Source organism: Populus euphratica, unplaced genomic scaffold, assembly GCF_000495115.2.
Source record: "Populus euphratica unplaced genomic scaffold, PopEup_1.0 scaffold485.1, whole genome shotgun sequence".
NCBI classification, from domain to species: domain Eukaryota; kingdom Viridiplantae; phylum Streptophyta; class Magnoliopsida; order Malpighiales; family Salicaceae; genus Populus; species Populus euphratica.
In genome coordinates, this window is record NW_011500364.1 from 83967 (window position 1) to 156055 (window position 72089).

The following is a 72089-nucleotide window of genomic DNA, read 5'->3' on the forward strand; positions in this document are numbered from 1 at the left end:
TTTATAAGTCTAATTCATTTAGGTTTCTAGTTTAAGTTTCATCAAAATCTCAAAAATTTCCAAAAGTTTTGAAATTTTTTTCTTATTTAAAAAAAAATGTAATTTATTTGGTGTTCATTCATTCATGTCTCTTAAAAGATAAAAATTATATTTTGCTTAAAACAATATATGTAAACATACGGTATGATTTAATTCTTTTTTCATATATATATAAAAACTCAAGAAATATCTACACTTTTGAATTTAAAATCCAGTTTATTGAATTCCTAAGAACTTGATCAATATTTCAATAACTCTTAAACATTTTAATTCACAAGAGTTAATGGTTAATATTTTGGTATAAATTCTAAACCTACAAATAGGTTGACATTTAAATACATAAAGTTAACTAGAAAATTCTGTGAATTATTTCAACTATTCACCAATTTTAATCATAAATATTTTTTACCATAATAAACGAGTTATGGAAAACACTTTTGACTTCTAGGCATGGTGAACTATGTTAAGATACCTATATGAATTATTCTCAGAAGAATTTATTTGGGTATACGAACTCATAATAAATTTGAAACGCTTGATTTATTCTTAAGAATATATCTTTAATATAAGCCATAGATGAACCATAGGTTAGGAACTCATTAATACCTTTAAGTCACGTCTAAATCGTGTAATATAGGTTACCTCGAGTAAGGTGCGTTAGGGGTACTACTAACTTTTCTAGTTATGACAATATGATAAGAGAATTATTCAATATGGAGTGACAAATATGCATTCTTTTGAGATGAATGGAAGACCTATGACTTTTGTATTTTTGACATCTAAAAAAACTATATCAGGAGAAACTGAAATTGAAGAAGGGGAAGATTATTGAAAATGAGAGCTTGTATATTAGGGGACCTTATTTGCTAACAATGTTATTCTTGGTTTTAATGATGATGCTTTCTTCGGCTTGATACTGATTTGTTGACCTAAGAAGATGTTTTACATTATATAAATTTGAGAATGAATCTTTTTAAAGAAGAAGAGGATGATATAAGCCAACTAAGGTCTGACTTTTGTCTTAAAATATTTTTGAATAGTTTTATAAGATCAGATAGATCTCTCAAATCGTATATCAAAATGATCTAATATTTTACAAAGAGATACTAGACATATGCAACTATAGTTTTGTAAATTTTCAAGTCAAATGGAGTTTAGAGATATATTATTTTCAAGGGTCAAAATTACCAAACAAATCTTGTCAAATCTATCAGACTAGACCTTTATGTATTGTTGGGGATATGTCTTAAGCTACAAGTAGAATTTTGCTACGATACAAATTGAGATAAAAACTAGACATATCAAGCTTGATGTTTTCAACCATATATGGTAGACTCGGTACTTAATGCATATGAAAGAGAATGAGATGTTTAAAGTCAAGATTGGAAATCTACCAAGAATAGGCGCAAATTGAATATTCGAGCTACATAAAGGAATTTTGGTATGAAGACTCTGTTTTTCTAATTCTATTTTAGTTATTTTTTAATATTGAATAATTATGTTTAATTTGAGTTTGTTATAGCTCATTAGACATTGTTTGAGTGTTTATTTTATTATTGGAGTTACAGTAGTTGGTTACTAATTTATGCTCATTAACTTGCAACCCAAAAGGGGTCCATTAAGGTTAGTTAGAGGAGACTATGTTATGCTTTTTAGCTGAAACTTTTAGGAGGAAGTTCGAGAATAGACGTGAGTTTTTCTTTTATTTGTTAACGGCAAAACAACCTTTCTTTGCAAGGACAAAGATCGTATATAGACTTATGAAAGATTAACTGGTTTCATGACATCATTGATATACTAAGGGTTCTTAGATACAACGTTATATCCGGGTCCAAGTCATTTTCCAATACCTTTGGTTCTTAGGTACATGGTTACCTCTAGATTAAGGTTATATAAAACTTGATTTTTGGTTTTCCATGTTCTTATCTATTTCATTAGGGGGTTGCTTGATCATATAATTAAGAGGTCTGCATCATGATGGTACCAGCAGTGCAACATCTCTTTCAACTTTTCCTAAAAAAGCCATTTCTATTCTTGTGATCAGTTGGAAAAAACCTTTGATAGCAATAAAAATAAAATGTTTTATCATTATGTGTTTAAATGAAGGCCTTGTTATTTTTCATATAGTATGAACATGCTAATTTTTCATATATGCTCCAACTAGAAACCATTTTATATGCAGAAAATCATTAATAGTCCAGATTAAAGCTATCTTTATTTGAAAATTTTGTTTCGTTGAGACATTATTTGTTAAAATCCTAAATGACAACAACTTATTTCAACTCATCAATAAACAATTGAAGATAAACTTATATATTCCTACCCAAACTATTAGGATTGAGTATGATTGTATATAAGAATATGAACTTTGACATCATACACATCTTCAGTGACAAGTTGTAAACCGTAAGTATCACTGGCCAACAAGGATATGGTGCAACAAATAAAGCAAATATATTGAATCTTACATAATCCAAAACCTACATTTTATGGTTCCATTGAAAACTAAAGATGCACCTTATTAAGTTGCTTCTATGCTTTATCATCGAAAGGATGTATCATAACTCCATCCACCATATCATATGAGTAATGTCATGTCATGTGCTCAACAGTCTTTAAAGACATGAATAACCTTTACAGTTTAGGAGTGATTGAGAATCAATTTTATATGTGCGATAAGAGTCATTCCCTTATCAGTTTTATGTTTATATTGAAAATTCCTTTAGGTTCCACACTCAGTCAAATATGTATTTTCATAATAATACAATATGTAAAAGTTTGGACATATATCAATTTTTTGGCATCCTAAACCAAGAGGTTTCATCATGGATTTATAAGCATAAAAATTCTTTTTAAACCTATTCCTTTTAGATAAAATATTTTTCTCTTAATTAATGATTTTGTTGTAACGGGCCTCACTTAACCTATGATCTGGCTTGATGTGAACACCTGTGTAATAATCAATAATTTACAATAATTTATGCATTCATCCCATAATATTTCAACTAAATCTTCTAAAAGTAAAAAAAAATTAAGTTGTGTCTGCATTTAGTTCTTCATCGACAATTATGATTTATTCCTATTACATCCATAATCATACTTCTATAATGATTACTTTTATCATCTCTAACTACATACACGTTGCTAGAACTAAAAATTAACCTAACCATCATTTCTACCATAGTCTTATAAGGAATATAGGGTATTCCATATATAAACCAACATAAGTATTTTTCCATGAATCTTTTTTATATAAGATGCATAGTAATAATATTTGGATTGAGAAACATTTATTTTTACACCTCTTATATAGAAATCTAATACTAGCTTTACTAATATTTTTTGAATTACATAATGCATAATTAATAAATCCTCAACCCCATTACAATAATCCATCATGTGCAATCCTATGAGTGAAACTCGATATATCAAAGAACGATCATCTATTGCTTATATAAAACTTATATAGAATATTGATGACAATATATCTTAATTAATAATGATAACAAAGTAAATTATGAGTGCCTAGTTAATTAGTTATCATTGGTTGAATTCAAAATTATTCAATTTATTTTAATAGTATCCTTTAATGATTATTAGTGTTCTCCAACAAATTTAAATTCATCCAAATTTACCTAAATTTTTAACTTAACAATAAAATTGATAAAATATAAAATGTACCCATTAAATAACACATTATTTATTTCTTTATAAAATATCTAAATTACAAAATCAAACACAATGCCATCAATTGAAAAATAACTATAATTTTAAAAATCTCAAATAAACCTGCAAACAAATCATAAACAATCTCAAAGTACAAATCATACTTTCATACAAAAATTTTTTGTGGAAAAAATAAAATAAGTAAACACACAAATAAACTATATAAAAATGCTAAAAAAAACCATAAAAAATGGTTAGGTTTGCTTACTTGATGCGGCAAATCTTTAAAAAGAAAGAACTAAACAAGAATAAGAATATTGGTAGACTGAGTGTTGAGGTGACAGGATTTATGATGATAAGAGCTTGATTTTTGAAAAAATAAGGGAGGAAGGGTTTTGTTTTCTGCAAAAAAAGAAAAAGAAAAAGAAGAATAAGAAATGGAGGAGGGGAAGAGGGGAGGGGGGTTGTGTGATAGGTCATAACTTAAATATTACTTGTCATAACCCATTTTTGGGTTACTCTCAAATTTATTTTCCTTTTCTTCAAAAAAATTATATGATGCCGTTCAGAACAACATTGTGCTGCTTCTTCTCCCATGCGAATGCAGAGACATGGGAGAGGAAGATTTTTGAAATGTTTTCTTCTCGCTGTCTCTCTCCACCCCACTTGCCTAAAAATCCTGCATGAGCCATACCCACACAAGACACAACCATGTCTTGCACGGATTATGAAAAAAAAATGAGATGGAGACCCATGCCCTGCACTTGAACAGGGTATGATGAACCTCTCCCCAGCTGGCTATAAATACAGAGGAATGCGTAGAAGAACAAGAGGGAGGAGAAAAAAAAGATGTGGGGAACAGATTGCAAGAGAAGCAATAAAAGGTAAGAGAGGAGGAAAAATTGTTTGACAGAGAGGAGGAAAAATTGTTTGACAAAGGGAAACCAAATGTGGGATTTTTTTTTTTGCAAGACAGAGGAGTGAAAGTGAAAGCATATATAGGGAAGAGAAGAACATAGACTAGTGGTCTCAACACAGAGAAGAAGAAGGACCATTCCTCACCCTTCGGACACCATTTTTGTGTTTCCTTTCCATCACCACAGCAGCGCCACTGTAAGGCTCCCACCATCTTCCTTCCTTGCTGCAACATCGTGAAAAAGAAGAAAAATAACAGCATTTGTTGCCACAACCACCAAGTTGCAACAACAACCTTTAACCATCTTCCTTCCCCTACTGTAACGCCATTGAAGAAGAAGGAGCTGACACTTCTGCACAGATGAAAAAAACAGCATCAAACACTGCCCGCCACCACAGAGAAGAGCCCTCATCGCTCTGCCAACAACAGAAGCCATCATTAGAAATAGAAGAAGAAAGGAGAAACAACAACCAGAAGCAAGGAGAAGAAGGAGAAGAAGAAACATTGAAAAAATAGAAACAAAGAAGAACATAGTAGAAGAAAAAAAACACAGAGAAGAAGAAGAAATGCCAATCACCATCCAAGCTATTCTCCGGTCAGCAACCGCTAGCAGTACAACCTTGAAGCCATCACAGGTCTGCCCCTTTTCCTTCTTCTTCTTCTTCGCTGCACCATCTCCACTATTCTGTATGAACAGTAGAGAGTGCTCTATTGTTCACTGGGTCGAACAAGTAGGCCAAGCCCACAATGATTGGGCCGAGGGCCTGATAAAAAAATATTTTAAAAAATTTATGATTCTTCTATGTATTTTTCTGCCAAGTTTTGCTTAATACTGGTTTATATTTTTATATCATAAAATACAAACCCAATATTAAAATACTCGGTTTTCGTCAAAACAATAAAAAAAACGTGTTTTTGTTTTCATGCATACAACCAAGTCCCTCAAAGTTAAAAAACTCATATTATATTTTTATACAACAAAGAAAACTAAAAAAAATGATTTAGCATGTATTTTTAGCTTTAATAACCAATTTATTAAATTTACGAGGACTTGGCCAATATTTCAAAAAAAATTAAAAAAATTATTTTGTTTTCTTTTAATATCCGAGATTATGAATTTATATGTAAAATGTATTCTTGATATTGAAAAGTTAATTCTTTTATTGATGTTAGGACAGTTAGGTTTTACCCGATAAGATTAGGATCTCTTTATCAAGGAGGGCTTTTCTTAAACCATAGACAAACCAATAATTAGAAAAATGATACAACCGTAGCATATATTAGACAATAAAACAATACAGTTTACCTTAGATAGGGTGTGTTTGGGGGTGTTAATATCTTTCCTTTAAGTTCCCGTACTCAATCTCTGAGGTCAGTTAGGGTTTCTAATGATCAAAATATTAGGTGGTGACTCCCATTCTATTTTTTACACTAATAAAAGATAAGAATTCGTTATCTTCCCATATTTGCCAAATACACACACATGAGAATGAGTGGACGATCACCGTGACGCTACACACATGTGACATTACTAATGAGTTAATTGACAAATATTAACAATGATTAATTTTTATTAGTAATTCTATATGTAATACTAATACATCATATTTTTTTTTACATAAATAACAAGAGAATACCTGCCCAAATTATTTTTCATCTCTTGATTTCTACCTGTAATTCCCTTGTCATTCACCAATGGAAACATTTGTGTCGGTGAATACTGACATAAACAATGATATCATGTTTCACTAGTAAAAATCACTGTAATATACTGATGAGATTTTTTCCACCTGTATTTCCATTTATATTATATATTTTTCTGGTAGTAAAAGAGGGCTTCAAACCCCAAAGAAAAATGAAAAAAAAAAAAGATTATACAACACCCGTTCTCAAAAAAATAATCCCATATACATATCTTTTAAAACAATGGATAAACATCCCCGAATAATAGAAGGGAAATGGTGAATTCCCAAATGGCAGGGGAAAACATAGTCGGGGAGTCAGTCTGTACACTTACGAGCCTCTCTTTGTGCATGATGGTCTTCATTTTGTCTTCATCTATATAATAAATCCAGCGAATAAGCCGAACAAGGTGATGATCATGGACAGTGTCATTGCAACTACTCTCTGTAGGAAGCTGGACCGCAATCTAGGAAGACGATGATTCAAGGACAATAACCCTTGTAGGCTTCATCCCTGGCAGGAGTTAACCCAGCATATATAGCTAATTCAGCTCTTGTTGCAGAGCAAACACTAATACTATAAGCATACCTATCAAGCCTAGCACCGACACTTCTCCATGTAAATTCACCTGCATCGGCTCTATTGACCAAGGCTGTATATATGACCCTGTTAAGATATGTTAGGAAACACGCTTTACATTGTATTTTTTTTTTTTAATTTTGAATTTTATTTTTATTAAAATTTATTTTTTATATTTTTAAATCGTTTTGATTTGTTAATCTCAAAAATAATTTTTTTAAAATAAAAAAATTATTTTAATATATTTCTAAATAAAATAATAATTTAAACATCAATTGCTACCACAATTTCAATTATATTTTCTTGACAAGTTATTGTTTCATCCATCTATCCCTGAACCATTATTTACACTCATGCTTTCCTTTCCAGCAACTGTTTTTCGTTACTTTTCTACTAATTAATTCTTCTTTTATCCATTTTCTCTACATTATAATTTGATCCTATGATAGTTTTTGTGGTTATAATTTAAAAAATATTATTTTATAAAAAGTATTTTTAGTTGAGGTTGATTTGGAATTTAGGTTGATTTGGTATTTATATATGTTTGGTTAAAATTATAGTTAAAATTGAAATTGAAAAAAAAATAGTTTAATGTGTTTGGTTAAAAGAATTTTTTTCAAATTGAGGTACATCATGAAATAAATAATACTTATATCAAATATTTTTTTATTGTTCCATAAAACAATCTATAATTTCATCACGTATGAAATCTATCCGACAAGGACTATAGTTTCCTTGGTTTCTTAAGTATGCAACAATATCAGGTAAAATATCATTAGGAATAAAATTGAAATTACAATTAAATTATGCAAATGTTACATTATCAAACAATCTCCTTCTAATTTTTTTAAAGAAAACACAATTAAAAATAAAAATAAAAATTAAATTTTTTTAATTAGATTGAACCTGGTTCAATGCATTTAGTTTTGGACTAGATTAGGTCTGGTCAGAATAGTAGCGGGAACAACGGAGAGTGACTACTGTTCACTTAAGTGATTCACTCTTCATTGTCTACAAGTTTGTGGAAAGTAGCTAAAAGTTGCTTTTCTTAAATTTATAGTTTATTTTAAATATTTTAAATTTTATATGGATTTTTTATTAATAATAAAATGTGTTTTAGCATCACTAATAGTAAAATTTATTTTAGCATAACTAATCATTCTTATTAATAATAAAATGTGTTTTATCGTAAAATTTATTTTAGCATAACTAATCATTCAGTTTGTGTGGTTTATTTTAAAAATAAAAGCTAAATAAAGGGACACTATGACTATATTGTAGGCATGTCTCTTTATCCATCTCTCTTAGAGCGAGGAGATATAGTTTTTAGACTGTAGTATCAGCATAAAACTTGTGCATGAAGCAAGACAAAATAAAAGAAAATCTAATGTTTATAAGTTGAATAAAAATAATTAAAACGAAATAGCATAACTATAAGGTTGCTGGAGTGAGGAATAAGAATATCATATTGTTTCCTTTTCAATCTGCGATGGGGAGAAAAAAATATTCATTTGCCATTAAGATGACATGGTACAGATGTCTATTGTTACATATTTGGTATTATAGTATAAAATATTCTTTTAAAAATATTTTTATTTAAATATACATCATAATGTTTTTTTTTTAATTTGGACATAAATATATCAAAATCATTTAAAAACAATAAGGAAAATAAATCAATTTAATGTTTTTTTCCAAAAAATATATTTTTAAAAAATTATCTAAAAGCATAAGCTAGTACTCCACTTCTAAACAAGGACTAAGTTGCCATATCTAGTAATTTCCATTTTCGTCTTTCAACTTTCAATTTCAACAATTCAGACATCAAAGTTCAATTGAATATTTCAGATGGCCTTTCCATAACAACTCTAACCTCGATATTTGATAATTTTCCCAGCCCAGCCCATTCCAGCCCAGCCCAGCCCATAAATGATTAAAGGGTCTGCACTTAATAATTGTTCTGCGAAGCCTATAATTGCTCAGCTTGTCTAATCTAGCCCGTACCTTGTTATTTATGAGTTGACCGAAACAACTCTTCCTGTGATTGGATGAATCACAATTTTTCTTAAAATTTATTCTTGATAATTTCAGCGTATTGTACATGCACACGTGTGTAATACAAAGATTATATTACATCATGGGTTGGTGGCTCTGTAAACTGGATATTTTGTGATAAAATTTACACTGGAGGGCAATAAATATATAGAGATAAATAAGAGTTTATCTTGAATTTGGTGCACCAAAGAGGACAAGACAGATGGAGTTTATGTAAGAAAAATCTTTTTGATTCTAAAATTTCTCAACAATTTATTTTAGTCCATATATTTTAATTTTATGTCGTTTTTTTCTTTATGCAAATAATTTTCAGTCCTTTAGTTTTTAATATATGTAAATTAGTCCCTTAACTAGCTAGAATTAATCTCCTTTATGTAAAAGCTTATTTTAGTAAAATAAAGCCAACATAGTAGGAATATGGTAAATCCTCGTCCTAATTAGTTTAATTAAAGTTTTGTTCTTATATTAGTTGTTCTAGAAACATGTTGGCGAATGGACTAAAATTAATACTGTAGAGTTGAAAATAAAAGTTGTCATTCAATAATTTTATAATAATTAGAAACTTTAATTAATCTTTTAGAGATTTTAGATAAGTTGTTAATTATATAATAAAAAGATGACAATTTCCTTGTATATATTACCTGAGATAAATTGTTTTACAATTATTTTTAATGATAAAAGCATTTATTATACTCTTAATAAATAAAAAATTATTTAAATTGATATACATGAGTTTACAATAAAGTACTACTAAAATCCAAGACAATGATCTGGATCTAAATTTGGTAACACAACTTAATCCTTGATCACTCTATATATTTCTTAAGTAATGTTTGATTATTATTTTGAAATAAAAAAGATAAGGATTTTCTTAAATAATGTTTGATTATTATTATGAGATAAAAGGGATAAGGATTGTAAAGACAGAAATGTATTTAGTTATTGAAATAAAGATATAAAAATAAATTTATATATAAAACAATAAATATATAAAAGACTTGAATTTATAAAATAATTTTAAATTGAATTTTTGCTTTTAAAACAATAAATATATAAAAGACTTGAATATTTATTTTTTGTATTCCTAAAATATATAAAAAAATTAATTTCAAAACTGTACAAATAAAACATCTAAAGCAAGTCCTTTCCCTGGGGCAGGATTATATTATATTATAGCTTTCTTTGAGAGTTTGGAGGCAGGCCCTCCCTACCCGTAGCAATGTCCTCAAAATTCCAAACGTCGAGTGAAGAGAGAAAGGGACAAGATTTAACTACATAAGATTATACAAGTTTGGCGTTGGGCAGAAGAGGAACGGGACATGACATGATGAGCTCATGATAATCGAATAGGAGATCACAATCACATGATACAGAGCTCAAAAATACAAGGGAAGGGGGAGGAGGTCACATGATGGCCTTAACTGCACCAAGGATAACATCTCTGGTCCACCACCTCCCTGTCTCCATATGTCTCATAGTCTCAGGTCTTGTCAATTCCCATGGCAGACTGCAACCTTTAGGCCCTCTTGGCTCAGTCAATTCACTCCCTGCCATTTCCACATTCTTCATTCCATTGTTTCCATACACAGCAACCCAATCACCTGTCTCATCCTCTGTCCAAGAAAATTAAGAAAACAACAAAACAATTTTTTTTTTTTTGCTCTTTTCTGATTATTGTGGTGTAATTTCCTCATTTCTTGCCTATTCTTTTACCCTTTTTTCCCCCCACTAGTTTGCTTCCTTTGTTTGAAATGTTTTTTGTTACAAATATGATAGAGACAAGTCAATGGAAGATCGAACAAATAAAAAAACGGCCACATGAATTATGAAAATAATTGTCTATTGCTTATTTTTAGTTTAATTTAATCAAACACATTCCTGGGAAATTTCCCCCAAGAAAATGAAGAACAACTTGGGTTAAATTCATCATTCCCTTTTCTTTTCATGTAATGGAATCTTGCAATAAAGATCGGGTACTTCTCCTTTTGTTGGGAGAGATGATCATTCGATCGGAACTAGATAGGTAAAATTAAAAAACCAAGGTGTGGAGTGCAATGAAATTTTAGAAGCATAGTTATATCTTAATTATAGGCCTTCGATAATATAAGAAAAGAGATTAGTTTTTTCTAGTATAACACAGTACAAAAAATATTTCCAAACTAGATGTGTTGTGCATGTATATGATATGCACAACAAATAAATTTCAATCTCTCTATTAATTTCTCAAATAATTTATTTATGCAAAAAACAAAAAAATATTTTTATAAAGATTCAATTGTATGGTAAAAAATAATCCAATGATTATAAAAAAATGACATGACAAAAAACAAAATATGATAAAGAAAAAAATAAAATAAAAGTAGAAATAAACATTGAAAACATACCAAAATTTCGATTATAAAACTTTCAGTATCATCGAAAAGATAACGACAACATAAATTTATACACATCAAGAAAAGCCAACTTCTAAGCTCGTGATTAGATGCTAACAAGTAAGTATTTTATTATTTTCAGAATATATGTTTGACTCACCAGTAACTTTAAAATTGATTTTTTAATGGTGTTTATAAATTAATTTTGTTAATATCTTTTTAGTAGCATGGAGAATTTCATCGTTGAAGCTGTTAATATCTTTTTTTTTTCTTTATCTTTTCATGTTATTTTTTTTTCTAGGCATTAGATCATTTTTGTTTTTTCCATGCAATTCAATTGGATCTTTATAAAATGTATGTTGACTTTTCCATGAGTGAAATATTTGAGAAAGGAAAGAAAGAATTGAGATTCGTGGTTGACCATGTGCTACATGTGCAATGCACAAATATTACCTGCACGTATTATTAGTATGGGAAATATCCTTTGCTACTACCTTGCTAGTCTAGGAAAAAACTCCCAAGGGAAACCAAACAGAGCCCAAATTTGCTTTAAAAAAATTGTCAAACCTAACATTGCTAGACCCTGCTAGCTAGCTCTATGTTAAATTATAGCCTGAGTAATAGTACAGCATGTGGCTGCCCATCTTGTACAGTTATTTAACAAGCAAGTGAATAGATTAAATGCATGGAGAGGTAAAATGCAGGTTGCAGAAACTCATGAGTGGACATTTCATGGCTCGGTTAATTAGGTAAATCGGTACTCTAAATGAATAGAAAATATGACAAATTTGATCCTCAGCACACATTAAGTTAATCATTATTATTTTTTTAACGGAAAATTCTAAAATTAATAATCAATGATATTATATAACATTTAAATTAGTAATTTTTAAAATATATGTTTAAGATTAGTATTTTAATATTAAAAAAGCTTCTTCATTTTTTTTATGTATGCGAGTTTGATTTTTTCTATATATATTTGTCATCTCTATAATATTATATCTGTTCACTTAGATTTATAAGGTATTTAATTTACTTGAAAGTTAGTTATATCACGTGTAAGTTAATCTAGATATTCTGGATTATCAAAAAAATTAAAATTGTTAAGGGTATGAAAATGGGGCAAACGGGAGTGGATCCAAGCTTGAAGACATTAGTTTAAACCTTCTCCTCGTAATCAAGCTAGAGAACTGTTTGAAGAACCATTCACATTTAAATTAGCATACCTAAAAAAAAATAAAATTGTGATTTTCTTAGGGTTCAAGAATCCTAAATGATACTGTTTATTATATATATAAATGTGGATCACAATGTATCGTTTGAAAGGCAAAACGTAGAGTACTATAGATATATACTTTTGACTCAGTAATAGAATCTGTCACGCCTGCATTGACTCCACTTTTGGTCTTGTTATTATAAGAAGGAGAAATGGTATCATCCCATCCCTAATTCCAAGGTATAAGGGAAAAGTAGCATGCATGAAAGAAAGAAGCTCCCCTCCTTTTCCCATCTCTCTCTAGTTTGATTTCAAAGTCTGTCCCTTTTGAAAACATATTGGTGATCAGGCTGCTGCCTCCTCCTGCTGCCGCTGCTGCTGCTGCATGCACAGATAGAAACGAGAGAAATTAAGAGATCAGTACACTATGATTCAGTAGTGGTGAAGAAGTGGAAAAGGAAAGAAAGGAAAAAGCAAGGAGAGGTGTGCAATGAGACAATGCGCTTTGCCGAGGAACCGACCGTGATGATCTTTCGAAAATAATTCTGGCTAGCTTGTCGTGTTAGCCATCTCTCAATGTTATTGCATTAATGGCTACGACAACTCTCTCTCTCTCTCTCTCTCTCACACACACACACACACACACACACACACTCACACATGCCATTTGTTCCTTTTTCACACAACAATTATTTTCCACCTCCAAATTTCAAAGACAATACTCTATGATCCATGCTTGGCTTAGACAACCATGCTACAGAAATGATATATGAAGTTTCCAATATCCCAAGTTTTTGTTCTGTTTTTTTTTTTTTTTTTTAAGAATCACATATCTAAAGACTTGAATTCACCATTCCTTCTTTCTTCTAGAGCTGTAACTTAGTCGTTGACTAAATTTTATAATTCAAGGTCAAACCTCTCCATTATAAATAATAATTAAAAAAAAATCACTCGGTCGTTGACTAAAGCAATAAACTTTTATTGAGCCTAGTAATGATGCAATATATATTTACTCTTAGTTCATTAAATTTAAAACTCATCTTAAACAAAAAGGGGCTTGCCCAAAGTTTGTTAATCCATCAACAAGGAAGAACTATTCGTTAAGCCCAGATCATATTCTAGTTTCTCTTGCATAATAAAGTAATACTCGATAAGTGGTAATGAATCATATTCTTTTATAACTCTTGAATTAAAAAGAATCATATAGAAATCGATTTATAAATTTACAAATCATGCCTATTATAATACATAAAGATAATATGGAAATATGCATAAAGGATTATAACAAATAAATTGAAAAGACACTAGTGTTTTAATATGGATTGTGCACAATACAAACCATGTTGGTTGATGCCTCCCTTAAAAAACCAAATAGTTGAACAAGCATTCATGGGTAATTTTATATTTTTATATTTTTATTAAATAATGTAATTGTTAAAAAATAATTATAAATCATATCTTGAGATTTCATCTAATAATTTAATTAGTTTTTTGATATAGTATTAAAGTCTTGATAACTAATCGGTCATGAGTTCAAATCTCATTATCCTCATTTATTTGATAAAATTAAATACGAGGTAGTGTGAACTTGTACAAGTTTCAAGTCTAAATAACTTTTACTTGGAGAGGTGTGTTAGATCATAATATAAATTATATTTTGAGATCTCATCTAACAATTTAAGTTTTTTAATTGAATTGTGTCCATGAAAAAGAAAAGCATGGCAAATGTCTAAGGCATTTTTTCAAAATTTTACATTTTTTGTACAATCTAATTACCCCATAGCCCTTGGAGTTAGCTTTCTTTTATCTAAGGTAAAGGGGTATTTTTGGATTTTTGGCCTCAGCTTTGTTTTTTGCAATTATCTCATGGAGTCAAGAGTGTTATGGTTTTTCTAAAAAAAAAAAAATAGTTGACATGTGAAGCTTCTCCTGGTAGTCGTTGGTCACCTTAAATGATGACATTCAAAGCAACGTGCCACCCTTTACAAGGTGGGCTTGTGCATGTCAGCCATAAGGGCATGTTGGAGCTTCGACGATAATTCTTCTTCTTCCCTCTCTCTTCTCTCTTCTCCATCTCAAAATGTGTGTTGACCTTGCAAAATTGTATTGTGTTTGATTGTATTGTGTTTGATTTAGTTGTTTTTCAATTTCATCCCTTAGCACTTGATTTTTTATGTTTATTTTAGAATATTTGATCCCCATTCTTTTAATTTATATTTATTTTTCTTTTAATCTTTTTTATGATTGAAATTTATTTTTTCATTTTATTCTTAATCATTTGATTTTAATTTTTTTAGTTGAATTTGATCCTCATTTTTATGAGTGCAATTCCTTTAATTTTGAGTTCCCTTCTTGATTGATTTTTTTTTAGTAATTTCATCCTTCATTGTTTAGTTTTATTGAATTTTCATATCATATTTGATATTTTTTTATCATGCTTTCAAAACTCAGTCCAGGAGTCGACTCTCGTGATTTTATTTTTAGTTAGAGGGGCTAATCAAATTTTTTTTATTGTGTATGAAATAAAAATGATATTATTTTGATAAAACATTTAATGGTAAAAAAAACCAATGAGTGTTGACATGATTTTATCCTAGCTAGTTGTTTTATTTTTTATTAAGCTAAAAATTAAAAAATGATATTATTTTAGATAAAACAATAATGGTAAAAAAAATCAACAAGTGTTGACATGGATTTTTCCTAGCTAATCATTTGATTTTTTTTATTCAGCTAACAACTAAAAAATGGTATTATTTTGATAGAAAAAAATATTAGAGAAAAAAATTCAATTACAAACTTCTTTCTTTTGATTGGTTTTTCTTTATTTTGGATTCTTTTTAGATTTTTTTTTTAATTTTATCCTTTTTCATTTGATTTTTTTAATTTATATATCAAATATGATACTCATTTTCTTGATTTCTTTTATCCTCGGTTTTTTTTCCTTTTAATTTTTTCCCTTAACATTTTATCTCATTTTTTAATTTCTTTTTTAATCCTTAATTTGCTTTTTTTTTTTAGTTTTATTTTTCGATTAAGTCCCTTATTATTTTCTTTCATTAATTTTTATACCAAGTTTGGTACTTATTGTTTTGATTATTATTTGTTTTCTTTTTAATTTTTTGATGGTTAAGAAATTTGTTCATGACTTTTCTTTGTATTCTATATGGTTATCTCGATCTCATGTTAGGGTTGTTGATTTTGAAGATTCACCTGATTTAACTTTAATTTTTTCTTCTTCTTTTGACAATAGTCCATTAGACCCTAAACTTTCTATTTTTCCCTCTAGGGTTATGCTAGATTGTTGGTTAATCATGTTAACTAGAATTTACTCAGGTTATAATTATTTGAATATCTTTATTATGTTAGAAAAGTATTGACTTACCCCATAGTGCAGCACGGGTAAGAAAATCTAGTATCTATTCAATCACTGATACATAATTATTTAATATATATTTTGAACAAAAATAATGACCCTCAACGCTATGGTTTTAAATTGATATCACTATCTATAAGATTTACTCAATTATTCATTTTAAAGAAATCATGCAATATTTCAAAATTTAAGGCCTCCCAAACATAGTTTCTTATGACATGCTTCCACAAGCACATAAATTTATTTATTTATTTATAATCACAAAGAATTTTTTTTTGGTTTTGAAGGGGGGATTAGCAATAGCATGTCAAGGAATTAGTTTGCTAAAACATATTAAATAGTATTTGGAGGTAGAAGATATGTTTTAAACATGACGAACGGAAATTTACACGCATATTTCATTTGATCAGAGTATTTTAATATTTTTTCAAAAAAAATATTTAAACTCAAGAATCTGAGTGTTTTTTTTAATTTAAAGTTTCAAACCTTAAAACACTGCATCCTAAGATTATTAGAATTTATTTACACACACACCCCCCATAAGAGAGTACGTTTTATTATAGTTTAGCTAGAGGCCTCCATCAATATATGTAACTGCAGATGCTCATTTCTTTACCGACTTCCATTGATAAGTTAAGAACAAATTAAATGGTAATAATCCAAAGTTTTGGATTTACCAATTACTTATTGGTTTGTTTCTAGCTGTCTTTTTCATTTTTATTTTACGAGGCAAGCGAAGGTGCTGATCCTTCGTCATCCTCATTAATTGTTGGTTTCCCTCACATCGCATTATTAATATATGCTACTTAAATTAATACGATATATCATGTTAGATTCTAATTATGTAACAAAAGAACAAAAGACCTCTCCAAACTAAATTTCTAGTCATTTCAACATCAGTGCTGGCTTTCCTGTCTAGCTCTCATTTTTGGCTCATCTTCAGCATCGAAGTGTTTCATATTCAATTCCCATTTGAGATCCATTCCTAATCTCAACGTCAAACTTTCACATCCAATTACATCTTTTGATCTCTTCATTGGACATCTCAAGTTTCCCTATCCTTTCCTTCTCTCAAGCATCCCCCATGCACATGATTTCAGTTACTTAAACAAGGCCTAGCTTGCTAGCTAGCTAGCTATCCTGTCAACATTGACCAGCTCTCTGTAACTTTCTCTTAAATGATGTTTCTTCATGGATTCAACTAACATGGTCCAAATGCATTTTAAGGAAATCCCTCCCTTTTCATTCTCCATGGACCGTTGCACTAATGCCATGAAATGTAACATCTTGATCTCAAAACAAAAAACAGTACTTCCCATTTTCCAACAAAATTACAATGTCCAAACCCCCCAACACAAGCCCATCATGTTACATACATGGCAAAGTACTCATAAAATGAAACAAAAGAAGAAGAGTCTTGCTTTGGATGGTCATCATTAGTGCTTCAGTGGAAGGAACTCAAAGAACTGGCAAGGAGCGTAGTTATTAGCATTCAAAGCTTCAGCTGCAGAAACTGATACCTCATGACTCTCTCTCTCGTTAATGCTTTCGATATTATTGTTGCCGTCACCGCCACTACGAAGAGGAAACAGTTGAAGGGTTTGAGATTCCCCAGTACCACCTCTGGGTTCATCTCCGTCATTGATGACACTGCTATTGAACTGGTTAATAAGGGCTCCATGATGCCCATTTTCCCTGTAAGGTGCCATAAAGACGTTGAGGTCATGGGCCTTAATGAGCTTCGCTGCTGCTGCTCCTTGTTTTGACATAGTTGTAGTGCTACTAGTACTAGAGATAGTGTTTATTTGGTGGGTGGGAGATGGACAAGACAACTGCATCATCTCCCACGTGGCATTCCTTTCTATAAAGTTCCTTCTATGCTGTAATTCTCCTTCATCGAGTTGCATCCATCCATCTGGTCTACAGTACTCTGCCATTGCTCCTTTTGTTGCCCTTGATATTGAAACAGATTCCTGAAATTTAATGAAGACCATGCAAAACATGATTTTTCCTGCTATTGTCTTATTCAAAAAAGAATTTAATAGTGCCAAAAAACTCTATGATCCTTGTGCTGTTTACATATGAATCTCTACTACTATCTAACTGTATTCAAGTAATAATGGGGTCACGGTTTGTATACGAGTTATTTCTGAATAATAACAACAAAAATCAAAACTATTGAAGAGTGTAAGAAGCCAAATTGCTTCTACTGCTAGGGTTGGCACGCATTTTGTCTTTTCACTATCAAGGTGCCCAGATATTCCATGGAATAAAAAAAGGAAAAGAAAGGGTGCCCAAAGAACTGGCCTTCACAATGCCATGAATGCATAATAAGCACAAGACCCAAAAAACCCAGCTAGTTTCACAACTGCAGCCCCGACAGAAAGGAAGGAATGCAGCTTTTAAACCCTTTTCATTTCCCAACAAACAAAGTTTTTGTTGTTTCTTCAATTCCATATCTCCCTAATACATAAGCTTCTTCTTTAAACTCTATAAACCTAAAACCAAAGGAAAATGCACTTCTAATCATAACAACATTATTAAAACTGCTTAATTAATGTTTGTGTTATGTTCCTTTTTAGGGATTAAAGTAAAGGTATTGTACCAAATTTTCTCTCTTTTTAAGAAAAAAGGAGCCTTCCTTGATCCATTAAGAAAGAGAAAGGAAGGTTATAGTAAGTAAAAAGAATAGACCTCTGATAGTGTACTGCAGTTTGTAGAGGGAGCCCAGTTCTTGGTTTGTTCACCTTCATAACCTGTCCTACTTGCCTCTGTAGACAAAAAGAAAAACAAAAAGATTACGCAACTTTACACCTCTCTCTAAACCAACAATTGCAATACTAAAAAGCAAGGCATACATGCTATCAGGCTTCTCTAACTAACAACAAAATGAAATTCACAAAAAGCCGTACATATCAAACATTTCTATCTTTTTCATTCCCAGGATTGGAAATAACTCTAAAAGGTATTGTTGATACTCTAATATTGAAGGGTTTTTTCTTTCTTCTTTCTTTCTTTCTTTCTTTCTTACCTGATTCTTTCCTTTCAAAGATTTCAATACCATGTCCATTTTGCTGGTGAACATCAAAAGAATCAGATTCCATTTGACGTCGACGCTTTTGCCTTTCTCTAGCCTTGTGGTTTTGAAACCAGTAAAACACATTCTTTCCTTCAATCCTTCCATATCTACGAAGCTGTGCGGTTATGTCTTGAATTTGGTCAGTTGACGGTGTTCTAGTCCCTCTTCGATACAAATCTTCAAGGGTCCTTAACTGCTCCGGTGTTGGATTCCATCTTGAGCTCATTACAACTGGCTGTGTGTTGAATTCTCTTTTGTTTTGATCAGCCATACTTGCTACAAAAGCAAACATGAAGGAACATAATTTATTTACATTTTATTAGTAACTCACACCAGAATAGACAGACAGACAGGGAGAGAGAGAAAAGAAAAGAAAGATGCATACCCAGATGATACTGATTGAGTGCAAAGAAATCGGTGTTATGAAGGCGACTGCCAAGGCAAGGAGGACTAGAGGCAGTTGGAGTGTTGTTTGTAGAGGTTATTGGCCTTGGAACTAGTGGCCTAAGCTTCCTGCCATTGAAAGAATCTGATATGTTGAATTCACCACCATCATTATAACCCATCATCCACATTTTCGTATAAACAAGCTTGAAGGACAAATAAGAGAAGGGTTAAAGAGAACAGAATGGAAAGTTTTAGCGACAGAACTGGATATATAGTGAAACCAGAAGAAGAGGAGTACTAAAGTAGATTCTTTTGTAGATCCCTCCCACTCCTTTTTTCCCTCACAGGGAAATGTGTGTTGAAATAATTGGGCTGAAAAAAATGGTCTTTGTTTAGCAGGAACAGGAAAGGAGCATGCAAGTGAATAGTATGGAGCTAGCTAGAAGGTGACTCAAAAAATGTTGCCCCTACCTTTACAACATAGGTAATAGATGTTATTCATTTATAGTAAAAGGTGTTGCCCTAGTTGAAAGTGTTGGGGGTATATACGCTGCTGAGCAAGAAATATAGTGAAGTAGTGATTAGTTTCTTTTATTTTTTTTAATTTAAAATGGGTTAATATTGAAGCAGAATTTGAGTTTCCGGACTTTAAAGAGATGTGGATTGATCACTACAAATCTACAACTACAAAGAGATAGGCAAAGAAATGGGTGTTATATGTGTTGGTTTATTATGGAACAAAAACAAAAATGAGAGCAAGACATGAAGTTGACTAGGCTGTATCTTAGCTAGAGTAAGAAATAGAAAGACAAGTCTTGTGTTTTTTCAAGCGTGAGAAAGTATACTATGCTCTAGTATTAGTAGTAATAGGAGAGGACAAAAGCACAAAAAAAAAAAAGTTGAGAGAGAGAGAGAAAGAAGATGAGTAAGGGAAGCGTGGAATTCTGGGAGGATTATCGGGAGTAGCAAATGAAAAACGACGTGACGATCATGAGGGTTATCATATGCCTCATCACCCTTCCTTTACCTCTCATTTATTGTTCTCCTTCTGTCTCGTGCCTTTCACACTTGCTCTAAATCCGAACTGCTCCTCTCCTCCCCCTGCCTCCCTCGACCTTTTCTTTGTCTACATTTTCTCTCTTAACCTAGCAACCCTTTATGATCTCTCTCTTCTTTTCCTTCTCTCTCTTTTTCTACATATATTAATTTATGCCTTTTGTACAATTTGAAATAGGAACATTTATGTATATATAGATCGTGAATTGTCTCTTATTTTGTACATTTTTGCTCTCGATCCCCTCAAATATTTTTCACCACATTTCTTACATCCCCATCTATTTCTAGTTCTCCATTCACATGTATTTTATAGAGTTCAACGTATGAGTATTGGTTGTGGTATATCTAGAATTAAATCGTTGTTCTCGCTAGGGCGTGGGTGGCATCAAATTTTTGTTGAAGAATATCAAATAAATTAAAATAAAATTATAAAACTTAATTTTTAATCAACTCATTGTTAAAGAATATAATTGAAAAAATTAATTAAAAAATAAAAAATAATATTAGTTAACCTATCAAACTTGTGACTCAGGTCATGTGATCATAATAATCTCATAGAAAAAAAACAAAAATAACCTGAGTCTAATTAGATTAACTTGTCAAACATGCGATCAAGGTTATGAAATTGTTATAATCTTATAAAAAGCAAATAAAAATAAAATATAAAGCTCAATTTTCAATAAACTCATTGTTAAAGGTTAATATTTTCTTAAAAAAATCAATTTAGAAACATGACACAATAAAATGATCTAAATCTACTGAGATTAACTCACAAAACACGTGATCCGAGTCATTAAATTGAAATAACCTTATAAAAATAAAAAATAAATCATAAAGCCTCATAATAACTCCTTACTGAAATATGAATTAAAAAAATATTGTTTAAAAAATATGAAATTTTTTTTAATCAATTGGGTTAGCTCATTGAATTTTTTAACTGAGTTATAAAATTGAAATAATCTCATAGAAAGTAAAACTTTAATCAATTGGGTTAGTTTACTGAATTTTTTAACTGAATTATAAAATTGAAATAATCTCATAGAAAGTAAATGAAAATGAATTATAAGCTCAATTCTTAATTAATTTAATAGTAAATAATAATATAAAAAACAATATCATTTTAGAAAATCTTAAGTTTACTAAGTTAATCTATTAAAATTGTGATACAAGTCATGAGATTAAACTAACTATATATATATATATATAAAGCAAATCATAATAATTATAAAACTTAGTTTTTAATAAATAAAATGTTAAAGAATAAAATTAAAAAAATATAAATTAAAAACTATTAAAATAAATATAAATATTCTATTATGAGATGTAACACGATAAAATTAACTGATATTTTTAATTTATACTGTAATGCAACGATGTTACACTTTTGCTACGAGAGTTACTGTGCATCATTTTGGAATTACCCCTCCTTCTTACCATACCGATGTATCCTCTCTCTCTCTCTCTCTCTTTAATTATAGATTAAATTCATTTATTGGGGTAGTGTCAATATCAGTGTCAATGCACGATCTGGGAGCATGCAGCTAGCTGCCCCTCTGGCCCTCAGTTGCCTTGAGGATATGATACAAATCCCTTGGTCATTATCATGATGGAATGATCGATTCAATTTAAGTGGATGGTTGGTTGCCCTTTTGTCCTCATTGAAATTGGATATTATCATTATTGCTTAATTATTGCTACAACTTTGTTCCTATAGAACAGTGAGTCAAAAGCCAATTTTTGTGCACCGAAGGCAAAGCCTGCCCAGCATTCATGTACGAAATAAATGAAAGCGAATTGAATTAATCAATTACAGAGGGGAAAAATATATTATAGAATTAAATATATACGGTACTTATAATTTGATTTTTGGCCTAGCTAACTAGCTATAAAGAGGACAGACTTTATAGAGCCAATTTCCCGGAACCCTAACCTACAATTCCTAGCTATTAGCTACTGTAAGCAGACGAGTATATTCTATTAACTGTGAAAAACGGAGAGACGGGTATATTCTAAGCTAAGCTATACGATGCTTTAAGATCATACCATTGACATTCTTCCATGGTTGCACGCAGGGACGAGGTTGACTTGAGAAATTTGATGTCAAACCTCCTTTTAAAGCTTCAGATATGTGGAGAAGTGGGGAGTTTAAGTATAATGTCAGGGCCTTGAATTAATCAATCCTTCTTGATTATGGCTTCCTCCAGCTTCCACTCCCTTACTGGTTTGAGTGTTTGTTTAGACATGGTGTGGTGGAGTATAGTTGGTTTTTTTTTTTTTTTATTATTTATGTGGGATATATATATATATATATATAAACAAGGAAAAACATGTAAATATTTTTTTTATATAATAATCAAATTTTATTGATGAATATAAAACCCTATTAAATTAATGAAGTTATGTATAAAACGACATGAGAAAAAGTTATATAATATATGAAAAAATAAACATTCTACTAAGAAAAAGAGTTATTCATGGCTACGGAATATTACTAGTTTGTCCACTTTAAAATCACTATAGGTCCTTTAAAAAGATTATTATCTTAGTATTAAAGTTTCTAGTCAATGGCTTTAACAAAATTGATAGCAAATGAAATGTAAAGTTAAACATTTTGTTTCAATTCATCATCTCATCCTAAAAAATTGAATATGTTTTTGGCATTGTAGATTCCCCACAAGACATCAATACTAACAGAGTTAAAACTTTTCTTTACAATCTGTTTATAGTCAGAGTACCTTAGTGACGAAGAACTTGTTTAATTGTTTGAGGCATATACTAACTAAATCCAAGCTAGTTTATGAAATGCTACCAAAATTTCTAAGAACCATGATAATATAGTAATAAATGCCACACATGCTTGATTTCAACATTATATATTGGACACATGTCTTGACTAGGATGAATTAAATTTTATAGCATCAAGAAACCTTGCAGTTATTATTTCCCAATCCCAATAGTCACCTGAAAACATTACCTTATTTTTACTTTGCAAAGACACCATACCCAAATCACCTTTGTTTTTTGCTTTGACAACAACATTCCAAGAAACCTTGCAAAGCTTCTATCCATATGAAATACCATCCCATATAAACCATTTTTGAGTTCATGATATAACTCTAGCAACACCCTTTGGCATTAGAAATAGTAATATATAATATAATGGTAGTGAGGAGAAAGTAGTTTTTAGAAAGCACACATATCTAGTTAGGCTTAAAAACCTATATATATATATATATTTATCTTTTTAGTCTTGTTATAATTTTATTAATAATTAGCTTCTACGTTGAAAGTCTTTTTAGGTTTGCACCCAAAGGTATTCCTATGTATTGGATTGACAATATGTTCCATTTACAGTAAATTGTATTTACTATATCAGTTATATAATCTTCATCAAGGTTTAATATATAAGAGAGCTCTTATGGAAATTAACCTTTAGGCTTGATATCAATTTGAACCACCTCAAAATCCTTTGTAGATGAGTTAATGATCTATACTCATTTTGTATAAACATCAGAGTGTCGTTTATATATTGGAGTTGATAAGAAATTTTCAATTTGTAAAATCAATATCTTTAAAGTAGTTTATAGTCAAATCACTTTAATTGACATGTCAAGAGCAATAGGAAGAGAGATTACCTTGTGGTAAACATATTGAACTTTAAATTCTTAGCTTGGAGAGCCATTAATGAGAATTGCCAATTGAGATCTTGAAATACATTTTTTTTGAACTAAAAATAACAAATTCATTTCTAAACCTAATGTAATACTTCTTTTAAGAACACCCAATTAACATAATCAAAAGTTTTGTTGAAGTCTATTGTTATTAGAAACCTATTTTGACCACTTTTCTTGATGCCATGAATCTTTTCATTAGCTATCATGAAGCCATCCAAAATCACTTCACTACTATCGTCCCGTTTTGATATTGGCTATCAAATGGAAGAATTTTGTGTTTCCATCTCTCAATCTACACCAAGTATGTCTAGAATTTTTACTTTAAATGGCTTCAACATATATACTTTCATTTTAATGCTTAGAGCTTAGGTTATGTAATTTGATGATCTCTTGCTAAGCTAGAGAATGATTCTCCCCTTTCTTTTCCAATTGTTGAAGATGATTATGAATTTACAACAACTTCTTATCTTAATTGTAATATTTAGTTTTGTTTTATTGTTTAATTTTAGATGCCAAATAACCAATCTTTTTTACTAATAAAAAACTATCAATGTACTCAAAACATGTCTGAGCTTGAAACTTTTGGAGTTTCTCTAAAAATAATGGTTCAATCTAATAGTTGAAAAACTTAAATGCTTTCTATCCCTAGTTTTATAACTACATTCCTAGTAACATTTGACAATGGTTTGACAAACCCATAAGATAACGTGTGAGTGTTAACTCTAAAAATATTAGATGATAATTTGAAATTGTAAAAGATTTATCAATATAGTTTAGCGCTTGTCTTTAAAATCAAGTGTATCAATGACCAATTAAATGATACTCTAGTAAGTTACAATTTGTTATGAAGTTGCGAAATTCCTTTAAGCCAATGAAATTCAAGTACTTACTACTTATATCAAAATGATGCAGTGTTTCATTAAAATCCCTAACTAAAAACAAAGACACCTCAAAGGTTGTATGCAGAGTAATAAATTTTTACCATATAATATATTTATCCTCTACTAGACACACTATATAAATACCTATTATTTTATTGCATATGAAAAGTTAGTTTAAACATGTAGTTACCATAAAATTAGGTGAGAGCTATTTTCATATCCTTACTTTCCTCACACTTGTTTCACATTGATGTCCAAATGCTATAGAATGATGACCCACTAATGATCTTTAAAGGATAAGTTTTGTTTGTTTGTTTAGTGATGATAAGCTATTTTCTATTTTATTATTTGTTTATCTTGTATTTTGTGTATTTTTTTTCTCTATTTACTTTGATTGAATATAAAACTAAGCTCATGCCTATACAACACAATATTTATTTATTGAACTTATATTGCTTTATATAAGTAGGGAAGTTATGGCACCCCAATGGTCTTTAGCCCAGGTAATACATATAAAACCATGTAACTCTTATCTAATAGTTTACTTGGTAGTGATTGGTATGAGAATATGATATTACTCACAACCTTTATCTTTACACTCCTCATGAGCCTCATATCAATCTTTTTAAAGATGATCATTAAGCAATAAGAGACCTTTGGAACCAGGTAATAACTTATCTCATACACATATAATGGGTTAGATCTTATCAAATAAGATGAAATTTTTTAAGATAATAATAAATAACAAGTATATATATAATTTTACATGATGCATCTATTTGCATATTTCATTCATTTTGTGAGCACTCTAGTGAATGAAGAAATATGAGCCATCAACATCCATATCCCTTTTAGAATATACTCAAAGAATTAAAAGCATAAACATCATGACAGAGGTGATATCCATGCTCATGTGTATGTTTGAACTAGCTTAAGAAGCCCTCTTTATAAAGATATTAGAAGATGCCCCAAAACATTCAATAATAAACCTTATTTTATAGCTTGGATCTCAAATAAAAGCAATCCTATCATCATTTTCTTGTCTATACTAGAAGATATATAGTGCCTTTTTAAAGCTCGTGCATGTTGAAAACCATAAAATAGTCAACGTAGATTTAAAGAACCAAACGTAAAAAAGAAAGAAAAATAAGTTTAGAGTTGGCCTTAGCAAAATTAAGAAGTGAAAATGATGACTTACTAGGCCTTCTATAAGAACAACAAAATCTTCTTCAAAAATTACAAGATAAACTAAAAGCTCTATCTGAATTTAAGACATAATAGAAATACCTAATTATTGAAATGGCATAATGATAAGTCATGGAAAATGAATAACCAAATGATTTCTTTGAGCCAATAAAGACAAGATGGTCACGAACTCATAAACAAGTGTAAGGTATCCCTGACTACAAGTTTAACAACAAAAAGTTATTGAAATATACCTTTATGCATAACTCTTTCATTGATAAAAAAGCCATCTTCTAGGTTTCTAAAGTATATATATGATTCTATATTAAACTTCATTATTGTAAAACAATAGCACTTCTAGTACCCATACTTGTTACCATGTATTCTAACACAACTTAATGATGTTTATAGTGGTACAAAAAAGTTTGCCCGAATATCCCTCAAAGACAACTAGCATAGATATTTGCACTGTAAAAAGCCTATCTTAGATGAACAAATTAAAAGATTCATAAAGGACATCTTGGATTATCCTTTGTACTCCTATTGGTTCATTAAAGCACCAAAAACCCTAGCCTATATGTAAAAATAGTTGCAGGAGCAATATCAATAAACAATCATTTGACATTGTATGAGAAACATTCAAGGGTGTGATGAAACTATTTATTTACCTATAAATATTAAGGAAGCATCTTACAACCAAACTACATGAAAAATATAGAAAGAAAAGCCTCAAAGCCAAATTTAAGGATTCTTGAAATATAGATTGGAATGTGACCATAAGAAGGAAATAACTCATAATAGGGTAGCTAAAAATACACTGGAGAAACTAGAGAAGACCTAGGGAGGTAAGGAGATTATATGACATATGCATGCAATATCATATTTTATTGAAAATTTGTTTTTGTGAATAGGTTTTTAAGTTTTGTGGACTGTACTACACTTTTATTTTCAATATTTTTGTCTATGTTATTATTGTTTCCAAATGAATAAATGTTACTAGGAAAGTATGTTGGCACTTTAATCTTCCTTTTTACTTGATTAATATAATGATAATTTATCAAAATGGTTGAACTCTAAGATCCATCAAGATGCTAAAAAACATCCCTACCCTATCAAAATATTGTGACCAAGCCGGTTTTATGAAAAAACTTTATTAAAAAATAAATGAATGTGGTTTTGATTTCAAAAATAATTTGATATTTTCTCAAAATAGTGTTTCTACATCTTGTTTATAGGTTGTCGAATAAGTAATTAAGCAATTCTCACTTTAAAATGACCAATAACTTGAATAAAAAATAATATATATATATATATATATATATATATATATATATATATATAAAAGGTTCAACAACCCACATATCATGTCCTTAAAACTATATTTTTTATTTATCAAAATGTAAGAATATATTATAGATTAAAAGTAACAAAATCAGCGGACCAAGAGTCAATATTATAAACATGTATGACCTAATGGGAAGAGACTCCCAAGAAAGGCTAAATAAAATAAAATAAAAAATATAAATTACAATCAAATGAAATTAAAGCTTCATTTTAGATGTATGCATAATGGTATGTAGTGAATTTGAAAGTCATATACTTGTGAGACACGGTTCTTGGCAAATCCAAACAAACTATATTAGACGAGTTAAGATTTATTAGCTCTAATTACTTATGATTAAAATAAGAAAAAACCATCTTTATTTTTCCTTTCACATTAAAAAATATTTAAATTTCATGCAGTTATCTTTTAGCTTATATGAGTTTTTCTTCATGAAAACCTAATAGTAAACAATAAATCAATCAAAAAAAAAAAAAAGATATCAATTAAAAGAAAATGAGATAATTTTTTTAGTGAGTATAATGGAGTAGTGGAAAGGATGGGAACCAATTTAAGTTTTGGAAACCCTACCACCAAGCAATTCAAAAATAAAAATAACAAAATAAATGAGTGGATAAATACAAAATGAAAATAAAGGTTATGAAAATTTAAAAAATAGAAGAGGAGTAGAGTTTTTGGTGTTAATATAAATAAGAGTGAGTGTGAATAATAAGATGAGGGAAGAAATAAATAAATAAATAACATAAGAAAATGATGGTGTAAAAAATACAACCAGAAAGAAAAAAAAAAAAAAGAAGAAAAAGAATATGTGTCTCTCACATAATTTTCTAATCTCTTTCAACCTCTCATCTATACACACTAAAAAACATAACTAATATTTTTTTTTGTATACTAGCTATTCTTTTTTATGTAAAGAAAACTCGATCCTTTTCATCTCTTCCAAACATCATTTTCTAATTTTTTACAACTCTCTCTTCCACACTCACAATCACTTTTTGTTTGTTATAAAAATGAAGAGAATGGAAATTCCCCTTTTTTTTATAAATAATTATTCTCTTCATGTCATAATTAGTGACTTTTATAGATAATTATTCTCTTCATGTCATAATTAGTGACTTTTTATTTTTCTTAAACACTGCTCACCATTAGGTAACTCTCTATTATCAATCATAAGAACTGCTAATTAGTCCTTACATCATTGACCATGAACCTCTACTCTTATCACTGCTAATTGACACCCACTCATCTACTTAGAGCGATGTTGTTATAATAACTACTCATCAAAGATTGTCGATCAAGCTTCCATACAACACCAACCAACCATGGTTTCCAAAAACTTTAGCTTATAACTAACAAACCACTGAAAAAAATAAGTAATAGTGACAGATGTATAAGGTAATGTTTATATTCCCGATTATATAATCAATCTGTTATTAACAACCTTTAAAAGACTAGTTAAGTTTTCTAATTACCATAAAACTAGGTGGTGATTTCTTTTTCATATTCTTACCCTTCTCACACTTCATTTGTTTCCATGTCCACATATAACAAGGAATGGAAGGACCATGTCAGCGTTATAATCGTCACACACTAGCTTGTTGCTCTTCTTTAATTGTAACTACTGTAAATAATTTAAAATCATAGTTAGAGTCATCACCATGAAAAAGCATTTTATGCAAGAAATTATTAGAAGCCCTAAATATGGAATAAATAAATAAAAAGTAAGAAAAAAGGTAGTTCAGATAGAGAAAGTGAGAGAAATGATGAATGAAATTAAGAGTTTAAATGGTTTTTTTATATGTTAAAATATACCCGTTAAAAATATAATTATTGAAATATAGTCATTAAAATATAAACATTGTAATATTTGAATCTTAATAATAATAATTATTAATCAATTAAAAAATAAAAAAACATATTCATGACTCTTTGTCATTTTTTCTGTGGGCAAGTATAGCTACTAGTTAATGCATGTCATGAATAAGAGCGAGGAAAGCTGCTAATTAATCCAACTTTAAATACATAAAGCCAATCAAGTTATTGTGGGATATATAATTTTATCAAACACATTTTGTAAGATAAAACTCTAAGATGTTATTCATTTGCTCACATAAAAGTGTGATTTATAGATAATATTACGATGGTGAATCTTTTTTATATAAGTGAATGAGCACTATGCAAGTACCTAATATTTTTCTTAAAAAACGTTTTAGTGTTGATTTTAAATAAAACCAATGGTGTTGCTAGTGAAAAGGTAAAAATAGTTTAACAAAAAATTCTATAAACTTACCCTTAATTTCATTTCATTGCTGGTTTTATAAAAAATATATATATATATATTTTTTTATTTTTCTAAGTTTCAGTTGCTGGTTTTATAAAAAACAATAAAATATATATTTTTTTATTTTTCTAAGTTTCAATTTTTTATTTTTTAATCCTTGCAATGGAATTTTAAAATTTGTCATGATTAAATTAATTATTTTAATTTTTTCTTCCTTTTTAATTCCAATATGTAATTCTATAAAAAAAAACATTTTTTTTTATTTCTGAACCCATTTACGATGGAATACTAAATTTCTCAATTTTAGATATGGATTTGCTAGCCACAAAAAAGGTTCTTTAACTTTTTAGAAGAATAGAGTATAATTTCAAAAATTTAGAAAGGAAAAACTAAAAGTTAAAACTCTTTTGAAAAACAATTGTTCATCCATATTTATTTGCACTATTTATTGAACAGTATAATAGTGATTTTATTGCTTCACCTAAAAAATTTAATGTTAATTTTCAAGGGTATTGAAGTCATATTTTCACTTCTTATAATAACATTGATTTTTTTATAACTAATTGTGTTGTCTCCATAGGTCAAATAAATAAAACATATCATTTTTATGGGGAAAACAATCAAAGAATTTCAAGAATTTTGTTATACTCCCTTTTAATCTTAGGTCTTCTTTTAAATTCAGAATGCACATGTTATTTGATAAAAGGTAAATAGCTAAAAAAATACAATATAGATTATACTACATCACTTATTCTATTAGTTACTGGATTTTACAAAGCTTGTTCATGCAAACTAAATATTTAGCACTTGCTTTGAAAGTCAAAAGAAAGAACTCTTTTTTACACAATTCTCAATCTTAGATATAATGCAAAATAAATAATATTCTATTATTAATCAGAGATCTCTTTATAAAAAATATGAATAGAATATGAAGAAGAAAAAATATAAGGAATCCTCAGCCAGTAACAGATAACGAAGGATTTATTCAATCATATAATTTAGGTCATCTAGATAATAATTTTCATTATTCAGTAATAAATTAACTAATTAAACTCATGTTTCCATAATCAATTTGATCTTTGATTCAATTAAGGAAAAAGACCTTTTATGTTAAAAAATCAAAAGAAAAAAGGGGTTAAAGGTTACAATTGGGCCATAAATGGAGGAAGTAGCCAAAAAATATCTAAATGTGACCCATTTTGACTGGCAAGGACTTATTAGCTATTACCAAATTGACTAAGAATAAATAAGTATTTTCAATTTTAATTACACAATGAAATGGTTGACATATTATTGGAAGCAAAAAAATCTAAAATTAACATCAATGGGCATTTTATGTATTTTCACAATGTTTTTTGTTAAACAGCAATTTGATATTTGACTAAATATAAAACAATAACATAGTGAAAATACTTTTAAAAAGAAAAAAAATTAAAAACTAGTGTCAGATGACTTTTTTGCCTTTTCTTAATGGTCTTTTTTGTTATTATCAAGTCAACTTGTGGTGGCAATTTAGTAATTGATCAAAAACAAAAAATAAAAAAGTTAGGGTTCATACAGCTTCTCTTACATACAAACATATCCTTTTCTCGTGTTGTTGGAACTGTCATTGTACCCTCTTCTTGATTGAGTATGTAGCTCATATTGGTAGTGCTGGTCCAGTTTATTGCTAAAGGCTTTTCTTTTCCTTTTTTTTTTTCTCTCATCTCCCTAAAACATTACAGTTTTGTGCCCTTTGCTGTTGGTATTTGAACTTCAATCCTTATTATTTTATTTTTTAAATTTTATTCTTAGCTCTTATGTAGAAGTTTTATTTATTTTAAATTTCATTTTTTCATCCCAATTTTCTATATATTATTTTTTCAATTTAATCCTCTTTTTTTTAATTATTTGTTTTGGGCTTTTTGTTGAATTGATGTTTCTTTTTACTTTAACCCTTTAATCAATTTTATTTTTAAAATTTTGATCAATATTCTTTTGATTTTTTTGGTCCTTTCATTCAATTAATTTTTCTTTTCAATTTCACCATTCAATAAAAATAAAATCTATTTTGTATTTTAATTTTGATCCTCATTCTTTTAATTGTTATTTTTTATTTAGGATCCATTTATGTAATTGATATTTTTTTAAGCTAATTCTTCAATATTTAATTAATTAAAATTTGAGTTTTGTGATTTTTCAAGATATGGTGTTTTTGGTCTAATACCTTGAGTTATGAGTTTAAAAAGTTAATGTGAGTTTTTTTTATCATGTTTCTCCTTATTTTCTTTTTATTTTTATGATTTTGTATATTTTTTTTTACCAGATCATCTCAATCTCATGGCCTAGGACATGCGTTTGATAAGTTAACTTGAATTGATTTGCTTTTTATTCACAAAAATATTTTTTTCAATGGTTATGGTTATCATTTTTTAAATTTTTTTCCATTTGGTGTTATTATCTTTTTTTTTTTATTATTTATTTAAAATAAAAACAACTTATTTGACATATACTATCTGGTTTTTAATTGGTGTCACAAATTTTTTCTTTTTAAAAATATATTTACACTACATGAACATTATTTTTATATAAAAAAATACCCCATGCATATTACGGGTAGACAGCTAGTATAGACTAAGGTCACCTATGATATCCTTTTTTTAAAAAAAAAAAAAGAAACCATAGAGATTAACGGCATGTGCTAAAATACCCCCATAAACCTTGTTTCATCGCATGACATCGATAATGTTCATGCGTCAATTGTGTCATGTAAGTAGGAAAACAAATGGGATCAAGAAGAATACAGTCAACCAATAACATGGCTTATATACATTTAGCAAGTACAATGTGGATGGCCTTCTTCTTGCTTTATGGATAGATAGGTTCAGTGCTTCTAATGGCTGCTAATGGACAATCTTCAATATATATATAGTTCTTTGAGATGATCTACCTATATATATATATATATAGTTCTTTGAGATGATCTCCTACTAGTAAACTCGCATTTAACTCGTGGAAGCAAACCTTTCTCAAGTATATATAAAGGTTTTATGTTTTATGCAGCAGACAGTGAAAAGCATGCCTAGCTAGGCTTCTGCATAGCATGGCCCCTTACAAAAGGTTGCATGAATGCCTGACGAGACAGTTTGTGTGAGCGTGGGGAGGTGCATTAAAGGTGCATAATTATCAAGCCACTTAATTTCCTCAGGCCATCCAGATATTACGATGGTGTGGTCCATTCATTAGTTGGCCGTACCCATACATGATCTCTCTGCGGCATGAGATCGAAGGAACTTGGCTTTGACACAATGCCATCAACCCTAGCATATTGATGACATGATCTTGGAGATTGAAGAATGAAGTGGGCTTGAGTCTTTGTATTAATTTATCAAACCTTTAATTAAGGAAAAAAAACCAATGTATATTAAAAAAAAATACTTAAGAAAAAGAAATTATTAAGACCTAAAAATAAGGGTCCAAAATCGAACACATTGTTTACTTCCCATTAACCAGCTCTCACGTTGGCATGCCTACGACCAAATTTTGCAGAAACCTTCGGCAAATCTTTTCTATCTCATTACAGGTACTCTTAAGAAGCATTGTGGACTGCATTGGATAAAGAGGAATGGTGGATAGAGCTGATTTGCAGGGTGTAATACGTACGTCCTCCTAGTGAGAGGTTATTAGACTTCCATGTAGCCAGCTTCTTCTGCATATTCTCAAGGAGGTATCCATGGATTTGCTTCGTGATACGCTGATGCACTAAAGGAACTCCCAAGTAATTGCCTGAGTCCTCGGTTCTCCTAAAACCACAATCCCTGCTGCTGCTTCTAGGTAGCGACACTGTTACATTTCTGGAGAAAAATAAATTAGTTTTGCTAACACTGACCTTCTGACCTGATGCAACACATGACTCGTTCAAGCAACACATGATTTTTCCCTTTTGATTAGTACTTGCTTCTGCAAATAACATCCTATCGTCCTCAAAAAACTTGTGGGAGATCTTCGGACCTGTTCTGCTTACTCGGAAAGGTTTCGAAGCTCCAGCTGCAACCTCTACACGGTAGAAATCGAGTTGATAGAAACTCTTGTAAAAACAAAAGAGCGCCTAAAATATAACTTTGGGGATTATGGTGCCACACAGTAGGCCCAAGTCATAGATTCTGAGGTAAGCATGGGCTACACAATCCAAAAGACTTTGTTTTCCAACAAAGCAAACCCCCAACATCACTCTGCATGTGATCTTTGTAAACAAAAAACTACTTGTCCATGAAACTTCATGGAGAAAACCCAACTACCATTTCAACAATGCCCATGCGCAGATTGTTCCATTGTTCTTCTTCTGTTTCGCATATTAATAGCCTATATATATATATTAAAAAAAGAAAAAGAAAAAGAAAAAGAAAACATCCACATAATGGCTAAGCAGTGGATTATAAAACTATGACGAAGACCTCAATTTCTTCTTATTTGATTATTCTGTGGGCACCCTTTGGGAAGTGGATGAAGCCATTACAAAATGCTTTAGCACTTTATAGTAAATTTACTATAAATGAATGTATCAGATGTCAATTAATGGGCATTAATGTGTTTCTTGTTTTGCTGTAATGTATCTCCAAATTGAAATAAGTGACAGATTATTATTATTATTATTATGCAAGAAAACCTTTTATTGAAACAATAATAAGAAAAAAAGAGAAAAATGTTGATAGATACTAAGCATGCCTTCAATATTTAGTTGAATATTATAAAATGCGTAAAATGAAGATATTAGATAAACAACATAATTGAAGTTTTAATTAGTATGCATTGTTTAAATTTTTATTATGTCTTTTAAGTGCATTCATTTTCTATTTATTATTTTTAATTTCCACTTTAATAAAAGAATTAAATTTCAAAAATGTCATTGAATAATTAGAAAATTCTTTAATATAATTTGAAAACAATCAACAATATGAAATAACATATACTTGGATATTCATTTTATATATAATTTGAATAATAGTAAAATAATAAAATATTCATGACTCATTAGAGAACATGTATGTTATAGTTAAAATGGCTTGTTTAGCTGCTTTAGCTACAAAATAAGGAGCTGGATATAGATACTCTAAGTTAGGATTTTAAATTAATTTTAAACATAAGATAAAACTACATCAAAATTATAAAAGTAATTTTCGTTATCAAGACATTTGTTAACCAAGAAATACTAAGATAATATCTATATTTTATATAAAAAAATATTAATTAATAACTTGAAAAAAATAGGAATGCTAATTAAATATCGAAGTGGGAAGTTAGATCTCTCTATAAAAAATAAAAAATAAATACAAATATAAATATTTCACGTTGACTGTCCTTTTTTATTTTACATATTTTTTTTATTTATCTTGAGTATTTACTATGGTAGTTAAATACATAAATTTTTGTTCATATATATGCACAATGCAAACACAACTTACCTATCTTAAATTTAACTAAAAAGTATGAAGATAAATTTTAATAATATCTTATTACTATTATATAAATTATTAAAAAGATTTATTACTATTTTAAAATAGTTAAATTAAACAACTTAAAAATAATAGAGATTATATTAAATAAAAATCTAATTAGAAAAATAAAACTAATCATATATAATTAAAGAGAAGGCCTTGAGTTGCGGGGGCATAGAGGTCTAGGCTTGCATGCTTGGTTTAAGAAGTATAAGTCGAAGCGTGCTTGGTCACGGAAGGCTAGTCCATGTGTCAATTACAGAAGGAAACTTTCAAAGTAATTTTTATTTAATTTTCTAGAAATTAAAATAAATATCCGCAAAAGTTGGCAACACTTAAGTTTTGAACGAGAAAGTGTTTTTTTTAAATTGAAGTCCTCACTCTTTATTTATGCTTTTTTTTTAACAAAAAAAATCTTTTTCTTTAACATCATTGTTTTTTAAATAAAATCTCAAGACAATTAAAATAAATATTTCCAAGAATTCTAATAATTTAAATTTTAGAAGGGAAAATTATTAGCTGAGGTAAATCTCTCATTTCGTTGACAAGTTATTTTAGCAATACTAACTCAGCAAGTCTTAAAAATAATAATAATGATCATGTTTTGATAATATTTATGAAAAAGATAAAAAATAATGAACTCATGAAAACTATATAAAATAAATATTAAATATTTTATTCTTATAAATTATTTATATACAATTTGTTGATTATTAAGTTTGTTGCCCAGTCAATCTCTTTTTTTTGGCTTGTAGCTAACTTCAAGTTTTTAGAGGGTATTCCATATCTAATTGTTACATATTATACTCATACAAAATTATTTAAAAAATTATTGAAAATATAACAATTAAAATTCATAATCTTATTTAAAAAGTATAACATACTCAAATGATTTTTTAAAAAAGCTTTTTAATTAATAATTTTAATAGGGATTTATTTTAAATAATAACAAGCTTTTCAAGAACAAAAAGTTTGCCCCACTTGCTAGGCATCAAAAGAAAAAAGTTCAAATATGCTAGGGTCTAGACGTAGCTCGTATACCATCCACGTGCTAGGGTCTAGACGTAGCTCGTATACCAAGCATTGCTATTTTTAATTAAGTTAGTAGACGACCCGTCCTCCTCTCCCTTGACAAAACAAAAAATTGCAACAAACATTGTAAGCATTGCTATTTTTAATTAAGTTAGTAGACGACCCGTCCTCCTCTCCCTTGACAAAACAAAAAATTGCAACAAAGAATGTATTGTTTGCTGTCATAATTTTTCAATAAACTCCAATGGCTGAAAAATCAGAGTTGAGTTTTTTTATTTTCAAAACTTAATTTTAAGCTTATTTTAAAGATCTCAATAAACTCATTCTCAATTCAAAATACCCTCTAAATAAAATAAAATAAATATATCCAAATAAAAGAACACATTATAAGGTCATAATAACACATTGTAAGGTCATAATTTGTTTTTGTCCAGTATGTTTCAAAGGCAACCCCTATCCATTGAACTCTCCTTCTTAAAATTAGCTTATTGACAATAAGATTATCTTTTATTATGGCCAAACTGCGACTAATTAAATGCTTTATCTTTTATCTTTTAATATTTAAAAACTAAATTGTGAAGAAAATAGAGTTTAGAGTCAAAACTTTAAAACCTCAAAAATAAAGACCAAATTTTGGGACATTAAAACTTCAAGGACTAAACTAATTGAATTTTTTTTATGTTTATTTTGGTGCTCATTTTTTTAATTTTTTTTAACTATAATATAAAATTTTATTTTGTAAAATCAAATTTTAATTCATTCCTAAAATATTAAACTTGCCAATATAACATTGGTGAATGAAATTAAAAAGAAATAAAGTTCAATGGCTACATATTGTGTAATTTTTTCTGTTACCAAAAAACAATAATAATAAAAAAATATTATTGATTATATGGTGCAATTCATAATTAAAAACAACGAAAGAATACAAAGTGGATTCTACAGTGAATGTCTAATATTTTCACATATAATATATAGCACAATATGATAGTCATTAGAGAGGGAGAGAAAAAGGAATCAACAATAATAACAAGAGACTCAAAATTTAAGATAATTTTAATTTTTTTAATGCAATTTGAGATAATCAGTGTACAAGTTCAATCTATTTTACTGATAATTAACAACTAAACTAAAATTAAGGGGTATTTTACTATTGATACCATATATCCTCTTTCATATTTCACTATTTAAATCACTTTTCATAATCATTTTTTTATTATTGGTTCATGAGACTTTTTATTTTTTATAGTTTTGTTATCATATTTAAATTATTTTCAATTACACCCTTCCAAATTTTATTCTTAATGTTTTAGATCTTAATATATATTTCTATTTACATCCTCTTACATGTTTGGTATGCCTTGGAGTATTTTAATATTAAATTAAAGATTTAGTTGGTAATTGTGATTGCACTAGTAGCAAAAGAGATTGTCCTCATATGCAAACTTCTGTTATGTTAGGCATATGTCTCAATAACACAAAACAAGGGTTTCACTTGTTATAGGATTTGACCAAACAACTCACAACATGAGATGACAACATCCATGCAACACTTATACCTCGTTAAAGGAAAAAGTTGTTAGAAAATAGTGATGAGAGAGAAAGTAATTTACCATCATTTTTCGACCATTAAAATAGTTAAATTTAAATTTAATTGGTTCGTCTTGAAAAGAAGAATTAATTAGAGTAGTTTCTGATGAGTAATTTACTATCAACCATAAAAGAATTAGGGAAGAAAAGAAGAAGAGGCAAGATAGAAAGAATGTTATTTATTATTTTTTGCATAATTCAAAACAACTTATTGACTATATTTTATAGCAACTGAGAAAGGTAAACAACTTGCTTAAAAATAGAAAAGCACTAACAATAAGGAAATATTCCTCCCACTACATTAGTTTCCAACAACCATCAGTAACTAACAAAGACCTATTCCTCATTAACCCCTATGTATGTGTTCCACTATATGCACTATGCACATACCCACGTACCATTTTACTCTGCAGGGATAAACATATCAATTCCCCTTCTTTAAGATTCCTTGTTTGCAAGGAATACAAGATAGGACTTAGCCAAACGGCATTCATCTTCGCAAATGGCATCATCATTTGAGGCGTCTTTCTATTTAATGAGAACTTCAACCTTGGGACGGTATTGGCCTTTTTGAACAACTCTATAATCTAGAACTATTTCAGGTTGAGGGAAAATGTTGACTTTATTAGTCATAGAAGGAAGCTGAGTAGAGATGGTAGTGACAGGACCAACATGTTTTTTTTAACATGCTAACATGAAAGACGTTGTGAATCAAAGAACCCAAAGGCAAAGTCAATCAATAAGCTACTAGTCCAACTTTTTCTGTGATTTGATAAGGACCAAAATACCTAGGTGACAACTTCAAAGAGCTACTAAATGCCACTAATATCTGTAGGTAAGGTTGCAGTTTCAGGTATACAAAGTCGCCTGATATCTGTAGGTAAGGTTGCAGTTTTAGGTATACAAAGTCGCCTACTTCATAGATAACCTCACGACGCCGCTGATCCGCTTGACATTTCATTTGTGTTTGAGCTAATGAGAGATTCTTTCTCAACTCACATAGGATGGCATCTTGATTACACAAATATCCATTAATAGCATGTCCGTTGGAAGTTCCTGGAACATGCATCAATAAGTTTTGGAGGTGGAACTCCATACACTCCTTTAAAAGGTGTCATTTTGGTGGCTGAATGGACTAAGGTGTTATAGCTAAATTCTGCCCATGGAATTTAGTCAATCCATTTGCGTGGTTAGTCCCCTACAAAACACCGCAAGTACTGCTTCAAGACACAATTAATCACCTTCGTGTGTCTGTCAGTTTGAGAGTGGTAACTTGAACTCATGCATAACTTAGTTCCCTAAAACCGAAATAGTGTTCGCCAAAAAGAACTAATAAATACTTGGTCTCGGTCACTAACTATGGAAGTTCGAATTCCATGCAACCAGACTATGTGAGAGATGAAAGCTTATGTAATAGTGACACCTATATATGAATGTTTCATTGGAATAAAATGTGCATATTTAGACAAACGATCAACAACAACCATAACCACCATATAACCACTAGATGGTGGCAACCCTTCAATGAAATCCATGGATATATCAGTCCATACCCTGTCAGGAATTGATAATGGTTAAAGTAATCCTGCAGGTCATATGGAATCTGTTTTATACCATTGATAAACATCATAACTTCTTAAAAATTCTTTGATTGTCCCATGTATTTATGGCTAAGAAAAGCTTTGTTTGAGTCAGGATAGTGTCTTATGATATCCAAAATGTCCTCCCATAGGAGAAAAATGACATTCCATAATGATATCTTAAAGCAAATAGGAAGTGGGACTCAAATAAATCTTACCCTTTTTTAACCAAACTCCATCTCAGTATAAAAATGTAGTAGTGGAAGATGGATTATCAACCAAGGTCTTAAAGAACGGATCATGTGCCACTTCATTTTGAAGCTTCTGCCACCAATCAATATATGGAGTAGAAATTAATAGAAACTGAAATTCAGTTACCCGTGAGAGAGAATCAACCGCCTAGTGTCAACTCATTTCTTGTACTCGATGATATAGTCATATCCTATAATCTTTGGTAGCCAACGGTTCTAAGCCAGTGTAGTAATACGCTGCTCCAACAAATATTTGAGACTTTATTGGTCTGTGCGCATAATGAATGGTTTGCCAAGCAAATATGGTCTCCATGTCTTAATTGACTTCACAATTGCTAACATCTCTTTTTCATATGTAGAGAGAGTTATAGTTGAACTTTTAAGAGCCTCACTGAAGTAAACTATGGGACGATTGTTTTGAGAAAGCACAGCTCTTATACCAACTCCTCAAGCATCACACTCAATGACAAACGGTTGTGTAAAATCTAGTAAAACCAAAATTGAAGGAGATGTTAATGCTTGTTTTAAATCATTAAATGCCTTTTCTGTCATGTCGTTGTATTTGAACCCAACTTTGGATAACAACTAATTGAGGGAAGCAACAATGGCACTAAAATTCTGAATAAATTTTTCGTAGTACTCGGCTAAACCTAAAATCCTCGGACTCCTTTAATCGTGGTTGGAGTTGGCCATTAAAAAACCGCTATAATTTCAAACGGATCGATAGAAACTTCTTGCTCCGATATGATATGGCCTAAATGATTGATTAGTACTTAAAAGTGCATGGAGTTGGCCATTAAAAAACCGCTATAATTTTAAACGGATCGATAGAAACGTCTTGCTACGATATGATATGGCCTAAATGATCAACTAAAGTAACCCCAAACTTGCATTTAAAGTCCTTTGCAAATAAACTATTAGTAGATAGGATTGTCAAAATAGTGTATAGGTGACTTAAATGATCGTCCCAAGATTTTGAATACACAAAATGTCATTAAAAAAGATAAGAATGAATTTTTGTAAGTGAGGACGGAAGATATCATTCATAATTCCTTGGAAGGTTGAATACACAAAATGTCAAAATAGTGTATAGTGCGTTGGTAAGTCCAAACGACATGACAACAAACTCGTAGTGGCCTTCATGCATTTTAAATGCTGTCTTAGGAATGTTATCTTCATGTACTCTGATTTGGTGATAACTAGCATGAAGATAAAGCTTGGAAAATTTTTTTCTCTCCATATAATACTTCGAGAAGTTCATCGATGACTGGAATAGGATATTTATCCTTGATGGTAAGATCATTTAGAGCCTGATAGTCAATGCAAAAAAATCAATCCTCATCTACTTTTCTGACCAAAAAGATCGGTGAGGAGAATGGGTTATGGCTGGGGCGTATGAATCCTGCATTTCATTAGCTCTTTCACCATCCATTCAATCTCGATCTTTTGATAATATGGATATCTATAAGGTCTTACACTGATTGGTTAGACGTTAGGCTGCAACATAATTTGATGGTCATTTGATCATTTAGGTGGGAAGGATATAAGAGGGTTGAAAATGTAAGAAAAGTTAGATAAGAGTTGGGCTATTTCAGATAGATGTGAATTTGGTTAGGTAATGAAGCCTACTGGAATGATAACAAAGAATTAGCTAGAGATGTACATAGTATTAAATTCCTTCTCTGTCAGAACTTGTAGTCCTGATTGTTTCAACCCTTGAAAAAAATATAAATTCCCATCCTTTTTAAAAGACATGGTCAGTCTTTTATAATCTATCTCCATTAGACCTAGTGTCATAAGCCATTGCACTTCCAACACTACTGGGCATACTACTACTGCAAGAACAAAATAATTTGCTGTAACAATCTGTTCTTGTATCATCATGGTGAGTGATGGGCACAACCCTGTGCAATCTATTTTCTCCCTGTTAGCTACTGTCACCTATAATGTTTTATTATGAACCACATGTAGCTCATATTTGTTAACTATGGATTGATCAATAAAGTTGTGTGTGCTTCCACCGTTTATCAATACCATGACTTCTTTGCTCCTCAATCTTCCCATCACCCAAAAGGTTTGAGGATGAGATGTACTTACAATTGCATGGAAGGAAATTTCAGGAATAGCTTCTTGGTCCTTTGCCGCTTATAGTAACTCCGATTATTCTGCAGAATCTTGATCGTTTGTATCACTAATCATTAATAATTAGGGTCGTTGGCAGCGATGACCCGGGATGAACATCTCATCACAGTAGTAACATAAGCCTTTTTCTTGCCTTTCTCAAGCTTTCTGGGTGTAAATCCGTTTGACATTTGATGTGGGATTCATGTTCTTCCATAAATTTGGTGGAGGTCCAAGTACCTCTATAGTATTACTCATGCTTGTTTTTGTTGTAGCTATAGTTGGTTGGATCTGGTAAGAGTGTATTACCTTATTTTGATGTTGGTTTTGTTCTTTAATCAATTTTGTGATACTGATGGTATCAGATAATGTGGTCGGATGCTTAATCTTGATATCTAGGAAAATGTCATCTCTTAGACCTGTAATAAAACAACCGATAAGAAAGGTTTCTGGAAGGCCATCAACTTGATGGGAGAGTTTTTCAAACTCTTCTTGATAAGTTGCAATGGTGGTAGTTTGTTAGAGTCTTAAAAGAGCTTCAGAGGGGTCTTCAAAATCGGTTGCACCAAAACATCGGAGAATGGCTTTGATGAATTCCTCCCATGTTGATGGTCCCTGGAATTTGGTCATCTATCGATGCCATTGTAAGGCTATTCCTTCTAGATGGAAAGAGGTAAGCGGCACTCGTTGGACAGGTGAAACATTGTTGTATTTAAAGTACTACTCAGATTTGTAAATCCACCCTATTGGATCTTCCCCGCTGAACTTTGGAAAATTCAGTTTAAGTGAGGATTGATGGGTTCATGAGTGATGACCTAATGATTCAATAGGAGCAAATAGGTTCAACTCTGAAGGATTCATTCTTGGATTCCTAGAGACGCGCAAGGCTTGTAACTCAGTCAGTATAGTTTATAGAGTGCCATGCACCTGATCGAAGTTGGATTTATGTCTAGCCAAAGCTTCATTGACCTCACTGCGGAACTCAGCGTTGGATTTTCCTCTAGTGTCCATGGTGTAACCAGGCTCTGATATCAATTGATGAGTAATTTACTATCAACCATAAAAAAATCAGGGAAGAAAGAAGAAGAGGCAAGAGTAGAAAGAATGTTATTTATTATTTTCTGCATAATTCAGAACAATCTATTATCTATATTTTATAACTAACTAAACTAAGAAAGGTAAACAATCTGCTTAAAAATAGGAAACCACTAAGAATTGAAACTAACAATAAGGAAATATTCCTCTCACTATCCTAGTGTCCAACAACAATTAGTAACTAACAAAGACCCATTCCTCAATGACCTTTACGTATATATTTCACTATATGTACCATACACATACCCACGTACTATTCTACTATATAGGGATAAACATATCAATCTCTCTCCTTACATATTAAATATACCTATACCAGTGATGTGCAACTTAATAATTATTTTTATTTGGCTTGATTTTAGAATTTTTTTTATGTGATTAAAGGATTCCTTAGTTTATCTAAATATCTTGAATTCCAGAAATTATCACCAAGTAGTTCGAGTGTTCGAGTGTCTGTATTCTAACATCAAATACGGATACTCTAAGGCAAAATCAAGAGTTGAAGCAACAACATATAGTGCAGCAATAGATGAAACTTGAACATTGACAGCTGCATATCTTTCCTGTAAAACAATGTAAAGAAGAGTGATTATTGCATTTTGTGCGAAGCCAAGTTCTGACCAAAATATAATTTTTCTAGCGATTGAGAAATTTTCCATTTTGTATCCAATCATATTAATTAGTTCTTAGGAATATTACTTTCCGTAGACACATAGCAGACCATAAACAAAGAAATATGGACCACTAAACAACTGAGGTGCTCTATAAGATTGATCTTTTGTCTTCAAATAAGATTAATTGAAGGAATATACATATGCTAACTGTGAGCTCTCTATTGAAGGTATACGATTATATTGAATTTAGTTGAAAGTTTCACATTACAGGTTTTTTTTTTTTTTCACAATAATAGGGAATGCATCATTTCAGTCTCCATGGGTTCTAGCAAATCCTATAGACAAAAACATCTGTTGGAAGAAGTTGCTGCTCAGTCAGGAAAATTCACAATGAATCTGACTGCTTTTGAAATGGATAATACACAGGAATATATCCTTCATGAACTCAGGGAAGATGGAATCCAATCCTATTGACCAAGTGACAAACGATGGGATTATTTATATTATTTAGACGCTAGAAAAAGCTAGCTTAGTTCACACATTAGCCATCGGCTGAAATCATGCAATTACAAACGAAGACATCAACAACACTTATTCGAAATGATAGACGTAGAGGTTGTAAGAGAGCCAATAATCATTTTTTCTTGGCGATGAACAGGCCCCATCGCTGCTCCCCGGATGAACTCCTGATCAGCTTTGCCTTCCATCCACCAACTATATCATTATAGTCCCCCTGGAATGGATAATGGCCAAGTGAGTTGCCTAAAATTATAGAAAATCAGCATCTAAGACTTCGGGATTAAACAAATGAAGGTAAACTCACTTCGGAAAAGTCGTGGATGAACTCATCCTTGTCCTTCTCTATAGCATTTAACTCCCTTTGCAGCAGTTTGTTGAACTGAAGGCAGAAGTAATTACAAAATAATTCAGATTTCGAAGGACGATTAAATACTAAATCAATGACGATACAAGGGAATGGTTGATCTGTGGCAAACCTGATCAGTTCGGTCCTCTGCAACGACCTCATCAAAACCAGCATCTCTAAGCATCTGCATCTCATTCATAACATGACAGACGTTTTAGGAACTGGGAACCAAAAGCCACATGTCTGGCAACAACAAATAATTTCAGATGCAAATATACCTGGCCATATGCTTTCACATCATGAAGATCATATCCTCTCTGTTTAATGTACTCGGCAAATTCTGGGGATGGAGTTCCAGAACACTTGCAGTAATCACTGATAAGTACTTTACCTCCAGGTTTCAACCACTTGAAGAAAGATCTAAATAATGCAGGTTTGTCCTGAGACGTGGTAGTTCATGAACTAAAATTAATCAAGGATAGGAATAGAGGCAGACAGGCAGCTTCTAACAATACAGAAAATTAAGCGCCATGCAAAAATTGTAATGACTTTCTTATATCACTCGTAGTCCCGAAACGTTGACATAAATCAGGTTTTATGCAGGTCAAGGAGCCTGTGTTTTTCAAGAACAAATATAACAGAGTGGAAAAATTCTAACCGAGGAACAGCATATTAAGCAGTATCACAAATTGACCAGTGACTACTAACAAAACAGAAAGAAAAACTGCGTGCTGCCAAAGAAAGCCAACTCTCCAATCTTCACAAATCAAAAGCTAATTTGCAGAAACATCTGATAATTCTTACTTGAATGTGCAAAATGGTGTCACGGCTGTAGATAACATCAAATGTGTTGTCAGGATATGTCTTTGTAGTACAATCAGCAACTTCAAACTCCACAGAACATTTGAGCCCAATGGCACGTTCAAGGGCAAACGAAATCATATTTATGGAGAGGTCAATGCCTACAACCTCCACATCAAAGTTCTCAGCCATGTAAAAGTCACCTCCCCCAATCCCACAGCCAACATCTAGGACTTTCTGGCCAGGCTTAAGATCCAGTTTTCCCACAAATTCTTTAGTTGTTTCTGCACAGATACAAATATGCATTTAGAAACAGTAATGCAAGAATAAGAAGAGATCAACGAACTAATCTGATAGATATTTTAATATTGAGAAAGAACTTTTGCATTGAACTCTTTGAAAAGAAATATATTAATATGGTAGGCCATTAAGATAGTTCACAAAAATTTCCCCTTGGTATGCTCAACAAGGAAAGGGGTGATGATAGAAGCACATGGTCTATGCAGGTGCTTGGCTTTCAGGTTGTAATTTCAAACTTAGTAGAAAAAGGCAAGCAACTTATAGCTTTTTCCCCCAACTGGGAAGGCGGAGAAAGAAAAGAATGGAACGGTAGCATACCAATTCCTCCCGTACTCACATAACCTTGTCCAAAGACACGCTCATAACGTAATATGCCATTGGATTTATACTGAACATTATCTAAGAATCGCTGGAACCCCTTATCCTCATATGAACTAACTTTCTGCCATATCCAACAAATCTGCACCAAGCAAGTATTGCATCATGTCAATTAACCCATCTAATTAAGCCTCAAAGGAACAAAATCAAATGATCCAGTTTCATTGCCTGATTCTGGTTCCTTTTGTTTTTCACATAAGCTGAGATGCATTTGCAGCCAATAAGAGAGAGTTCAAAAGAATTTCCAGACCCATCACGCGTATGGCATTCTTTAAACACCTGTAATACAGTATATATAATGTTTACGTGTCGTAAGTTCATGGCTATTCTTTCAAAACTTCATGAAGATCTTGTTAGTTATTGCTTACAACCTATAAGGTTAACTGAAAAAATAACCACAAATCACCTATATTGAGGGAACAATAGCCATTAGGAATGATCAATCTATATACATTTTATCTCCTGTAACTTAGAATCTTACTGGTTCAATAAACATTTGAACCTGAGTGGTGCTATCATACATGGTATAACAGATATAAACAATAATTTTCTAGCTCATCACACATGTTCAGTTAACAAAACGTGGATTCCTTTCAAAGAATATTTCAACAAGAATCAAACCTTCGTGTAGAATCTGGGTTCCCGGTAATGGGTTGGGTTGTATTTTCGCTTAGAATCTCCAGATTGATGAAAACAAGACTCTCTGAAGAAAATAAACCCATCAACCTTCACCCATTTGACCATCCTTTCTACCAGATTCTCCACCTGCAATCCATGTTAACAATACACAAGAGACAGAGTCGTTATCAGAGTTATAGAGAAGGGTACTGGAGAAAACTAACTTGCAACCACAAAGACTACACCAGTTTCAAAGAACAAGAAGACGCCTGATGAACCATCACAAAGACTACAAAAGAAGGCATTGAGAAAATAACGAGCCAAGTAAAAAATCACACAATATTTATGTAGGATACTTCATATATAGACTGGTGCAACCTTAAGCTGAATCACTAGCAAATCCATAAGCATATTGTGAAATGAAATAAAAAGTAGGAATAAGGATTAGGAACGTTCACCTCTTTGTCAGAGAGATACATGAGAAGCCAATTTGAGAATATCAAATCCACCGAACCCTCTGAAATATTTAGATCCGGGGATGTCACATCAGCGCACATAAACTTGACATTCTTATAGTGTCCGTTGATATTTTCATTCTGCAATTAGAAGATAGGGGGGAAATAGATAAAAATCGAACAGAAATCTAGAAATAACAATATAGATCCAGTTTAACAGGCATAAACAAAAAGCCCTTTCTGAATATAAATATGGAGGACCACAGTCACCTTCTTTATTGCACTCTCAATGAAGTCCAAAGCCACAACTTGGCCAGCCTTCTGTGCCAATTCCCCGGTGAAACGGCCAATACCAGCTCCAAGTTCCAAAACTGTTTTTCCTTCATAAGGTGGAAGCAGAGAAAGTATCTGTGCATACCCCGAATTAGTTAAGTTTCAGAAAACTATATAAACCATAATAGCACTCAATGATCTAAAAGCATGAAGAATTCAAAATGAAGATACATATTCATCAATGAACTAACAATATCATTTTAACGCATTTTGAAGAACAATATCTAAAGGAGCAATTTTCTGTTAAATTTACATGATCAAGATGAAAGAGCATAATTTGGCATCAAAGAACATCTGAAACAGGGATCTTGAGCGATCATTTTACAATTCATTGCTCCACAATTAATGTTGCCAAATACCAATGTACTAAACATTAAGTAAACAGGATAGGGATTTAAATCAAACAAAAAAAAAATACACACACAACATTCCCATGTACATAATAAAACAAAAGGGAAAGGAGCATTTTTTGAAGCAGTAAAGAGAAGTGTACCTCAGGTCTTTCTTCCTTGTCAAGTTCAGATGCTTTCGAGTCAAGCATCATTGCATTCACACTCAAATCAGAAATGTTATCCATCCAATACTTCTTCTGAATATCGCGTTCTTCCACTGACAAACCCAGAAACAAAAACCAATGTAAGACTAATCTCGACGTAGTGCACTCCATATATCTAATCTCCAAAACATTAAAAAAAAAAATGACAATACGTAAAATAGTAAAAAAAAAAAAAAAGAGGGGAAAGTAAACAAAACCAAGAAGAAACGATTCTACAAAAAACAAAAAATGGGTATCGTACCACGAGTAGCCATTGTTGAAAGGAACTTTCTTTAACAAGAAGGAAAAGCAAAATGGGTTCTCTCTTTGAGTGTTTTGTTTAAAAAGAAAAGATATTGAAAGGAGATGATGGTGATGAAAACGAAAACGAAAACTTAAGAACCCTCGACGGCAATGCAAGATTTTGAAAATGTCCTGGATCTACGGTCATAAGCTCTGCCTTTCTGCTGCATCACTTATTCACTATGCTATAAAACTCTCCTGCGATGCTCAGCTTGGGTTTCTGATACTTGGTATGTGTGGGGTTTTTATATTGATAAACCAGGGTTTTTTTTACTGCCTATTTTGGCTTAGTGCATGCATGATGATGCCTCTTATTTACTTAATAGTAGCAATACTTTATTTTTGGGTTAAACAACTACGTTGCAAAGGACATAATTATAATTATATAATCTTTAGGCAGTCTTGAAGTTAAAACTCTAATAATTATATTCAAAATTTAATGAAAAAAAAAAGAGCCATGTCAATTGGAATATAGAATATCTACATAAACAAACAAGAGTGGAAATATATATATATAGATATATATGAGGTGTAGGATCTAGCAAAGTATAGTTTATTTTTTATTTTTTTAGTGTCATAATTAAATTAATAAGTGGGGCCAATTAAATTTGAATGATTGCTATTGGGAAGAATCAAAAGTTTTTGTAAAGTGTTTTTTTTTAATAAATTAAAATAATATTTTTTATTTAAAAAAATTTATTTTTGATATCAATAAATTAATTAAATTTAAAAAATTAAAATTTTACCGCCCTTAATTATATTTGGAACACAATAATAAACGTGGAATTAACCTTTCAGATCCCACAATGATTCGAGGGACCACTTTTAGAATCTAGCAATATTGTTTTTTTTCCAAGAAATAGGAGGAGAAAGTGAAGAAAACGAGTGCCTATTGGAGATAGACTCGGTGAAGCTGCGAAGGGCCACACAGTGAAGTGAATCTGAAAATGTATTTTGCTGACGGTATCAGACACTTGCCACCTACCATCAATTATTATTTTCCTATGCACCCCCCTACTTTTGTAAATTATTTTTTATTTAAAATGATAATAAATTAATTATTTTTTATTTTTTATGATTTTGATTTACTAACGGCACAGATTATAAAAAAAAATCATTTTAATATATTTTCAACTAAAAAATACTTTTATAAAATCATTAGATAAACACATTCTTTACAAAATAACAAATTAATATGTTTCCTAATTCGCAATTTGTGTATACTCTCCAAGAATCATCATCTTTTCATCAAATCAGCCACCATTGCTTTGAATATATAGATAAAAACATGATTTTTTTCAATATTTTTCATAAATATGCTGTGATATGTGTGAGCATAAGTGTTTTGTTAGTAGAGAATGAATATATAAAATTGAAAATTCTTATATATATATATATATATATATATATATATATATATATAGAGAGAGAGAGAGAGAGAGAGAGAGAGAGAGAAGTGAGATTTACAACATGAATGAGAATTCGCGTACGTATCAAACCAATAAATCATCCTTGTGGGTTTAGTGATCATCAGATCATCCTCGTGTTAGTTTGCTAACTTGTAAGCTCCCCATGCCGTTATAATCGATTATTACTTGGGATTGTCGGTAATGGTGTGATTTACAGAGACATGTGGTGTCTTAAGGATGAGCACAGCTCATCAGTTCCTGGGGAGTTAGGGCCATCATAGCTGAAGCAAGGGAACTGTTAGGGCAAACTCTGCGGGGCAAATTCTTGCAGAACGCAGCCATGGATGATATATATTAATCCAGTTGCGAAAACATGAGGATAATGAGCCAAGACTACGCTAAGAAAATCATCATATGTGTAATTTGTAGTTTTTTAACAGCCAAAGACGATGGTGCACAGCACATATTGAAAGTGTTTCATCATTTAACCCGTGAACACAGAGAATTATTAAGGATAGAGAACGAGGAATCTCACCACGACTGGCCGGCGGTGGAGTTGAAAAGGGATCTTCAGTGGCGGAGTGGGTGGAGGACATTGAATCCTAAGGATGAAAGAAGCAAGATTCTTCTTCTTCCTTTTGTGGAGAAAAAAAATAAATAAAGAAATCAGCTGTGGTTGTGGCTTTGAAACGGGTTCATGAGGGGCCTCTTATAGACCTGATTGATGTCGTGTTGAGGGAGTCCGTCGCCCCTTTCCACGTGATCATGGGCCTAGCCTCCAATAATTTGCGTTGCGTTTTTTTGTTGCCACACAGCGTAAAGATTACTAAAACTGGAACTTTTTATTTTCAATTATTATTTTTATAATTTTAAATCTCTGTTAATAATAATTTTTTATAAATAATAAAAAATTATTATCTTAATACTTATTAAGTGATAAATATTCTGAAAAGTAACTATTATTATAATATTTTTGTATTTTTTTAGAAACAAAAAAATATTTAAAAAAGGTGTGGTTGATATGCACGTCAATGATTCAACTTTAAATCTTAATATTTTAATATTTGTGGTTTCTCCATTAAGGTTTGTTTTTTTCGAAGGTTGGCATTCACTTTATTACAAATTCTCTATTTTTTTAATAAAAAAATTAATTACACTATCATGATCTAATTTTCTAATTATCATCTTATTTTAGGAGCCACAAACTTGAATATGTACTAATATAATTATATTATTATAATAGTTTGTGCGTATATCAATTAAAATTAATTTTTATCTTAAGATATTTTTAAGCCCATATCCCTTATATAAACTTTATAGAATCAATTAAATTTAATAAATTCACCTAAGTGTTGGTTTAAAAAATCAAAGACCACGTCAATCCTTTAAGATTACAATGTTGTTGTTATAATGATAATTTTTGTGGGAAGATTGTGCTATTGGGAAATATTTCTGCATAATTTCTTTTTAAAAATTAAATAATTTCTCCAAATTAATATGATTTTATTATAAAAAAGTAAATTACATTCAACCCAAGTCTATCAAGACCTATGTATTTACTTCTAACATATTAGTAACGTTTTGGTTTTGAATAATGTGTGTATAAATAAATTGATCATGTACCCAATAAAAAAATAGTATGCTCTTGTATATTCACTGCGCTCTATATTTATATTATAATCAGAATTTAGAGGTTTCTTTTTTATAAATAAAGTTAATTGAATTTAGATACGCAGTTTCTTATAAAAATTAGTGATAAAAATCATAAAAAAAAAACTAAAAACATTTCATGTATATTATGCAAGGAAAACACATTCTTATTATTATTTTTATATGTAGGGTTACGTCCTTGAGTATTTAAAAGAAGAAAAAAAATCCGAAAGAAACAAATAGTATTTATTGTACCTGTTTGTCTTTTTGCACAGACAGGTCTAGTTAATTTATTTTATAGGGCAACGAAACTGTGCCGACCACTGGTTGTGCAATGAAACTTTAGTACTTTATGCGTAGACAGGATTAGTATTCTATTGTAGCGTAAATTATTATGAAGTACAAGTGTTTTTCACCGTGAATTGCATTATTTCATGCTGTAGCAGAAATTATTACAGATTTGAGTAATTTTACTATGTATTATACTATTTGATAATTGATAAGGCATGGTAAAACAACATAACCCAAGCTCTGATTGCAGATCTGCCCTCCTGGGTTCGCAGACCCTGCATCAAAGAATAGCAAATTTATTTGATTGGGCATGATGCTAGTTGCAGACCCTAGGTGCTGGCTATGGATGCAGGCAAGCGGGTCTGCAGACCAGCTTCCTTGGATCTCTTCTAATCTACACCTGGGTTCTGTAAACCTATTAGGGATTGGAGATCCGTTTGGCCGGGTCTGTAAAGACAAAAAAATGAAAATAATAATAATAATAATAATAATAATTTTTAAAAAAGTATTTTTATAAAATCTTTGCCCAGGTTTAATGTTATTATTAATATAATAAATATTATTATTTGTATTCTAAATATTATTTTTTTAGTATAATTAAAAGTATTAATATTAACAATATTGTTATTGTGATATAAATATTATGATTTTTATTATAATTAATATTATTAATATTAAAAATAGCATTAATTTTATTATAAATATTATAATTTTGATTACAATTAATATTATTCATACAATAATTAATAAATTTGTAGAAAATATTATAAATATTAAAAAGAAAAAATAGATTTTATTTGTAGGGTAAAATTAATAATTAATATCACTATTATTATTGTAGTTATCATCATTAATAATTTTCTTAAAAAAATTATTATTGTCATCGAAGAAAAACCATAATTTTTTTTTAAAGATTGAAAAATATAAGAACTAGATACAAACACCTGGAGGTGAGTTTGCCCAGCCTAGGTGATAGGGACTGGCCCACGCACCTAGCTGCAGACACAGGCAAGCAGGTTTGCAGGCTCTCGCGCAAAAGTTGTATACTTGGATGGTGGGTGCAGACTTGCTTGAGCGGGCTGTAGAATCGCGCGTATAGGGTCTTTAGATTCATGCATTGAGTGCAAACCCACCCACTAGTTCTTTTCTGACCTATGTTGGGCTCTAAAACAAGTCTATGTACCCTAGATTTGGTCGCCTGGCAAGTCCAAGACTCCTATGGACTTGGCTAGCAGCTACGTGAGAATTATTATTATTAGTATTATTATATTCATAAATTAAAAAATATATTATTATCATCTGACACGATCATAAGATTGATGTCTTTCTTTCAAGTGTAGGAGTGTCGAAGTAATAAGTAATCCGGCAAGACCGGAGTCGAACCACAAAGAGGTTAATTGTATAAATTATAAATAACAATTATAAACAACAACAATAGTAATAGTAATAACAATAACAACAATAACAATAACAATATTAATAGTAGTAGTAGTAGTAGTAGTAGTACTAATAATGATAATAAAAAAGAAGAAAAATAATAATAATAATAAGAAGTTAATGAGAACTTTGAGATGGAAGATCAATGTAAGGGTTAAACAATGATAACAATAAATGTCAAGATTAAAGGATCCACTAATGGTATGTCAAACAAGTATAATATAAACTCTTATTAATCAATTGGAAACCACACACAAAGGAGGTTCCAATCAGATTATAAATTGTTAACATGATTACATTAGTTGTCTTATTCAATTAATGTTAATACTTGTAAATATTGTTAGGCATTCATGATTATAACTTATGTTAACAACAAATTAAGTTTCTTTCATAGCTTAGGTGTCGGTTATACCATACAATATGAGCTATGAGAGTGCCAAATATTTGTTCTACCAAGTGTTATACAATATAAATCTAGATTAGTCATTTAACAAGCAAAGTATTAATGAGTGAACAAGATAACAAATACAAAATATATTGGTATTAAACAATAAAGTCCATATTAAGTTTATACTATACTTATTATTACACCATTAGTGTAACCTTTTCACTTTAACATGATAAACTTAGCTAAACATAATAAAAGAAAGAAAAATAAATAAACAAAATAAGCACATAAATAAGATAAAAGTTAACTAAGTAAAGGAAAGAAATTGAAAGGCATAAACTGGATATTAATAAGAGCAAAACTTAAGCATTACAAAAATACAAAGAGAGAAAGTGACACGACGAAAAGATTGATGTCTTCTCCCAAGTGCAGGAGTGTCGAAGTAATAAATAACCCGGCAAGACCGGGGTCGAACCACAGGGAGGTTAATTGTACAAATTATAAACAATAATTATAAAACAACAATAATAACAACAACAATAGTAATAATAATAATAATAATAATAATAATAATAATAATAATAATAATAAAGAAAGAGAAGAAGAAGATGATGATGATGATGAGAACTTAGAGATGAAATATTAAAGTAAGGATTAAACAATAATAATAACAAATGTCAAGGTTAGAGGTTCCACTAATGGTATATCAAACAAGTATAGTATAAACTCTTATTATTGAATTGGAAACCACACACAAAGGAGGTTCCAATCAGATTATATATTGTTAACATGATTACATTAGTCATCTTATTCAATTAATGCTAATACTTGTAAATCTCGTCAAGCATTCATGATTATAACTTATGTTAACAACAAATCAAGTTCCTTTCATAGCTCAAGTGTCGGTTATACCATACATTATGGGCTATGAAAGTGCCAAGCATTTGTTGTACCAAGTGTTATACAACATAAATCAAGATTAGTCATTTAACAAGCAAAGTATTAAAGAGTGAACAAGATAACAAATATAAAACATGTTAGTATCAAACATTAAAGTCCATATTAAGTTTACATTATACTTATTCTTATACCATTAGTGTAACCTTTTCACCTTGACATAATTAACTTAGCTAGACATAATGAAAGAAAGCAAAATAGATAAACAAAATAAGAACATAAAAGTTAACTAAGTAAATGAAAGGAAATGAAAGGCATAAACTTGATATTAATGAAAGCAAAGCATAAACATTACAAAAAATACAAAGAGAGAAAGGAAGAGCATGATCTTGATCTGGAAACCAAGATGCCTAAATGCATGGCAAATGCCTCCTTTTATAGGCCAAAATTGGGAACTATTGATTTGATGACTAATTGATAAGTGGGTGGCCAACTTTTGACTTGGTGACAATCCTTATCTTCTCTTGTCTGCCCAAAACGTCATTGATAACGTCAAAATTGGAGCCAGTTGCAAACATGAAAGTTGTAGGAAATTGTCTTAGCTTTCTTGTGTAAAAAATGCAGCTCATTTGGACTTCTAGAACTCCAGATATGGCCAAAATACCGAACAGTGCTCGGGTTGGAAGACAGATTCGGGCTTCTTTGTTGTTGCTACAATTTGGACTTGATAATGGCCTTTTTAGATCTTGGGCTCCATATGAAAGTTGTAGGCCTATGTCTTACCTTTACATCCATATAAATTGGACCTAAATCTGAGATCTGTAGCTCCAGATATGACCCAATTACCGAACAGTGTTCCAGTTTGGATTGCACCGACATCTCTTTTCTAAGTTTGGCCATCTCTTTATCCTTGCAATTTAAGTTCTTCAAGTCATCAATCAATCCTTTCATTTATGTGATAGGCCTGCATTAAAAATAGACATTTACCATAAATTAAAGGTATCTTATATTATTAGATATATTATTATAAAACATGCTTTGGTTAAGGAGTTATTGATACTTCAAGTGCAAAATGATGATATAAAACCATGATAAAAAATGCACTTTTAAGTACTAATCACACCCCCCAACCAGCTTATTACTAGTCCCTAGTAATCAAAGCGTAAAATAGAAAAACAATTTGCAAATTCCACAAAGCAAGGTATTCATCATTTAACTTCCATTAATCTATCCAGATAAACAAACTCTCTTTAAATTTATATATCTGCTCAATACCTCTTAACAAGATATTAATAAACCTTTCTTTTGTGCTCAATATATCAACACATAATTATGGGGCTTTTCTTGGAAGAAAACAAAATTTTTGTTCTAATGTTTAAGGTTAACTTCCTTGGGTTGGGATTATTATTTTTGTCTTTTTTTTTTCTTTTTTTTTTTTAAAATCTATATACATATACTTTAAAAACATCATGCATCTTTAACCCATGTAACGAGCTTTCAGCTAATGACTCCCAGACCAGTTGGTCTTAGGGCATTAGGTGTTAAGACACCCCTACGAGCTTAGTAACTCGGGTCGCAGATACTGATATGCAGATAGTGCAATGTTTGATTCCCTTAAGCTTTTCTCCTCAACCCATGTAACAAGCATTGGGCCAATAGCTCCCAAGTCAGTTGACTTTAGGGTATTAGGTGTTAAGACACCCCTTCGGGCTTAATTGCTTAGGTTAGGGAGGCTACGAAACCAAACTTATCTACATTTTTATTATCATCATTTTTTTTTCTTTTTTTCTTTTTTTTTTCTTTTTTTCTTTTTGTTTTTTAATTATATACAATCCCTTTCCCTTAGTTGTTACCTTTAACAAAAGAACAAAAATAATGTAATAATCCAATATGTAACCCACAATCATATGTTAAAGTGTGTGTGTGTAAATTAAGGTTTAAGAATACATGTTAAATAAGTATGTGAGCAGAATTAAGTGGTAACAATGCGAGAGTTTGTAAATCTGAATATTTCAGAAAGTATTATAATAGACCTTGTTAAGAATGGTTACTAAGATGCGTCTCAAGAGTCACTTTAAGAAAAGAGCTTCTTTACTCTGCCATCCTAGTAACAACAATTATGCACATGCTTTATGAAATGAAAAACAAATTTTTTTTTTTTTTTTATCAACTACTACCCTCTCCCCCCAACCAAAACGAGACATTGTCCTCAATGTTCTAAGGTAGAAAGATAGAGTATAAAAGATATCACCTGAAATAACGAACACTGACAAAACCTGAAACACACTAAAACAAAAATAAGAAATGACAAAACACAAATATTATGTTATTAATAAAAAGAAAAGACACAAATTTTTACAAGCTAAGACTCAAATCGCAGTTGTGATTGTGGCTCACATCTTCCCTTGGTTTTACGTCCAAGAACGACTTAAACGCCCTCTATGGGTCGGGGATAGGCTTCCCATCCAGTTTTCTTAAAAACTGGCAAACAGGGTCTTTTTTTAGTCAGATTCCCAAGACTATGCCAAGCATGTTCTTTATGAAATGGGTTCCTAAGTTATGAATTGCACGATGCTTATCTTGACTATGATGAGACTTAAGAGTCAATAGAAGATTATCTAAAGACTCTCTGTGTTTTGAAATAAATCCCACCTTTTGATAATTTTCACAGTTTTTGCAAAATGCATGTGACTCCTTGAATATGGTTGGCCAGGAAAATCCACTTTGTAAGATTTCTACAATCCTCTTTTTTGAAGAGAAATGATCCCCACATGCCTTAGAGTGACAAAATTTAATGAAATTACTTACCTCATTGTCGAAAATGCATTTTTGAAATATTTGATCAGGACAATAATTGAATAAGTAAGGGTCATCCCAACAAAAATTTTGCTCGTTGCTCAAAAATTTTCTTTTGTCTTCAATACTCCAGTGAGCTGGCAAAAATCCTGAAGCAAGAAAATTGATATTTTTAGCAAACCAAGGCATTGAATTAAGAGAAAGTAGAGATTCATCAGGAAAGTAATCATCGATTGGTGTGATGTCGGGTGTCGAATCTGTTGTCACTTTTGATAAAAGATTCGCATCAACCTTTTCGATGCCTTTTTCATCCTCGATTTCTTCCTGATTGATCATGGCATGAGAAAATGGAAGTGCTGGCGAAGAATTAGTCGTTTCTTTGCAATTTTCATATTCAACCCCTTCCTTACCCTTAGAGGTTGACTCATCATCTTTCTCACAAGGTTCAAGAATTGGTTTTTGAATAACCTTACCACTACACAAAGTGATGACTGATTTGACTTGATCCATGTGTTGACTTCCATAACTACTTACATTTGCATTGTATTGCTCCTTGAGATTTTGCTGTGGTTTAGATGGAAACTTACCTTGCTCTTGAAAATTGAGAGCAGATGTGAATTTTGCAAGAGTATCTTTAAAATTTGTTATGCTTTGAGCAAATTGAGTGTTGATTGTCTCTTGCTTTTCAATGAATGCATACAAAGTTTCCTCAAAATTTCTTGTAGGAGGTGGAGCATGAGGAGGTACATATCCATGATAATTTTGGAAATTCTGATGTGCTTGAAACTGTGGTTGTGAAGTTTTTGCATTGTCACTCTTCCAATTGAAATTTTGGTGATTTCTCCAACCAGGGTTGTATGTTTGCAAATATGGGTTATAATTGGGCCTTTCGAAACTGTTTAAAGCATGGGCTTGTTCATGGAGACATTCCTTAAAAGAAGGCAAGGTTGGACAATCGTTGGTTGAGTGTTCATTTGTTTTACAGATTTGACACACAATGTTTTCAACAGATTTTAATTGACCACTCTTTTTTAATTCTAGTGCCTCGACTTTTCTAGCTAAAGATGCAAACTTGGCTTGAAGGTCATGATCTTCCCTAAGGTTGTACATACCTACATTAGATGTATGAGGTTGAGTTTTACTCGGTGCCTCATAAGTACCCGCGGTGTTCCAATTTTGAGCATTTTCAGCTAACAAGTCTAAGTACTCCATTGCTTTATCAGGGTCTTTATCTTCAAAAGTTCCATTGCACATCAATTCAACCATTTACCTATCTTTAGGTGTTAACCCTTCATAGAAATGTGAAACCAATCTCCATGTTTCAAAACCATGATGAGGGCAAGTACTAAGCAAGTCTCGATACCTATCCCAACATTTGTAAAATGTTTCTCCTGGTTTTTGAGTGAAAGTGGTGATTTGTCTCTTGAAAGAGTTTGTTCTATGAGATGGGAAAAACTTCTTCAAAAACTGTTGTTGCATTTCATCCCAAGCACAAATGGATCCTGGTCTCAAATTTTGTAGCCATGTTTTAGCTTTATCTTTTAATGAAAAAGGAAAAAGCTTTAATCTGATGGTGTTCATGCTACAATTTAAATTATTATATGTGTTGCAGACCTCCTCAAATTCCCTTAAATGCAAGTATGGATTTTCCAATTCCAAACCATGAAAAGAAGGTAAAAGTTGAATAATGCCTGGCTTAAAATTAAAATGAGATGCATCGGGAGGAAAAACTATGCATGATGGTGGACTTGTTCTTGTGGGATTCATGTGGTCTCTAAGTGTTCTAGCATGGTTATTCTCATTATTCTCATTATGAAGTGATTGATTATCTTCTTCGGCCATATTTTCTGAAAATGATGAGGATATCCTACAAAGTCTACCACTTAATGTACGTGACCACACTCTCATGCACGTGTAGGAATAGAATAAAAGGAAGAAGAAAACAAAAGAAGAAGGAAGAAAACAAAATAAGGAGAAACAAAACAAAAGAGACAAAGTTATATACAAGAAAAGTGAAAAGAGAAAATAAAATAAAAACTATAATTTATACAAGAACTTACCTCCCCGGCAATGGCACCAAAAACTTGACAAGACTAAAAGATTGATGTCTTCTCCCAAGTGCAGGAGTGTCAAAGTAATAAATAACCCGGCAAGACTTGGGTCGAATCACAGGGAGGTTAATTGTACAAATTATAAATACAATAATAATAATAATAACAACAACAATAACAATAATAGTAATAACAATAATAACAATAACAATAACAATAATAATAATAGTAGTAGTAGTAGTAGTACTAATAATAATAGTAATAATAATAATAACAATAATAAAGAAAAAAAAGAAGAAGAAGAAGAAGAAAAAGATGAGAACTTTGAGATGAAATATTAATGTAACGAATAAACAATGATAATAACAAATGTCAAGGTTAGAAGTTCCACTAATGGTATGTCAAACAAGTATAGTATAAACTCTTATTTTTCAATCGGAAACCACACATAAAGGAGGTTCCAATTAGATTATAGATTGTTAGCATGATTACATTAGTCATCTTATTCGATTAATGCTAGTACTTGTAAATCTCGTCAAGCATTCATGATTATAACTTATGTTAACAAAAAATCAAGTTCCTCTCATAGCTCAGGTGTCGGTTATACCATACAGTATGAACTATGAAAGTGCCAAGCATTTGTTGTACCAAGTGTTATACAACATAAATCAAGATTAATCATTTAACAAGCAAAGCATTAAAGAGTGAACAAGATAACAAATACAAAACATGTTAGTATCAAACATTAAAGTTCATATTAAGTTTACACTATACTTATTCTTACACCATTAGTGTAACCTTTTCACCTTGACATAATAAACTTAGCTAGACATAATGAAAGAAAGAAGAATAAATAAACAAAATAAGAACATAAATAAGATAAAAGTTAACTAAGTAAATGAAAAGAAATGAAAGGCATAAACTTGATATTAATGAAAGCAAAGCATAAACATTGCAAAAAATACAAAGAGAGAAAGCAAGAGCATGATCTTGATCTCGAAACCAAGATGCCTAAATGCATGGCAAATGCCTCCTTTTATAGGCCAAAATTGGGAACTATTGATTTGATGACTAATTGATGAGTGGGTGGCCAACTCTTGACTTGGTGACAATCCTTATCTTCTCTTTTCTGCCCAAAACGTCATTGATAACGTCAAAATTGGAGCCACTCAAAAACATAAAAGTTGTAGGCAATTGTCTCAGCTTTCTTGTGTAAACAATTCAGCTCATTTCAACTTCTAGAACTCCAGATATGGCCAAAATACTGAACAGTGCTTGGGCTGGAGGATAGATTCGGGCTTCTTTGTTGTTGCAACAATTTAGATTTGAAAATGACCTTTTTAGATCTTGGGCTCCATATGAAAATTGTAGGCCTATGTCGTATCTTTTCATCCATATAAAGTAAACCTAAATCTGAGATCTATAGCTCCAGATATGACCCAATTACCGAACAGTGTTGCGGTTTGGATTGCACCGACATCTCTTTTCTAAGTTTGGCCATCTCTTTATCCTTTCAATTTCAGTTCTTAAATTCATCAATCAATCCTTTTATTTATGTGATAGGCCTGCATTTAAAATGAACATTTACCATAAATTAAAGGTATCTTATATTATTAGATATATTATTATAAAACATGTTTTAGTTAAGGAGTTATTGATACTTCAAGTGCAAAATGATGATATAAAACCTTGATAAAAATGCACTTTTAAGTACTAATCAGTATCAGCATGGTTAAATATTGCATTCATTCGAGTAGACATTGTGGAGACATGTAGTCCGTCCCCAATTGTTTTTCCAATGATGTCCCCTTGTGCTAAAGCTTCAGGGACGACCCCCAAAACTTAACTACCTCCTAAAAATGCAGCTATTGACACACCTCCCATTAACCCAAGACTGCCTTCCCCATACACTAAATGAATCTTTCTCTTAGCTAGCACGTGACGAAGATGATTTGCTGATTCTAAAAACTCATTTTCTTTCTTAAGACTAAATCCACCAAAAACACAAATATTTCTTATATGATGACCTGGAGAACTTGCCATTTCTACACACTTTTATATTTGTTGAATGTATGGGTTGAGTAGAAATGAAAGAGAGGAATAGAGGATTTTATAGATGAGAAATTAAAAAGGCAATCATACCACCTATATGGAGGCCAACTAGAGTCTCTCTCTCACACACACACTCTCTCTCTTTATTTATTTATTTATTTATTTTTGAAAAAGCATGTGTATGTATAGGTAGTTGTGATTGTGGCTCACATCTTCCCTTGGTTTTACGTCTAAGAACGACTTAAACGCCGTCTATGGGTCGGGGATGGGCTTCCCATCCAGTTTTCTTAAAAATTGACAAATAGGGTCTTTTTTAGTCAGATTCCCAAGACTAAGTCGATCACGTTCTTTATAAAAATGGGGTTATAAATCATGAATTGCACAATGCACATCTCCACTAGGATGCGTCTCAAGAGTTAATAAAAGATTATCTAAAGACTCCTTACTCAGGCCATCCTTAATGAATTATATTTTATCTTCACGGTTTATAGATACCATTTCTAAAGAATGACATTGTGCATTATAAGTCCATTTGGCACATCGATGACAGACTTTCAATCATTTTGCACAACGTTTCTTGGCAAAAGTGCTTTTACCTGTTCCAAGCATGTGTGAAATGAAGAAATTAGAGGACTCATCTGATAATCGGACCTTTGCTTCAATCAACCAACGAATATCTTTAGGAATTCCATGATTTATTAACAACCTCAATCTTGCACATTTAGCACAGTAAATTTTTGTAATCGCATTCTGAGGCAAAGTGGGAAAATACTTTTACAATTTTTCAAGATGAGTGTCCATTATCAAATGAGAATTGGAAGAGAGATTCAAAGAATTGCACAAATATATACACATATATCAGTTATTATGGGAAACTAAAAGAATTGACTTAACTCACGGAGCACCGTTGTCCGCCATTTGACTAGGGTGAGAGAAACTAGCAAAAATCACTCAAAAAGAAACACAAAAACAATGTGAGAAAAAAAATCAATCTTTATATACAGGATCACCTAATTCAATAGAGTTATTTTTAACTGAAAAATTGTCAAAATAAACTTTCAAACGATGTCCATTTACTGATAATGATTTAAGTCAACATTTGCAAGCAACCTGGAGATGATAATGATTTATAAGAAGTGGACTTTACTGAAAAATTAATTCATGATCAATTTCAAACCACTTCTAGTAAAATTGAGATTGATGAATCTGATGATTTGCAAATGATTTATTTTCAGGAAGAATCAAAGGCAAGTAATTGGAGACCACAAATGGAGAAATTACCACTACAATTAATTAAATCCATACCTTCAAGTGTTCAACCACCCAAACCTGATTTAAAGCCGTTGCCATTCAATCTTAAATACTCATTTTTGGGAGAAAATAAAACTTTTCTGGTAATAATCTCTTCCAAACTTAATACGCATCAAGAAGGTAAGTTATTACAAACTCTAAAAATGCACAAAAATACATTAGGATGGACCATAGCTGACATAAAAGGAATTAGTCCTTTGATTTGTATACACATAATTTATTTGGAGAAAAATGCTAAACCCTATAGGGAAATGCAAGGAAGGCTCAATCCTAATGCACAATAAGGTAAGTAGTGTCATTAAATTTTATCATTCTAAGGCATATGAGGGCCATTTCTCATCAAGAAAGACAACTGTAAAAATCTTACAAAGTGGATTTTACTAGCCCACCATTTTCAAGGACTCACATGCATTCTGCAAGTCTTATGAAAATTGTCAAAAGTTCAAAACTATTTCAAAACGTCTTATGATGCCTTTAAATCCTATTCTTGTCATTGAGATTTTTGATTTTTGGGTATAGATTTCATGGGTCCATTTCCTCCATCATTTGATTTTTTATACATATTAGTCATAGTAGATTATGTTTCAAAATAGATAGTGGCAATTCCAAGTCGAAACAATGATCACAAAATAGTGATAAAGTTTTTGAAAGAAAATATTTTGAGTCGATTTGGAATCTCTCGAGCCATGATAATTGATGGTGGAACACATTTCTACAACAAACCATTTAACTCTTTAATGAAGAATTATGGAATCACACACAAAATTGCCACCCCTTATCACCCTCAAACAAGTGGACAAATAGAGCTTGCTATAGGGAGATCAAAAACATTTTGGAGAAAACAGTGAACCCTAATAGGAAAGATTGGTCTTTAAGACTTAATGATGCACTTTGGGCTTATTGAATTGCTTATAAAACATCATTAGGCATGTCATCTTATAGACTAGTCTATGGAAAACCTTGTCACTTGCCTGTGGAGCTTGAACATAAAGCTTATTAGGCTATTAAAACTTTTAATTCAAATCTTGATGATGCTAGTCAACTGCAAAAATTACAAATAAATGAGCTTAAGGAAATAAGAAATGATGCATATGAAAATTCAAGAATTCATAAAGCAAGAATCAAAGAGTTTCATGACAAGAAAATACTGAGAAAAACATTCAATGTTGGTAAAAAAGTCTTACTTTATAATTCTCGACTGCATTTATTTCCTAGAAAACTAAGATCAAGATGGAGCAGTCCTTTATTGTGAAATATATGTATCTATATGGGCCCTGTGATATCGAGAATCCAAAGAATGACAATGTTTTCAGGGTAAATGGACATTGTATGAAAGTTTACTTTGATAATTTTCAGTTGAAAATGATTCTATTGAATTGGGTGATCTTGTATATAAAAAATAATTTTTTTCCTCACATTTTTTTGTGTTTTTTTGTGTGATTTTTGCTAGTTTCTCTCACCACGGTCAAATGGCAAACAACAGTACTCCGTGATTTAAGTCGGTTCTTTCAGTTTCCCATAATAATTGATATCTTTGTATATATTTGTGCAATTCTTTGAATCTCTCTTTCAATTCTCATTTGAAAATGGACACTAATCTTGAAAAACTGAAAAAGTATTTTCCCGCTCTACCTCTGATTGCGATTACAAAAATTTACTGTGCTAGATGTGCAAGATTGAGGTTGTTAATGAATTATGTAATTCCTCAAGATATTCGCTGGTTAATTGAAGCAAATATTCGATTATCAGGTGAGTCCTCTAATTCCTTCATTTCACACATCCCTGAAACAGGTAAAAAGACTTTTGCAAAGAAATTTCATGTAAAACAACTGAAAGTCTGTCATTGATATGCCAGATGGACTTGTAATGCACAATGTCATTCTTTAGGAATGGTATCTATAAATCGTGAAGATAAAATACAATTCATTAAGGATGGTGTGAGTAAGGAGTCTTTAGATAATCTTCTATTAACTTTTGAGACGCATCGTAGTGGAGATGTGCATTGTGCAATTCATGATTTATGACCCTATTTTCATAAAGAACATGATCGACTTACTCTTGAGAATCTGACTAAAACAGACCCTGTTTGTCAATTTTTAAGAAAACTGGATGGGAAGCCTATCCCAGACCCATAGAGGGCGTTTAAGCCATTCTTGGACGTAAAACCAAGGGAAGATGTGAGCCACAATCACAACTACTTGTATATACACATGTTTTTTTTTTTAATAAATAAATAAAGAGAGAGTGTATGTGTGTGACTCCAGCTGGCCTACATATAGGTGGTATGATTGCCTTTTTAATTTCTCATCTATAAAATCCTCTCTTACTTCCTTTCATTTCTACTCAACCCATATATTCAACAAATATAAAAGTGTGTAGAAATGGCAAGTTCCTCAGGTTATCATGACATGACTAAAAGATTGATGTCTTCTCCCAAGTGCAGGAGTGCCGAAGTAATAAATAACCTGGCAAGACCGGGGTCGAATCACAGGGAGGTTAATTATATAAATTATAAACAACAATTATAAACAACAATAATAGTAATAACAAACAATAGTAACAACAACAACAATAATAATAACAACAACAATAATTATAATAATAATAATAATACTAGTAGTAGTAGTAACAGTAATAATAATAGTAGTAGTAATAGTAGTAGTATTAGTAGTAGTAGTAATAATAATAATAATAATAATAATAATAATAAAAAGAAGGAGAAGAAGAAGAAGAAGATGATGAGAACTTTGACATGAAATATTAATGTAAGGATTAAATAATGATAAGAACAAATGTCAAGGTTAGAGGATTCACTAATGGTATGTCAAATAAGTATAGTATAAAGTCTTATTATTCAAGTGGAAACCACACTTCTATATTTGTTGAATATATGGGTTGAGTAGAAATGAAAGGAAGGAAGAGAGGATTTTATAGATGAGAAATTAAAAAGGCAATCATACCACCTATATGTAGGCCAGCTAGAGGCTCTCTCTCTCTCTCTCTCTCTCTCTCTCTCTCTCTTTATTTATTTATTTTTGAAAAAACATGTGTATATACAGGTAGTTGTGATTGTGGCTCACATCTTCCTTTGGTTTTACGTCCAAAAATGGCTTAAACGCTCTTTATGGGTCAGGGATAGGCTTCCTATCCAGTTTTCTTAAAAACTGGCAAACAGGGTCTTTCTTAGTCAGATTCCCAAGACTAAGTCAATCATGTTTTTTATGAAAATAGGGCCATAAATCATGAATTGCACGATGCACATCTCCACTAGGCTGCGTCTCAAAAGTCAATAAAGGATTATCTAAAGATTCCTTATATTTTAAAATGAATCCTGACTTTTGATAATTTTCACAAGCTTTACAGAATGCATGTGAGTCCTTAAACATGGTGGGCCAATAAAATCCACCTTGTAAGATTTTTGCTATTATCTTTCTTAATGAGAAATGACCCTCACATGCCTCAGAATGACAAAATTTAATGACACTACCTACCTCATTGTCGGGAATGCTTCTTTAAAATATTTGATCAGGATAATATTTGAAAGTAATCATCGATTGGTGTGATGTTGGATGTCGAATCTATTATCACTTTTGACAAAAGATCCGGATCAATATTTTTGGGGCGTTTTTCATTCGTGATTTCTTCCTGAGAATAAATCATTTACAAATCTTCAGATTCATCCAACTCATTTTTACTTAAAGTAGATTCAAATTGATCATAAACTAATTCCTCAATATGATCTACTTCTTGTAATTCATTATCATCTCCAAGTTGCTTGCAAATGTTGAAAATATTCATCTCCAATGTCATATTTTCAAATGATAGCTTCATTAGTCCATTCCTACAATTAATCAATGCATTAGAAGTTGCAAGAAACGGACGTCCTAAAATACCAGGAAATGAATTACATGCTTTAACAGGTTGTGTGTCCAAGACAACAAAATCCACAAGATAAATGAATTTATCAACTTGTACTAACACACCTTCAATTATTCCTCTAGGCACTTTTACAGATCTATCGACAAGTAAAAGAGTTACAGAAGTTGGTTTCAACTCACCTAGATTGAGACTCTAAAAAACTGAATATGGAAGTAAATTCACACTGGCTCTAAGATAAAGTAAGGCTCTTTCAATTTTATGTTTTCTAATAAATCAAGAAATTATAGGACAATGAGGGTCTTTATATTTCAAAGCATTATTGTTCTGAAGAATGACACTTACTTATTCGGCTTAAAAGGCTTTCTTTTTCATATTTAGTTTCCTCTTCACAATGCATAGATCTTTCAAAAATTTAGCATAAGAAGGAACATGTTTAATAGCATCCAATAAAGGTATATTGATCCTTACCTATTTAAAAGTTTCAAATATTTTAGAGTTCTGATTGACTTTCCTTTGTTTGCATCTTTAGCTAGAAAAGTCGAGGTACTAAAATTAAAAAAGAATGGTCAATTAAAATCTGTTGAAAACATTGTGTGTCAAGTATGTGAAACAAATGAACACTCAATCAATAATTGTCCAACCTTGACTTCTTTTAAGGAATATCTCCATGAACAAGCCCATGCATTAAACAGTTTCCAAAGGGCCAACCACAACCCATACTCCTAAACATACAACCCTGGTTGGAGAAATCACCCAAATTTCAGTTGGAAGAGTGAGAACAACAATGCACAAATTTCACAACCACCGTTTTAAGCACACCATAATTTCCAAAATTCTCATGGATATGCACCTCCTTATGCTCCACCTCCTATAAGAAATCTTGAGGAAACATTGCATGCATTCATTGAAAAGCAAGAGACAATTAATACTCAACTTGCTCAAAACATGACAGATTTTAAAGATACTCTTGCAAAATTAACATCTGCTCTCAGTTTCTAAGAGAAAGGTAAGTTTCCATCTCAACCACAACAAAATCCCAAGGGCCAATACAATACAAATACAAGTAGTTCCGGAAGCCAACACATGGATCAAGTCAAATCAGTCACTACTCTGCGCAGTGGTAAGGTTATTGAAAAACCCTGTCTTGAACCTTATGAGAAAGATGATGAGTCAATCTTTGAGGGTAAGGAGAGGGTTGAATATGAAAATTGCAAAGAAAAGATTGCAAAAATCTTACAAAGTGGATTTTATTGGCCCACCATGTTCAAAAATTGACATGCATTCTGCAAGTCTTGTGAAAATTGTCAAAAGTTATGATCTTTTTCAAAACGTCACATGATGCCTTTAAATCCTATTATTGTCATTGAGATATTTGACTGTTGGGGTATAGATTTCATAGGTCCATTCCCTCCATCATTTGGTTTCTTATACATATTAGTTGCAGTAGATTATGTTTCAAAATGGATAGAGGCAATTCCAAGTCAAAACAATGATCACAAAACAGTGATAAAGTTTTTGAAAGAAAATATTTTGAGTCAATTTGGAGTCCTTCGAGCGATAATAAGTGATGGTGGAACACATTTCTACAACAAGCCATTTAAGTCTTTAATAAAAAAAATAATAGAATCACACACAAAGTTGTCACCCCTTATCACCCTCAAACAAGTGGACAAGTAGAGCTTGCTAATAGGGAGATCAAACATATTTTGGAGAAAACAGTGAACCCTAATAGGAAAGATTGGTCGTTAAGACTTAATGATGCACTTTGGGCTTATCGAACTGCTTATAAAACATCATTAGGTATGTCACCTTATAGACTAGTCTATGGAAAACCTTGTCACTTGCCTGTGGAACTTGAACATAAAGCTTATTGGGCTATTAAAGCTTTCAATTCAAATCTGGATGATGCTAGTCAACTGCGAAAATTACAAATAAATGAGCTTGAGGAAATAAGAAATGATGCATATGAAAATTCAAGAATTCATAAAGCAAGAATTAAAGAGTTTCATGACAAGAAAATACTGAGAAAAACATTCAATGTTGGTCAAAAAGTCTTGCTTTATAATTCTCGACTGCATTTATTTCCTGGAAAAGTAAGATCAAGATGGAGCGGTCCTTTTATTGTGAAACATGTGTATCCATATGGGGCCTATGACATCGAGAATCCAAAGAATGACAATGTTTTCAAGGTAAATGGACATCGTCTGAAAGTTTACTTTGACAATTTTTCAGTTGAACATGACTCTATTGAATTGGGTGATCCTGCATATAAAAATTGATTTTTTTTTGTTTCTTTTTGAGTGATTTTTGCTAGTTTCTCTCACCCCGGTCAAATGGCGAACAACGGTACTCCGTGACTTAAGTCGGTTCTTTCAGTTTCCCACAATAACTGATATTTGTGTATATATTTGTGCAATTCTTTGAATCTCTCTTCCAATTCTCATTTGATAATGGACACTAATCTTGAAAAATTGAAAAAGTATTTTCCCGCTCTGCCTCAGAATGCGATTACAAAAATTTACCATTCTAGATGTACAAGATTGAGATTGTTAATGAATCATGGAATTCCTGAAGATATTCGCTGGTTGATTAAAGCAAAGGTCCTATTATCAGGTGAGTCCTCTAACTCTTTCATTTCACACATGCCTGGAACAGGTAAAAGCACTTTTGCAAAGAAGCGTCGTGCAAAACAACTAAAAGTCTGTCATCGATATGCTAGATGGACTTGTAATGCACAATGTCGTTCTTTAGGAATGTTATCTATAAATCATGAAGATAAAATACAATTCATTAAGGATGACCTGAGTAAGGAGTCTTTAGATAATCTTCTATTGACTCTTGAGACGCATCCTAGTGGAGATGTGCATCGTGCAATTCATGATTTATGGCCAATATTCCATAAGGAACATGCTCGATATAGTCTTGGGAATTTGACTAAAAAAGACCCTGCTTGCCGGTTTTAAAGAAAACTGGATGGGAAGCCTATCCCCGACCCATAGAGGGCGTTTAAGTCGTTCTTGGACGTAAAACTAAGGGAAGATGTGAGCCACAATCACAACTACCTATACATACACATGATTTTTCAAAAGTAAATAAATAAATAAATAAAAAGAGAGAGAGAGAGAGAGTGAGACTCCAGCTGGCCTACATATAGGTGTTATGATTGTCTTTCTAATTTCTCATCTATAAAACCCTCTCTTCCTTCCTTTCATTTCTACTCAACCCATACATTCAACAAATACAGAAGTGTGTAGAAATGGCAAGTTCCTCAAGTCATCATATTAGAAATATTTGTGTTTTCGGTGGATCTAGTCCTGGGAAAGAAAAGGAGTTTTTAGAATCAGCACATCATCTTGGTCAAGTGCTAGCTGAGAGAAAGATTCATTTAGTGTATGGGGGAGGCAGTCTTGGGTTAATGGCAGGTGTGTCAATAGCTGCATTTTTAGGAGGTAGTCAAGTTTTAGGGGTCGTCCCCGAAGCTTTAGCACAAGGGGACATCATTGAAAAAACAATTGGAGAGGAACTTCAGGTCTCCACAATGTCAGCTTGAATGAATGCAATGTTTAACCATGCTGATGCCTTCATTACTTTACCAGGTGGTCTAGACACATTGGAAGAGATCTTTCATATTTCCTCTTGGGCTCAACTGCACATTCACCATAAACCTATAGGTTTGTTAAATGTTAATGGTTAGTATGATAAGTTGTTGTCTTTTCTTGATCATGCTGTGGAACAGGAATTTCTAACATCTTCTGCATGACAAATCATAATCTCCGCTACTACTGCTGAACAATTAATTGACCAACTACAATCTTTCATTCCTGTAATTGATCCTTCCATGAGTCGCATAAATTGGTCAACTAAGGAAAGTCATAAAAAGCTTAGATTGGATTTGAGCCTTTATTTATGAATTTTTGTGTCTTTTGGTTTTATTATTGTGTTTTGTTATTTCTTATTTTTGTTTCAGTGTGTTTCAGGTTTGTTAGTGTTCGTTATTTCAGGTGATATCTTCTATACTCTATCTTTCTACCTTTAAACATTGTACTATCTACATATCAGTATCTGCGACCTGAGTTACTAAGCTCGTAGGGGTGTCTTAACACCTAATGCCCTAAGACCAACTGGTCTGGGAGCCATTAGCCGAAAGCTCGTTACATGGGTTAAAGATGCATGGTGTTTTTAAATTATATGTATATATATTTAAAAAAGAAGAAGAAAAAAAAGACAAAAATAATAATCCCAACCCAAGGAAGTTAAACTTAAACATTAGAACAAAAATTTTGTTTTCTTCCAAGAAAGGCCCCATAATTATGTGTTGATACATTGAGCACAAAAGAAAGGTTTATGAAAATCTTGTTGAGAGGTATTGAGCAGGTATATAAATTTAACGAGAGTTTGTTTATTTGAATAGATTAATGGAAGTTAAATGATGAATACCTTGCTTTGTGGAATTTGCAAATTCTTTTTCTATTTTAACGCTTTGATTACTAGGGACTAGTAATAAGCTGGTTAGGGAGTGTGATTAGTACTTAAAAGTGCATTTTTATCATGGTTTTATATCATCATTTTGCACTTGAAGTATCAATAACTCCTTAACTAAAACATGTTTTATAATAATATATCTAATAATATAAGATACCTTTAATTTGTGGTAAATGTTTATTTTAAATGCAGGCCTATCACATAAATGAAAGGATTGATTGATGACTTTAAGAACATAAATTACAAGGGCAAAGAGATGACCAAAATTAGAAAAGAGATGTCGATGCAATCCAAACCAGAACACTATTCGGTAATTGGGTCATATCTAGAGCTATAGATCTCAGATTTAGGTCTACTTTATATGGCTGGAAAGGTAAGACATAGACCTACAACTTTCATATGGAGCCCAAGATCTAAAAAGGCCATTTTGAAGTCCATATTATTGTAACAACAAAGAAGCCCGAAGCTGTCCTCCAGCCCGAGCACTGTTCAGTATTTTGGCCATATCTAGAGTTCTAAAAGTCCAAATGAGTTGAATGTTTTACACAAGAAAGCTGAGACAATTGCTTACAACTTTTATGTTTGAGTGGCTCCAATTTTGACATTATCAATGACGTTTTGGGCAGACAAGTGAAGATAAGGATTGTCACCAAGTTAAGAGTTGGCTAACCACTCATCAATTAGTTATCAAATCAATAGTTCCCAATTTTGGCCTATAAAAGGAGGCATTTGCCATGCATTTAGGCATCTTGGTTTCCAAATCAAGATCATGCTCTTCCTTTCTCTCTTTGTATTTTTTGTAATGTTTGTGCTTTGCTTTCATTAATATCAAGTTTATGCCTTTCATTTCCTTTCATTTACTTAGCTAACTTTTATCTTATTTATGTTTTTATTTTGTTTATTTATTTTTCTTTCTTTTATTATGTCTAGCTAAGTTTATTATGTCAAGGTGAAAAGGTTACACTAATGGTGTAAGAATAAGTATAGTGTCAACTCAATATGGACTTTAATGTTTGATACTAACATGTTTTGTATTTGTTATCTTGTTCACTCTTTAATACTTTGCTTGTTAAATGACTAATCTTGATTTATGTTGTTTAACACTTGGTACAACAAATGCTTGGCACTTTTATAGCCCATACTGTATGGTATAACCGACACCTGAGCTATGAAATGAACTTGATTTGTTGTTAACATAAGTTATAATTATGAATGCTTGACGAGATTTACAAGTATTAGCATTAATTGAATAAGATGACTAATGTAATCATGTTAACAATCTATAATCTGATTGGAATATCCTTTGTGTGTGGTTTT

At 31.2% G+C, this 72089-nt stretch overlaps 2 protein-coding genes across 3 annotated transcripts; both read right to left on the reverse strand.

Annotated features, from left to right (window-relative positions):
- Positions 1-17119: 17119 nt before the first annotated feature.
- WOX1 (WUSCHEL related homeobox 1) lies at positions 17120-20168 on the reverse strand. The gene is made up of 4 exons (XM_011010505.1): positions 19364-20168; positions 18931-19254; positions 18594-18670; positions 17120-17872 (listed from the first exon to the last, which is right to left on the reverse strand). The coding sequence occupies exons 1-4, from the start codon at positions 19551-19553 to the stop codon at positions 17336-17338; spliced, it is 1128 nt and encodes a 375-aa protein (XP_011008807.1). The 5' UTR covers positions 19554-20168; the 3' UTR covers positions 17120-17335.
- Positions 20169-44020: 23852 nt separating this feature from the next.
- On the reverse strand, positions 44021-50213 carry LOC105114088 (phosphomethylethanolamine N-methyltransferase). Of its 2 annotated transcripts, none has more exons than XM_011010506.1 (12): positions 50074-50213; positions 47785-47900; positions 47229-47366; positions 46962-47099; positions 46507-46650; positions 46054-46164; positions 45826-45967; positions 45211-45491; positions 44685-44846; positions 44537-44590; positions 44365-44439; positions 44021-44274 (listed from the first exon to the last, which is right to left on the reverse strand). In XM_011010506.1, the coding sequence occupies exons 1-12, from the start codon at positions 50132-50134 to the stop codon at positions 44176-44178; spliced, it is 1521 nt and encodes a 506-aa protein (XP_011008808.1). In that variant the 5' UTR covers positions 50135-50213; the 3' UTR covers positions 44021-44175. The 2 variants fall into 2 exon arrangements, with proteins under 2 accessions (XP_011008808.1, XP_011008809.1); XM_011010507.1 differs by lacking the exon at positions 50074-50213 and adding an exon at positions 48089-48355.
- Between the last annotated feature and the right edge of the window lie 21876 nt (positions 50214-72089).

Bases quoted from the DNA above. Each gene is read 5' to 3' on its own strand.
- LOC105114088 (XM_011010506.1), bottom strand. From the start codon at position 50,134: ATGTCCTCCACCCACTCCGCCACTGAAGATCCCTTTTCAACTCCACCG. The intron at 46,651-46,961 runs GTGAACGTTCCT...CATGGATTGCAG, and splicing joins TGTATCTCTCTGACAAAGAG to GTGGAGAATCTGGTAGAAAG. The intron at 44,591-44,684 runs GTATATTTGCAT...AATGAGATGCAG, and splicing joins ATGTGAAAGCATATGGCCAG to ATGCTTAGAGATGCTGGTTT.
- WOX1 (XM_011010505.1), bottom strand. From the start codon at position 19,553: ATGTGGATGATGGGTTATAATGATGGTGGTGAATTCAACATATCAGAT. The intron at 19,255-19,363 runs GTATGCATCTTT...TTGCTTTTGTAG, and splicing joins ACTCAATCAGTATCATCTGG to CAAGTATGGCTGATCAAAAC. The intron at 17,873-18,593 runs GTCTATTCTTTT...ATTAAATTTCAG, and splicing joins ACTGCAGTACACTATCAGAG to GAATCTGTTTCAATATCAAG.